This window comes from Alnus glutinosa, chromosome 14, assembly GCF_958979055.1.
Source record: "Alnus glutinosa chromosome 14, dhAlnGlut1.1, whole genome shotgun sequence".
NCBI lineage: Eukaryota > Viridiplantae > Streptophyta > Magnoliopsida > Fagales > Betulaceae > Alnus > Alnus glutinosa.
The window spans coordinates 14,104,243-14,155,293 of NC_084899.1; the positions used below are offsets into that span (position 1 = coordinate 14,104,243).

At 36.6% G+C, this 51,051-nt stretch overlaps 1 protein-coding gene and 1 non-coding gene across 3 annotated transcripts; one reads left to right on the forward strand and one right to left on the reverse strand.

Annotated features, from left to right (window-relative positions):
* Nucleotides 1-10,085: 10,085 nt before the first annotated feature.
* On the forward strand, nucleotides 10,086-36,265 carry LOC133857950 (DNA polymerase delta catalytic subunit). Of its 2 annotated transcripts, XM_062293342.1 has the most exons (31): nucleotides 10,086-10,396; nucleotides 10,495-10,605; nucleotides 11,275-11,381; nucleotides 11,463-11,622; nucleotides 11,978-12,173; nucleotides 12,291-12,426; nucleotides 12,533-12,670; nucleotides 19,135-19,212; nucleotides 19,401-19,492; nucleotides 19,757-19,823; nucleotides 19,916-19,987; nucleotides 22,675-22,761; nucleotides 23,407-23,526; nucleotides 23,624-23,722; nucleotides 29,255-29,362; nucleotides 29,499-29,594; nucleotides 29,733-29,798; nucleotides 29,928-29,984; nucleotides 30,112-30,199; nucleotides 30,308-30,387; nucleotides 31,109-31,222; nucleotides 32,397-32,511; nucleotides 32,593-32,765; nucleotides 32,924-32,995; nucleotides 33,114-33,188; nucleotides 33,309-33,398; nucleotides 33,483-33,643; nucleotides 35,203-35,276; nucleotides 35,391-35,478; nucleotides 35,804-35,903; nucleotides 36,016-36,265. In XM_062293342.1, the coding sequence occupies exons 1-30, from the start codon at nucleotides 10,141-10,143 to the stop codon at nucleotides 35,889-35,891; spliced, it is 3,264 nt and encodes a 1,087-aa protein (XP_062149326.1). In that variant the 5' UTR covers nucleotides 10,086-10,140; the 3' UTR covers nucleotides 35,892-35,903; nucleotides 36,016-36,265. The 2 variants fall into 2 exon arrangements, with proteins under 2 accessions (XP_062149326.1, XP_062149325.1); XM_062293341.1 differs by having other exon boundaries at nucleotides 35,804-36,265.
* Nucleotides 36,266-47,072: 10,807 nt separating this feature from the next.
* Nucleotides 47,073-47,178, reverse strand: LOC133858214 (small nucleolar RNA R71). The gene has a single exon (XR_009898491.1). It is a non-coding gene; the product is annotated as a small nucleolar RNA R71 (small nucleolar RNA).
* Nucleotides 47,179-51,051: the final 3,873 nt, after the last annotated feature.

Below are 51,051 nucleotides of genomic sequence, written 5' to 3' on the forward strand. Positions count from 1 at the left end.
GTCACATCTCACAATGTGCACACATTCTATAACATATTATTAGATATGTGCACATTGACACTCCAACCTAATACAAATATGCGACAATCCAGGCTTATTGAGTAGGCTTATGTGATATGATTTCTGTGTATTGAATGAAGTAGGCTTGTAAAGTGTGTGTTTGGTTTGGTTGTGTATGTGAGTTTGATTTTTGTCATAATTGTGCAGAAATGGACCCAATATTTGATCAAGTCATTTTCCACCATGGGTCCCTGTCAGGACATAGGATGGAGTACATAGGAGAGATCGTATGGAAGTTAATAGCCTGGATGCAGACAAGTTCTGTTATTGGGACCTTACAAATATCCTAGAGTCGTACTTGGGGTACAGATACAATGAAATTTCGGCACTGTATTACAAGTATGACAATGAAAACAACGAAGATATAAACAGTCTTAATTCAAACCAAGATTTCTTGAAAATGATCAACAGGATCATAAAAGATGGCAAGATGAAGTTGCATGTGTTTGTTGACCATGAAGAGGAGGAACTAGCTGAACTGGTCCCAATTGAAGTGGTGGCTCCAATGCTGCTTCTCTCTCAGACTCCATCAGAGGTGGAGATTCATTCTTCCGAAGAGGATTTGCCACAACACACATCACAACCTTCAATTGATGAGCCACGATCTGATGAGCCAGTAGAGCAAGCAAGCAGGCTGCCTGAAAGTCAGCTTGGCAGCCTCGACGGCAAACTGCCCGGCAGCCTCGGAAGCAGTCAGTTCGACAGCCTCCGCAGCAGCCAGAACAGCAGCCTCAGGATGATGAGGAGGCTAATGAGGAATACCTTGAGATGAGTGACTTTGAGGTCACAGACGGCGAAGAAGAAGACATTTTTATAGAAAAAGAAGATAATGTTGTATGTGAAGCAAGAGAAGCAACAAACAAATGGTTTCGGACGTGGGACAAAGGCATCTACATCAAAGGATGGAGGTGATCTAATAAATGACCCCGATGCAGAGTCTAATGATAGTGAAACATTTCACAGTATGGATAGTGAGGAGGAGGAGGATGAAGGTGAGGGTCCTCGTGGACGAGTGAGGAGGTATCCAGAATGGAGGCCCAAGTGGGACCTGAAAGAAATAATTACATTGACAGTAGGGTTGAAGTTCAGCAACCCCACTGAGTTCAAGGAAACGTTGAAAGTGTTTGCAGTGCAAAATTCCTTTGACTATATGTAAAAGCACAATGAGAAGACACGGGTATCCGGGGAGTGCAAGAAAAAATGTGGCTGGAGAATACACGCAAGTTGGTCGAATTGTAGAAATTTTTTCCAGATTAAAACTTTTCAACCAATTTATAATTGTGGCAGCCACCATGATAACAAACGGGCAACAGTTAGGTGGGCTGCTAATAGATATATAGACAGCTTTCGAGACCAAAGAAACCTCAAACCGACAGCTTTGAGGGAGATGATCCGAAGGGACTACCATGTTGAGTTCAAAATGTTGAGCTGCCTCCATGCAAAAAGAATGGCATTGGAGATACTGGATGATATAGATGGTGAGTAGTACAAGCACATCAGGGAGTATGCCAATGCATTACTGCAATGGAATCTGGGTTCCTCAGCATTCATTCAGCGGGATGGAGTCTTCTTTCAAGGGATGTATGTTTCGTTAGCGGCCTGCAAAAAAAGTTTATTGGCTGCCTGTAGGCCAATGATATGCGTAGATGCATGTTTTATGAAGGGGAAGTGGAGTGGTCAACTGCATGCAGCAGTTGCTCGGGATGCAAACGATGACATTTACCCGATAGCATATGCTATATGTGAAGCTGAAACTAGGGACACATGGACCTGGTTCTTGAAGATACTTTTGGATGATATTGGGTATGATCAGGAGCATATGTGGTCGTTCATGTCCGACCGTCAAAATGTAATATTTAATGTACATTGACATGTGTTCTTAAACTTTTATTATCAAACATAGTTTTTACATGTTTGCTTTTAACAATATCAAATAGGGGTTGGTTAATGCTTTAGAAGATTTGATGCTTGGCGCCGAGCATAGGTACTTTGTTAAACATCTGCATGCAAATCTCAAGAGGAAAGGCTTTAAAGGGAAAGAGTTCAAAGATGCTCTCTGGGGTGCAGCAAGGGCACCCAATGAAATACAATTCAAGTATTACCTCGAGGTGATTAAAGGTATGGACCAAAGAGCATACAACTACCTCAAGAAGATAAACCCTAAGATGTGGTCTCGCCATGCATTCTTCACTACCAGCTGCAGTGACATTTTACTAAACAACATTGCGGAGAGCTTTAATGCATGGGTGTTGGAGGCTAGGGACCAGTTGATTCTATCTTGTATGGAGACAATAAGGAGGCAGTTGATGAACCAGTTTGATAAGAAGAGGGTTGGAGCAGCACCTTCAACCAATGTGATTTGCCCTAAGATTGTAAAGAAGCTTGACCGAAACAAGAAAGAGGCTGATGCTTACATATGTCACTGGAGTAATGGACTCTAGTATGAGGTTGATCATAGCCATGAGCCTCGGAGAGTTGTTAATCTTGAGGCAAGAACTTGTGGACGTGGCAGGTGGCAACTGAACGGTATTCCATGCCCTCATGCAATTTGTGCAATGTATAGAAATAGACGTTTCCCTGAAGATTACATCGGCAAATGTTACTTAATGGATACATATAGGCTGTCATATGCCCCTAATATTAATCCAATGCCTGGACCCAATGACTGGCCCATTGACCGTGATGTAGACCCTATAGAGCCACCGGTTCCCAAGACACAACACAGTAGGCCGAAAAAGATTAGAAGAAGAGGAGATGATGAGACAATTCCAGATGAAAGTACAAGGGTCACTCGAAAGGGGTATGATGTATGTTGTGGAAATTGTGGTAAAAAATGCCATAATGCTAGAAGTTGCAAACAACCTAAAAATCCAAACAGAAAGAAGTATCCCAAAAGGGATAGGAGGAAGCTGAAGCCAATAGATGTGAGTTGGCATTTTTTTCAATAACATTATTATAATTTAATGTTATCTTGTATGTCATTGACGTGTTTGTGTTATCTTATATGTGTGACAGGGATCACCCTTGGGAACAACAGCCAATGTTGGTCAACAATCAGGGGACAACCCTCCTCAGGACAGTCCCCTTCAACCATCAGGCCTCAACCCCCAAAGTACAACTGAACCGCTCAGGCTAGGCATAGACAAAGGCGTATCTCTGACTTATATAGGAGGATGGAACAGGTGAGTTTCTCATAACTTTTAGTAATGTCTTATGTGTTGTGTGGATTTTCCTCTAATGCCTTATGTTAATTTGTTACCTATTACCTTGCAGCTTCAGGGGGAGACATCAAACACGATGCAGCTAAGGAAAAAAGGATCACAGCCAGATTGAAAAATTTGACACATTGACAATTGATCATTTTTTAAAACAGGATTGATTGTGTTTTGTTATGGTGGATGGATAATTTGTACATTGACAGTTGGTCATTTTTTGAAACAAGATGGGAAGTGTTATGTTATGGTGGATTTGTAATTTGCACATTGACAGTTGGTCATTTTTTGAAACAGGATGGGAAGTGTTATGTTATGGTGGATTTGTACATTGACAAATGGTTTTGGTTTTAGTGGACATGTAGTGGTGTATTTCTGATGTAAAGTGTTATTTGGATGGATAATTTTAATCGACTGATTCAAAAAAAAAAAAATCCACTCATAACTCAATAACAAAACAATAGATTAAGAACACACCTTCTCTGAAGAACGGGAAACTTCTTTCCCTGCTGAATCTTGTACGAGACTTGATGACGACATTTGACCGATTGTGAGATATATACTGGGAGAAACGGTCTTGCCGAAGCTGTGGGACGCCACTGAAATCTATTGTCGGCCTTATCTGATTCAGTTGCTAAGATTGGTTTGGGGAGATTTGTTGAATCGGAGATGTCGGTTAGGGTTAGGGTTAGGGTTCTATGGTTTTCGAAGGAAGACGACGTTTTTAGTTGTTTAATTTCAATTCTTGAAATATCATGTGATTATCTGGATTTGCATTAATAAAAGGTGGCATTACATAATATTAGGTGGCATTACATAAACACGTAGGATTTATCTGAGGTGGTGTGGTAACAGGTGTCGCACCGGTAAATTAACACGTGTTCACTGACATTGTCAGACGTTAGTTTTGGATGGAAAAAGGGACGGAGGTACCATTTGCATCTTTTCTCATAGCATAGGTACTACCTATGATAGAAAATAAAACTTAGGGTGCAAAAAATAAAGTTTTCAAATCACAGGGGGCAAGTTTCTATTTAACCCTTTTTTTGTTATTTAAAAACAAAAAAAGGGGGGTGGGGGACGGTAAAGTGTCCCCCACAAATCATTTCCCCAATCCAATTGATCCATTGGACCCTGTGTACAGTAGGATCATGACCTGATATCCGACTAAAAGGCAAAAAAATGAACGCACTCATCTATTAAGAATTGAACCCAAGTTCACTTTATCATTAAAGGCACGTGTGCCAACTATTGAGACATGTGCTTTTCTGATTGGGTAAATGAAGTTGGTTTTATCTGTCGTTACTAGGATTTAGATATGAAAGTATGAGTAATTATTTCATGTGATATAATTTATGTTTATGTTTGATATTTATTTTCAATCACATGTACACTTAATTTTATCAATATACGTGTTGAAGTTTTATGATGCCATCACGAAGGTAATGAATAATATCATACGAACTTAGATTAGCCACAACATCCTAAGCCATGATGATAATCATATAAAGAAAATTTTATAGAATTTCATAAAGAATTTTGACATCTATATGGTAATTAGATGTTAATGAAGTAGTGATTCTCATAATATTTTTAGGAGTAGCCACACCATCCTAGTTTTATAAAAATGATCACATAAAGATAATTTACATAAACTTCAAAAAGATAATTAACATCTATGTTGTAATTAATTCATAAATTTAATTACTTACCCCTATAAGAATGTTATTATTTTTATGATTTAATTAGCATAAGATGGTAAATTTGGCATAAAAAATAATTTTTTCCTATACCCGCAGGTATGGAAAACTTTATTTGTTGATTTTTAAATTTACTGGTCTAATTAATAAAGTTATTTAGTAAATTCATGCATGACGCAACTTCTACCCACGTGAAAGCTAGAATTTATTTTTTAATTTAACATTAATTAATTTAAATAAAAGTATATCATAGCATTAAAGTCTAATGCTCTTAGATTATCTAGCAGTAAATAATTTGAAGTTTTACCACTAACTCCTCCTCTTAGATAAAACTTGAGCAAGAAGTATCTTTTTTTTTTCTTTTTTCTTTTTTTCTTTTTGTCATCCATACAAACAAAATACTCAATATTAAATTTAAACCAAAGCAACTACTATATAAACTGCCTAACCATAAATCTTAAAATAACATAATCATTAACATAATTGTATCACCACAAATCGATAATCAGTGCAGGTCATACACCAAAGGTTAAGCTAAGTCATCAAATACATGAATAGCCTGGAAATATCATAAGTCACATATAAGTTAACACATAGAGGAACTATCCAAAAATCTTGTATAACAATCCTAAGAATATTAGGTAAGGGTCATCCAGCTCCATAACATGCTCATCCAAGATCGCCAAATCAAGGCGTAACAACTTGATGAAATCCTCAAGTGTTAGACTAGGGTTCAGGTTACTCTGGACCATCCTCAAAGTAAGGGTCCTTTGTAAAGCAAGGATGTGTTCCAGCTGGAAACAATAAGTGGTAAGTGTAATGCCCCGCATAATTAACACCTGTTCGTTAATAAATAGAACATCTTTCAATAATTTAAAAAGAATCTCTCTTTATATTATTTAAATTATTTAAAAATCTATGACCTTTGAGCGATCGAATTTGGTCTTGAACGATTGCTAGAGAACGATCGCCCTTGAACAATCGAAGTTTCCAACAAATATTTGAATTGTCTAGACAATTATTATTATTATTTTTAAAATAGGACTTGTGAGATACCTCAACAATTCTTATCTCTTCAACTTGCATATATAGAGGTAATTACATTCATTAGTCACCATTTTCGCCCCTTGTAGTTCACAAAACCCAATACCTAGAGAGAGAGAGAGAGAGAGAGAGGGGGGAGTTTTCATCCCTCAAAGCTTGGAGACCTTCTACCTTAGGGTAAGAAGCTTAATCTAACATTTAACCTTTCATTTTCAAGCATGTTTTTAATGTTTAAATTCGTATTTGCTTATGCTTAGCTATTTTCTCAAATATTAAGAGCTTAACTTAATAATCTACATTGAAGAAATTAGTTTTCATATGAGAATGCATGAGATTTCAAAAGGGGTTTTTTTGTTATGTGATAATATGGTAGCTAGATAATCATGAGTTAAGTTATGGTGCATAAAAGTTACGTACAATTTTTAGGCGTTTTAAGCAATTCGTGAGTTCGGATCCGATGGTTATGTGCATGTTTATGAGTTTGTGTATTCTAGGACTATTTTGTTGTGTAGGAGTTAGTATTGCGTGAAAATAAGACTTAAGGTTGATTTTGGAGTTTTTAGTTCCTGGCTCAAAGAATGAATGATCAACCCTAGCAATCCTCGTTTACCCTTGACGAACAAACGATCAATGACACCAAGAAATGGATAATTAGGGTTTTAATTACACATTAAAATTTCGACCACATGATTAGGGTTTTTACGTGTGTAGATTAGTATTCCTAGCATGCAGTGTCTAATATTAGAGTATGATTTGTAGTGAATTGAAGATTAAGATGTTCATAAGTGAGGAGGATCGCCCGAAATAAGTAAATGCTTACTAAATTGTATTTTCTCAATATGAAATATGTTAATGAGTTGAGCATGTTTTACTGTTCAAAAGAATATGTCATGGGCCTACTGATTTTTATAACATGTTTATAACTGCTTCAAATGGATATTTGCTTATAAACGATTTATAATAAATGAAAAATAATTGCATCGTATGATATGGTACATCGTGTTATGTGGGATAGCGCCCATGGGATTATCATTATATGGGCTTGACTCTATGGTCAAAAAGATTTACTTTTATGTTTATCCTTGGATCCAATTTTTAGTTGTGATCGGTGCACCATGTATAGATGGGTTACCATTACGGCTTTGCTAGTAGTGTGGGCCACCCGAGGTCAGACTCAGTTGGACTGTTAGCGTTGGAATTGGGCCTGAGTTTTATCCCATGTCTAGTCTCCCTCTTTTGAATCTTCTGCACAGTTTCCCTCTAGCTCATGTTTTAATAAATAAAAACAAGCAACCCAATAAATAAAAAGTCTGACCTGATTAATTTACATTAGCTTGGTGAGGGACCCAAAGGAAAAAAATAAAACTAGCTCCAACTAGCCTTGACTCTCATCAGTCACTATTTAATTATAATTGATTAACTAAACAACTGTAATTATACTCTAGTTTATATTTTTGATTAAATCAATTAATCCCTAAGAATTTCTTAATATTGACTTTTGATTTCTTAATGAAATCTTTCGTAACAGAATTAAAGTCAAAGAGACTATCACTTTAATTCTCTACCTCTTTATTTTTGAGTCATTGATTTTATTTATTGTTCTCATGCTTGTGAAAGCTTTATCACCATGTACATAATATTTTGGTATTTCATACCAAAATGCAATATTCCGGATAACAGGTTACTAGCCATAGCCTCGTTTTAAAAAAAAATATGTATATTGATATTAATTTATGCGGGGCATTACACTAATGCTCCGTTTGTTTCGATGTAAAATGGTTTCCGTCGTAAAATGGTTTCAGAGAAATCATTTTTTTAGAAAATATTTTTCGCTGAAAGCATTTTTCGGTGTTTGACGCGTACAGAAAATCACAAATATTTTTTATATTTTAATTCAATCATATTAACCTATAAAAATCAATTTTTATTCAAAACATATAAATATTAATGTAAAATAATATAAAAATCATCGGTGACGAGATTCTGTCACTAACCGACAGGATTTCGGCTACTTTTTTCCGGATTCCAGCTACTATAACCAGAATCCGAGATAAAAGCTGGAATCCAGACAATTTCGTTGAAATTTGGGTTTGCCGAATTTCGGCGAAAGTGGCCGGATTCCGACAAAAATGACTGGATTCCGGCAAAAACTGTCGCAATTCGGCTCAGAACGGCCGGAATCCTGCTATAAACCGTTGGAATCTGGCCAGAACAGGATATTTTGGCTAGCCGACCGTTCTGGCCAGATCCGGCTAGCTGGCCGGGATCTGGCCATTCTGGCCGAATGGCCGAAATACGACCAGTTTGGTCGCCGGAATCTGGGCTGACCGTATTCCGTCGCCAGATTCCGGCGACATTGACCGGATGTTGGCAAATTTCGGTACCGGCAAGATTTCGGTGATGGTTGACTTCTTGAACTTGAAGGTCGACTATGTCGTTTAAAAAGGGTTCAATGCGTCTGGCGTTTTTGGAAAATGATTTACGCTTTTAAAAAGTGTAAATTATTTTTCAAAATTTACTAAGCATTTTTGGTCAAACAGAAATCATTTTCCGGTTGATTATTGTTTTCGCCCATACTAAATACTGAAAAATGCTGAAATCATTTTTCAGAAATTATTTTACGCGAAAACAAACGGAGCATAAGTTGCGGACTAACGTATTTCCTCTTTTCTACATGTAAAACATTCTTGTTTTACAGAATAGTTAGTGTTGTAGATGAGGCAGATGGTGCAGGTCTAAAGGTGGATCTAATTGTCATTGGAAGATTTATTTTAACTTTGCAAGTGTCGTACATTAATGGTGTTTAGCCTTTGGCTCTGTATGCGAAATGTTATTGTGCCCAAAAAAGATGAAGAGAGAATATAGTGAAACTGTAACCTAGATTTATTTTTTGCTTCAAATTTTATCTCATAACGAGGAGTTAGAGGTAACTCTCTATATTGTTTTTAATAAATTAATTTGGGGATGTTACACTTACACAAAGTGTATTTTCGCCTTAATTTTTTTTTTTTTTTTTAATCCAATTCAAATTATGAATTTCATTACTAACAGTTAAGAAGTTACAGCCTTTTATGCAAAATATAACTTCTTGAATGCAAGGACCTCTATGTAAACATGTTTTTCTAGTTAATGCATTGCTTTCTCAGCTAATTTATGAGCAGCATCATTCACCTGCCACCCAATCAGAGTGTTTTAGCATTATCTTTGCATCATCAACCCTAGGACCATATTTCCTCCAATTTCTTCCTTCAGTATTTAGTGCTTACACTACTTCTGAAGCATCACCTTCAAAAAAGACTTTTTGCAATCCCAAATTCAGACTCAAAACAACAGCAAATAAAGCAGCTAGAGCCTTAGTAATAGCAAGATCAATTATGTAATGTGTGGTTTGGAAGCACTCATGGCTGCCAAGACACTCCCTTCTTAATCTATGGCTATTATACTTTGTCCACAATCACATCAGAATTTACTTTTACAAAATTCATTGGGGGAGCTAGTTTTTCATATTTGAGCTATACGAATTTGACTTACATGCATTTTTAACAATTTTTCATATATATTTTGAAACGCGTTAATTTAATAAACTAAATTAGAGAAAATTTCTCAAACAAAAACTTTGTTAGCAAAAGATGTCAATTTAGAGTCCGTTTGGTTTGTGATTTTAAAAAGTACAATTTAAAATCACAATTTTAAAATGTGCGATTTGAAAAAAGTAATTTTTAAAAACACAGTTAAGTGTTTGGTAAAATCGCAATTTAGCATTTAAAATTCTGTGTTTTCAAAAAAGCACCATCTTACCTGCGATTTGAAAAGTAGATTTTTTACGTTTTCAAATCGCAATTTTTAAAAACGCAATTCCTAAACGATTTATGTTTTGCGATTTGATTTAAAATCACACTTATTATCTACGAAATCGCAATCCCCAACGCACCCTTACTTTAAATTGAAGTGTTGGTCTGAGGTCAAAATAGTACTTTCGGCTATAATTGAATTAAAAAAAAAAAAAAAAGGAAGAAAAAACCCCCCAAAAAAAAAACACCCACCGTTAAAACTCCCCTCGAAACTGGCGGGAATCTCATTTTCCCTCCAATCCCTGTGTCTGTCCGACTCTCAAACTCCGAGCCATGAGCAAAAACGGAAACTCCCGGAAACGCCCAGCGCCGCCGCAGAAAACCTTGCCGGCACAGGCCCCCAAGCACCAGGCGGTGTCTCAAGAAGACGAGTTCGTGGATGAGGACGTCTTCCTTGACGAAACCCTCATCCTGGAGGAGGAGGAGATCCTCCGCGACATCGAGGATCGCCGGGCCCTCGCGTGCCGCCTTGCCAAGTGGGTTCGCTCTCCCCTCTCCGACGACTACGTCTCGCAGTCTCGGAGTATCCGTGAGTGTCTCAGCGTCTACTTTACCCGCTGGATTTTGTTATGCTAGGGTTTCTGTAATTCTTTTGATTGTGGACCTATTTTTTTGTTGCTCTTTTAGTTTTTCAGCAATTGGAGATTGATTACGTGATCGGGGAGAGTCAAAAAGAATTGTTGCCCAATTCTTTTGGGCCCGCCGCCATTATCCGCATTTTCGGGGTTACTAGGGAAGGTTAGCTCATACTGTTTCTTCTCATTTTTGGTTGCACTAAATTTTTGAACTGAACTTTACCAAACCAAATGGTGACTTTATTTGATTTTGGAAGAATAGATTAGTTCAAAGAGGCAAATTACTGGTTATTTAGTCGCAGCATTCCCAAGTCTGATCATGACTGCAGATACCCACAAATTCAAGTAATTTTTCATGATTTTACTGTATATAATTAAGTCAAATTGGAAGGAAAGAGTACATAAAGAACTGACTTTTTTGGATCTTCCCCGGATAATCATGCCTGAATTTAAAGTCAAACCATTTAGGTGCCAAATCTGTACCGGCAAAGTAGTTTAAGTTAATAATTGCCAAATTCTAGAGGCATTTTTTTGGTAGTTATAACAAGTATTGGTATGCTCTGATAGATTATCTTTACAGAGAAGAAGGGTATTTTCCTGAATTTTGGTAATATTTTTTATACTCAAAGTCGCTTGAAGTTCATTATTTTATATTAATACCTTCTATGAGTAGTATTGCAATTTTCATCTTAAACAAGCATACAGTTATCCATGTTTTCTATAGATGGTTTATGTTTGAATAAGTGTTGTAAAGGTAGTGTTATCTCGGGTTTCACCTTTTAAACATTTTCTCCTGAATGTAATAAATGTTTACGTTTTGGCTATCTGCTAGGACATAGTGTTTGCTGCCATGTTCATGGGTTTGAGCCATATTTTTACATAAGCTGCCCTCCAGGAATGGGCCCTGATGATATCTCCCGTTTTCATCAAATTCTTGAGGTATTCTTTTTTGTCACTTACCAGGTCAAATATATATTTGTAGTTGTTGTAAATCCACTTTGTTGTTTGGCAATTTTTCAGGCAAGGATGAGAGAGGTGAATCGGAATGGTAAGGTACCCAAATATGTCCGTCGTATTGAATTGGTGCAGAAAAGAAGTGTCATGTACTACCAGCAGCAGACTTCCCATCCATTTCTCAAAATTGTAGTCGCATTGCCGACAATGGTAACCAGCTGCCGAGGTAAAAGTTCAGATACATACAAGTCATGCACAGACATGAAATTTCCAAAGTATTTTTGTATGAATGACCTGCATTCAGGAAAATATGTTTATAGTAGGATAATTACAAAATTGATCTTTGAGAATTATTCTTTCATCCATTTTCATTTTCTAATAATGTTTTTTCTTTCTCAATCTGCTATTATATGGCTTTTACTTGGAGTTAAATATTTACTTTTTTAATTTCTGGTAGGCAACAGGTTTTTGTTTTTGTTTTAAAATACATGCTTACTTTTAGTTTTTGTATCATGGGGCTTGTTCCTAGTATTAATTATTCATATGCTATTTCTTTCTTGTCAATATGCTAAAATCGGCAGGAATTCTTGATAGAGGCATTCAAATTGATGGTTTTGGTGTGAAGAGCTTTGTGACATATGAAAGCAATGTTCTCTTTGCTCTTCGTTTTATGATTGACCGCGACATTGTTGGTGGCAATTGGATTGAAGTACTGGCTGGAAAATATAAGAAGACTGCAAAGAATTTGTCGTACTGCCAATTAGAGTTTGATTGCCTGTATCCTCATGTGTGATAGTTGAGAGGTCATTGTATCTCTTTGGAGAGGAGTCCAGTTATATTGCTTATTGAAACTTTTACCTTCTTTGAACTACCTTTCTTAACAACTTCTCTTAGGTATTCAGAACTCATCAGCCATGCCCCAGAAGGGGAATTCTCAAAGATGGCTCCATTTCGCATATTGAGTTTTGACATTGAGTGTGCTGGTCGTAAAGGTCATTTTCCGGAGCCTACCCATGATCCTGTTATCCAGGTTCTTTCATTTCATCAATCTGATTTATTTGAATAACGAGTTTACTTGCTTTATAGCATCATTTTGTTTTACATTTTTTGAAGTGAAATTGTTCATTTCTTTCTAGGTGGCCAATCTAGTTACTTTGCAGGGAGAGGACCAGCCATTAATTCGCAACGTGATGACCCTCAAGTCATGCTCTCCGATTGTTGGTGTCGATGTGATGTCTTTTAATACAGAAACAGAAGTCTTGCTAGCTTGGAGGGTATGGTTTTTATCTTTTCACAGTCCCTCTTTTACTGTACAAAATTTGTTAAGAGTTAGGTTTTGTATCAAACAGCTCGTTTGGCCACAAAGCCATGTTATGCAATTATACTTTTTGTTTGACTGAACTCACTTAGTGCGTTTCTCCACATTACCTTTTCCAACCATGCTTCTAGAAGCAATGCCTATTTTATCTTCCCTTCGTTGTGGATGATCAATCTTATAGTACTGTCTGTTCTAATCAAAAAATAGTGTTGCCGTTTTAAAATGCTTCTTGGTCATTAATTTTCATCAATGAAGAACACTCATTGGACACAATTCTTTGTTTGATAAGTAATAAGTCAATCTCATCAAAAGCGTGACACGCCCCTTAGTATACTAGGAGTATACAAAAAGAAACACCTAACTAGAGAAACGAGTAAGTATGAGGCGCCCCTTGGACACAAATCTAACATAGTATGTTTACAGTAACGATTTTAATGTCAGGTATTGTTTTTTGGTTACTTTGTGGACATGGTTTGGACAAGGTCAAAACATGCCAAGTAGTGTGTTAGGAAGGTGAGGGAGGTATTTTTTTGGGAAAAGTACATATATACTCCCCAAACCACTCAATTGTCAATGTCCCCCCCCCCCCCCCCCCCCCCGCGGCCGCCAACTACCAATTATGTCAATGTCTCACCTCAAACTACCAAAACATGTCAATGTCCCCCCCCCTAAGACCAACAAAAAGACAAAAATGACCCTCAATTTTTTTAATAACACAAATGTCTTTATAAATTTGAAAAAAAACTAAAACTAAAAAATAGAAAAATAAAACTAAATAAATAAATTTTAAAAAAAATTAAAGAAAAATGAAAAAAAAGGGAAATGAAAAAAAATGAAAAAAGAACGGAAAATTAAAAAAAAAAGTACAAAAAACTGAAAATTAAAAAAACAAACGAAAAAAAAATAAAAACCAGTTTTTATTTTTGACTTTTTTGTTTTGTGTTTTTTTTTTTTTGGGTAAATGTATAATAAATTCCTGGGTCAAAGCATGATTCGAAATCAATCCCTTATTTTTTGAAAATCAACTTTTGCTGCTTAAGTTTTTTGTGAATTTGAAATCAGTCCTGTGATTTTTCTGTCCATTTTCGCAACTTCCGTTAGTGTCATGTCAGCCTTTTCGCCACATCATATTAAAATATTATTATTTTTATTATATTAAAAATTTAAAAAATTAAAATTTAATTTAATTTTTATTTTTAAAAAAATGAAAAGGAGGGGTTTGGGGTGGCCTGTGAGCCACCCACAGAGGTGGCCGGTGCTACCTGCGAGCCACCCCCTAGTGCCAGGTGTCGTCGCGCGCCACCCCTAGTGATGTAATCTTTTCTTGGGAGTTAAGTTAGAGACTAATAAGGAGTAAATCTCCATTTATTTTATAGTCTAATAAGGAATAGATCTCTAATTTAGAATCTTTCCTTACTAGAGTCGTCATGGTCTTAGAAGTCAAGACCTAATTGGTCTCTTACGTAATCGGTTATTTATTGTTTATCTATTTAAAGGGGAACTATCAATAAGAAAAGAATGAGTTGATTATTGTTTTAGAATATAGTTTTCTGTGTTTTGGAGGTCAAGGTTCCTTCGAAGTAGCCATTGGAGATCATGATTCTCTTGAAGTAGCCGATTTATCATTTCCTATGTTTTGTTACCAGTGGGTTCGCTTCAAGTGGTATCAGAGCCATGTTGATTATTTTCTACAGCAATCACCGATCCATGACTACACAACAACAATGTGATGATAGGCTCCTTGAGCTTCTGCACGAGGTATGCTCTATCATGGAGCATATCAATGACGTGTCCATCAAGTTGCCCTAAAAACCCAACCTAGCGTCCCACCACCGTGCAACAACACAACCCACAAATCTTAACCTTTTACCACATATCCCATCGGCACCACTCTTTCCCTCAGCCTACCCAATTCCAGTGTTCCTGTCAATCCCCAAACAACCCATTCGACCACCCAGCAACCCAAACACACCATTAACCACCGACGTCGCCAACAGCATCATCAGATCTTCCAAACATGCAACAAGCCACCTCGTTACTACTCCCTTCAAGCGCATATCACCGCACCACCACCTCCCCATGCCGCCGATCTCACTAGTCTCACAAACCCCTTTCAAAGTCGTGCCATTTGGGTCCTCTCTACACATCAGTTCACTGGAATTGTGGCTCATGAGAAAGAAGAAAAACAGATACATTTCCTTTGTTTGGTGCAGAAAACGAAAAAAGAAAGAAAGTCTTGGTCAACAAGTCAAACAAATAAGAAAAAAAAAAGCGTCAGATATGCTTCTTAGAGGAAGAGGAAAAAAGAAAAAGGAAATCAAGAAGAAAAGGTCATGTGATGACCTTTGCTTCGCTGGAAAGAAAAAGAAAAAATGAAAGGGAAAGAAATAGGTGATGTGATTGAAATGTAAGAGGTCATTTGATTGTCTGACATGCACAAGAATAGAGAATGCGCCTTGATCTTAGTGATTTTTAATATTTCTTATTTTAATAGTTGTTAAGTGATAGTTTTAGAAGTGTTAATTAGTTTTTATTGCCACTATTTTAGTTTTCATAATTCTTTCTTGAGGACAAGAAAACTGTTAGCGGAGGGGAATAATGTAATCTTTTCTTGGGAGTTAAGTTACAGACTAATGAGGAGTAATCTCCATTTATTTTATTGTCTAATAAGGAATAGATCTCGAATTCAGAATTTTTCCTTACTAGAGTCGTCATAGTCTTAGAAGTCAAGACCTAATTGGTCTTTTATGTAATCGGTAATTTATTGTTTCTTTATTTAAAGGGGAACTATCAATAAGAAAATGAGTTAATTATTGTTTTAGAATACAATTTTCTGTGTTTTGGAGGTCAAGTTTTCCTCGAAGTAGCCGATTTATCATTTCCTATATTTTGTTACTAGTAGGTTCGCATCACCCAGCCCCATCTGGGGTGGCCTCTAGAACTGGTTGGGGGTGGCCGCGCGGTCACCCTCAGCCCATGGGGTGGCACCGGCCACCTCAGGCCACCCCCTTGCGTGGGCCACCCCAGATGGGGCTGGGAGTGGCGCGGGGCCACCCCGGCCCATGGGGGACATTGCGAGCCACACCCCAACCTCCCCCCCCTCCCCTTTTATTTTTCTTTTTAAAATAAAAAATAAAATTTTAAGATTTTAAATTTATAATATAATAAAAAAATGATATTTTTAAGATGATGTGGCGAAAAGGCTAATGTGACACTAACGGAAGTTGTGAAAATGGACCGAAAAATCACGGAAGGACCGATTTCAAATTTGCGAAAAACTTAAGTAGCAAAAGTTGATTTTCAAAAAGTGAGGGATCGATTTCAAATTGCGCTCTGACTCAGAAATTTATATACACTTACCATTTTTTCTTATAACTTTTCATTATTTTTGATTTTTTTAAATAGTTTTTTAGTTTTTTTTTTTTTTTTTTTTTTTTTTTTTTTTTGTTTTTTTAGTTTTTTTTTTTAGTTTTTTTTAGTTTTTTTTTTAGTTTTTTTAGTTTTTTTTTTTTAAATTTAATGATTTTATGAAGTGTATTTTTGTCATTAGGGGGGGCATTGACTTTTTTCCGTAGTTTAGAGGGGGAGATTGACAAAATTGATAATTTGGGAGGGAACATTGACAATGAGGTGGTAGTTTGAGGGGTTTATGTGTACTTTTTCCATTTTTTTTTTCTTCCTTTGTTTTCTTTTTCCCGTCTTAAGTTCCTCTAAGAACATGAGAGAGAGGTGGAAGCCTTGGGCTTTCATCTTCATCTTTCGTTTTGTTGTTTAAACTAGGAATTATACACACGTTTTCTTGAATTATGTGTGCGTGTCTCATTTTCTTAAAGTAGTCATAGTTCTCTATTCCGTGCTGTGTTATGTCTTGTGTTGTACCAGCATGATTATTTGAATTACTGATTGTTTATTACTCTTTTATGTAACTAATTACCCCTAAAAGAGGTAAATTATCTAGTGATAGATCTTCTATTTGAGAAAGAACTTGTCTAGTTAGTATCGGTAAAGATTTTCATTCTAAGATGTTCATTTGGCCTATACAATAGTCTAAGAATAATAAGTGCGGCAACATGTCAATGTGAAGACCCTAGAAGCCTCCAAGAACTGGCCTACTACACATGCATTTGAGATATCCCTTCTAGTGATGGTGAGATAATTCAACTTTTCAACTAGTAAATGGTATTTACTAGAATTCCCAAACAACTCTCCACCATCGTTCAAGAGTTTGTGATTTGGAGACATATGTACATCAATAGGTTGAGCACCTAACACGCTAGTTTCTTCTAACAAATTAAGTACATATTTTCTCTGAAATAAGATGACACCTTTCTTTTTTTTGATAAATAATGTATATTCATTCAAAAGTGCAGAGGGACGCAACTCAGGTACACATGATGTATACAAAAGAACCCCTAACCCATAGAGAAAGAAAAACATAAAGCTAAAAATTCAGAGAAAGTAGATACATGCGAAGTATTCCAAGCCACTCTCCATGTATAAAGGGTTTGTAGCACCAACAGATGACACTTTTCTTAGACGTGGCAACCTCAATATCAAGAAATTATCTAAGCTTGCCTAAGCCTATGTGAAACCGTGCTACTGGACAACAATGTGCAAAACTAGAAGAATAATACCAACTATTCAAACTTTGAGAATAGTAATGGAGCCTCCCTCCCAAATAGTACCAGATAATTCCCAAAATCATAAACAACTTCAAAGATTATAATTCAAGATCAAAATTCCAAGCTACCAAGAACAACAAACAATTAAACGAAGAACGAACAAAATGATAGTTAAAACTCACCACCCAAAGGAAATCCACCTAAGTGATACAGAGTTGTAGTGATCACCACTCAAGGACAATTTCCCCGAGAAACAGAGCAAAGAACATGCTTGCCACTCAATGGAAAATTAGCCTAGAGATACAAAACACTTGCAAGAAGGAAACTTTTCTTAAAAAAAAGCCAAAAGCCCAAAGCTTAAACTTTTATTTTCTCAAGCTTTAATGAAAAATAACACGGGGCATGCCTTTATATAGGCTAAGTTTGGAGTGCTCTCCTAGCAAAATAAAAATTTCAAGAATACCCCTAAAACTTGGAAAGAAAGAAAAAGATAAAAATATCTAAATAACCTTGAAACTTTGAGACAATGAAAAATACTCAGAGTCAAAGCAAAAAGAGATGAAGTTCCAAAAATAACCCTCAAAACTTAGTTTCCTTCATTAACACCCGTGTCAAACTGGCGCTACAATAACTATTTCAACTTGTAATGCCTCCATGGTCATTCCCAAAAATTGCAATATCATCCACATACACTACAAGGAAAATTGTAACGTGTACCAGTGTGCAAGTGGAACATGAATGGTTTGTCTGGCATCTGCAGAAACCAAAGACTAAATGCTTTAGAGAGTTTTTGAAACCATGCTCGCAGTGATTGTTTTAGGCCATATAGAGGCTTTTTTAACCAGCATACTCTACCTAGATACTCTTGCTGAGTAACAAACCCTGGTGGTTGCTTCATGTACAATTCTTTTAGTGTGAGGGAGCCTGATAGACTCTCTCTCATGCAAAGCGAGATCCATGAGGGAGGCATTGTGACAAAGAGAGACAAAATAACAAACAAAGAGGAGCCAAAAAAAATATTGAAACAAAATAAACAATGAAAAAAAATGAAGGGAAGAAGACAAAAAAAAAAGGTGTTTAAAGGATTAAATCTTGGATCAATACTCTAATACCATGTTAATAATAGAATTAAGAAGATAGGAAGGGAAGGGTTTAGAAGAAGTGTATTTTTTTTTTTGATAAGCAATAAGTTGGTCTTATTAAAAGCGTAAGGCGTCCCTAAATGAAGAAGAAGTGTATGACAAGAGGATTAAACATAAACCTTACTTCACACACACGTATGTATGTATTTATTGATGGTCAAGTATATTATTTCCCCATAAATCTACATATAGGGAAATACCAAAGCGTCTAGTATACCCTCATAAGTATAACTGTTAAAATGGTAGTCTTCTCTAACAATTTACAAAATAAAAAATTACTATAGATAAGAGGTTATCTATTCCATAATAGATTGATAGATTGATTTTGCCATGGATACCTAATGACTGAATCACATGGTAACACATTTTTCCTTGGATACCTAATGACTAGTATACTCCATGTTTTTAAATTCTTTCTAGGCAATAGGGCTCCATGTTTGAATCGCATATTCTAATGCTAGTGTGTGTATATTGTTTGTATGTGGAGCTCTTTCTATGATAGTGGATAAAGGACATGTGATTATCCTTTTTCATTTTATTTGGGTGCTTTCTGAAACTTTGCTCATAAAAATGTAGCATAATCTCAAGAAGCATTTGAATTTAATATATGGTCCTTTTGTGCATGTTTATAGTCTAACAAGTAGGTTCTCTTGCAGGATTTTATCCGTGAAGTGGACCCTGATATCATAATTGGATATAACATATGCAAATTTGATTTGCCATATCTAATTGAGGTAATTGAAATATTGAGGTTTCTCGTCGTCAATGCAGATTGTCATAGTAAATTTCATCTATTTTGTTTTATTAGTCCAACATTTAGATCTTTCATTATGAGTATGTATTTTTTTAAATGCTGAGGTTTCATGTATGTGGCCATAACTACATTATGGCTAATTTCTCTTCCTGTTTTTGTGGCTTACAGCGGGCTGAGACCTTGCGAATTGCTGAATTTCCAATACTGGGCCGTATCAGGAATAGCAGAGTTCGGGTCAAAGATACTACTTTTTCTTCAAGGTAAACATATTGCAATTGTTTTAATTATTATTAGTGTAGAAGAAAATAAGAAAATATTGTTATTGTTACGATAATTAAAGATTGCTATGTTTTGCTAAACTTTTTGCTATATTTGCTGTGTTGTCTTTCTTTGTTGATTTAAATTTATCCCCATATCAATCTAATTATTTTAACATAAGAAAATCTTTTTGCCATTGCATTCAGTCTGTTCAAATCTCTTATTAATCTCTGGGAACATTTTGCTGATACTTGTTGGTTTTACAGACAGATGGGAACCAGGGAAAGTAAAGAAGTAACAGTAGAAGGGAGAGTTCAATTTGATTTGCTCCAGGTTTTGTCCATAGCTTGTGCTTGCTTAAGATGGTGTACTTGGTCTATGAGAATCTAGAATAATGACAAACAGGTTATTGTCGTTTACTGCAGGTTATGCAACGGGATTATAAGTTAAGTTCTTATTCATTGAATTCTGTCTCAGCACACTTCCTCTCTGAGCAGGTAAGGTTTATTTTTTCGTTCTGACTTGATATCAAGTATCTGCTTTATTATATCTTTGTATTAATTTTCAATATAAACATCCAGGGAGCTTTTGATGGATTTGAGTAAAGTTATAGATGGGAAGAGCACCATGCATTTTCTTGCAGTTGTAGATAACTTTACATGCTCTAGTTCAGTTTTAGGTGTGACCATGAAAAATGTTCTTGGAGATGATTGTATGAACTTGAGTTCTTTCTTAGAACTGCATCTCTGTCTTGCATGGTCTGTGCCGTAGTATTTTTTATTCTATTCTTAGTGAATGAATTATTGTATTTAGTCAAACTAATTGCCTAGATGCAGAGGAAAGGAAGCAGGAATGCATTTCTCTTTGATGTATAGTCTACATTTTATTATTTGAAGGTCAAATTGTGCTGATAAAACTTCTGCTGTTTAATTTCATGATATTGTTTTTGGTTCAACAGTTTCAATTAAGTCTTGACCACCATTCATTCCCTTGGATAGTTTTACTGTCATGCTATGTAGGCTTGCCTTCATTCAACGGTGATCTGTAGTAGTGGGTTTTTTTTTTCCCCCTTCAAAAGCTTCATTTTTCATTCATCTTTCATCTTTTAATCTCACTCTCTTTGTTCTTTTCTTGATAATTAATCGAGATATCATTAAAAGCGTAAGGCGCCTCCGTGTACACAAGAAATATACAAGAGAAGCCATCTAGGTAGTAGGGGCAAAAAGAACAAGAAAATCATGATAACTAATCACCAAAGGAGAAACATAAGTAGCTGTTCAAAGATATGAAGTGTTAAAAAAAAAAAAATTCATCTCCTCCATCTTACGGTCCTCACCTATCATTTATTTTCCCTCATAAACATCACAAAAGGCACAAATGCATCACATTCTACACAGTAGCATTCTGAGTGTTGTCGGCAATACACCAAGGAAACAAATCAACTACTCGTCTAGGCATAACTTAAGACAACCCAAATCGATTGAAGAAGACATTTAAAATGGTACAAGCAACCTCACAATGAAGAAGTTGATCTACGGACTCTCCATTCATTTTGCACATATAACACCAATCAACCCCAATGACGCTCCGCTTCCGAAGATTATCCACAGTAAGGTCTTCCCTAGGGCCGCCAACCACACAAAAATGGCCACCCTCATCAGAACCTTAGTCCTCCAAATACTTTTCAAAGGGAAATGGAAACCATTATGACAACCCATCACACTATAGAAGGATTTAACACCAAACAACCCTCTTTTTGAAGAGACCCACCACAACTTGTCTTCCCCTTCCCGTTTCATTCTTACCAAATACAAAATCTTGAAGAACAAGACAAAAACATCCACCTCTCAATCCTGAGCCACTCTAGCAAAGCTCACGTTCCCTTGAATGGCACCTCCATAAAAATCCATGTGAGACTCAACAAGAGCATTCTTTGTGCTAGCAATATCAAATAAAATTAGATAGGCATCCTTAAGGGCCATATGACCACACCAAAGATCATGCCAGAATTTAACCTTAGAGTCATCTCCCACTTCAAATCTGGTGTCACTACAGAATTTCCCCAATCCCTCCTAATATTTTTCCATAAACCCACCCCATACACCCCCACAGGCTCACTAGAACACTACTCTCCTCATGAACTTCCATATTTAGAGTCAATCATCACTTTCCACCAAGCGTCTCTCTCACCACCACTCTCTTTGTTCTTGATTGGTGCACTCTGGGCCAGGGAGTTTTATGGCTCCATAATTCTAATTTCTTAATGGTTAACGAAGCTTGTTGTAATACTGAAGCATTTTCTTTCGCCAAAGGCAATGTTTGGTTAGGATCACTTTTTATTTTATTTTATTTAAATAGATAATATTTTGTAGTCTTTGTGTGTTACTGTTACCACGTGTATGAGCTTGATATACATTTTTGGCTACTTAAGCTTTTGGACTGATTGTTTACTATGACGGTACTAGTCTACTAGAGCAGGTTGATTGGATGTTATTTGAAATCTCTTTGATTTTGTCTTATTAGTGACCTCTATCAAGACTTCATCATTCAATTTTTGTTATCTACTTTCCTTATCCTCTTCCTGTACTCAATAAGAGATTATATAACTTCTAAGTAAACATGGTAACTCTACTTGTGCAAATTTTGCTTATAGTTCCTTTAATATAGGGAGAGCCTAAGTGCAGCACCAGGCTGCTTGGGTCTAGCAATCCTGGGAACTCTGGTGATATTCACTTGCTCTTATTAACTTTTTTTTTTTTACTTTTGTCTTATTCATTTGCTCCTGTTTAAGCTTTCTTCTCTTGTTTTTGACAGATTGCTTGTTGCTTGTGCTTATCTGTGAAATTGTACCATTGAAAGCATGAATCTATAATGTTCCTCTTTGCTTTTTGTTGCTGCTTGCTCTGCTTATGTTTAAGATTGTGGCACTGAAAACATGGATTGATATGGCAACTAACTTATCAATTCACCTTGCTTGCTATGTGTGTGTATGTGCCCATGCATGTGCATGTATGGCCTGTTTATGTTTTACGTCTTAACCAGTTTCTTGTTTCAGTCATTAGAATCAGTAAATTATCTAATTCCTCTTTCACCACTTTTGTCTCCTCTTACTTGATTTCTTCCTTCTCTGGAAGTAACATTAATGTTAAGTGTTGATATTGCTCACTCCATTTCCCTCGTGCAGAAAGAGGATGTACACCATTCAATAATATCTGATCTTCAGAATGGGAATGCTGAAACGAGGAGGCGGCTTGCTGTATATTGTTTGAAGGTGCGTATTTTAGTTTTTCTATATCTTGATTTATCAGCCTAACTACTTTTTGCATTGCCTACCATTCTTTCCTTATTTGACTATCGAATTAGCTTGAAGCATTTAAGAATGTCTTATTGGCATGAATCCTTGTTGCAAACATATTCCTTTATAGTGTTTAGAGTTACCCACTTTCAAGTCAGAGAATGAAGTCATGTGCTTCTATAATTAGATCTAAGCTATCTATAGTTAGTGAAGGGTAAATTTTTGTGGCATTTAAGGTTAAGCACCCATTAGTTTTCCAACTTATTCCTTTTCCTTTTTAGAGAGGTTCGCCAAACAATTGGAATTGCAAAATGGCCCATTGATGCACCTGGCTATGTATATAAAACGTATCCCTTAAGCAACTTTTGTCATCCTTGATCTTCCTGTTACTATATATCCAATTAAGGGTGGCAATACTTTATATGCTGTGAATGGAAGGTGCTCTTTTAGGCATGATTGATTGGCATCTGAACCCCACCCCCCCCCCCCCCCCCCCCCCACACACACACACACACAAAAAAAAGGCAATGCTATGTCCATTTGCATATCAGGAATTGTTTTGAAGGTGAATTTGTTTACAGATTTAATCGAGGATGCCTCCCTTCTCTCTTTTGATTGTAGGATGCTTATCTCCCACAGCGGCTTTTGGACAAACTGATGTTCATCTACAATTACGTGGAGATGGCTCGAGTAACTGGTGTTCCTATCTCTTTTCTTCTTTCTAGAGGGCAAAGCATCAAGGTTAATATTAATAAACTCTTTAGATAATGAGTTATCAATAAATGCATGGAATGGTAAAAGCTTCGCAGTTTTAGAATATTGACCCATTCTTTTGCAGGTACTTTCTCAACTTCTTAGGAAGGCAAAACAAAGGGACCTTGTTATTCCAAACGTCAAACAGGCAGGATCTGAACAAGGAAAATATGAAGGTGCCACTGTAAGTTCACATTCTAATTTCCTTTATGTTGTTGTTTTATGTACTGTAATTATTAGTAGCTGTTTATGGCATCATCATGTTTGGGATTTAGTTCACCATGCTTGCGTTATTAAACAACAATTAGGTTGTGATTTATGAGTTAAGTTTTGTGAACTTGACTGATAATGTCCAAATGTAGAATGGGAAATACTATAAGGGGACTATAGACTAGTAATCAGGTTGGGAGATCGATGTCTTTTCTTCGTTTTTCAATTTGTTCTACTCAGAGTGAGACGGGGAGGTGAAATCAAGCTTTGTTGGGCCCCTTCCAAAAGAGGCTTATTCGATGTTAAATCTTTCTACAATGTCCTTGTTTGTAATGATGGCAATCCCTTTCCTTAGAAGAATTTGGCGGATTAAGGTTTCTTTGAGAGTGACTTTCTTTGCTTGGTCGGCCGCTCTAGGGAAAATCCTTACCATGGATAACCTTAGAAAGCGGCATGTCTTGTGGTTGATTGGTGTTGTATGTGTAAGAGAAACGGGGAGTCTGTGGATCATATTTTTTTCCATTGTAAGGTTGCCTGTACTTTATGGAATACTATCTTCAGTCATGTTGGGTTGTCTTGTGTCATGCCTAGACAAGTACTAGACTTGTTTGCTTGTTGGAGGGGGTTATTTGGTAACTCTCAGAGTGCAGCTGTGTGGAAGATGGTACCTTCGTGCCTATTACGGTGGTCTTTGAAGGGAAAAAAATAATAGAAGCTTCAAAGATCGCGAGAGGACGGTAGTAGAGCAAAAGTCTTTTTTCTTCAATAGTCTTTATCTTTGGACAGTCGTGTTTGTCGTTCTTAATTTGCATAGTTTCATGATTTTCTTGTTCTTTTTTCTCATTCTAGCTAGGTATTTCTCTTGTATATTTCCTATGTACTTGGGTTGGCGCTTTTCGCTTTTTAATGATATTTCGAATAGTTTTAAACAAATTAGACTAGTAATCAAGTTGACTTACTTTAGGTTGCACAAATGATAACAATATTGATGCAGCTCAATCAACAGAGAACACGGAGCAAGTAAAAGAGAGGAGAGAACAGGGAAAGAGAGAAAAGAAGAAGAGAGAAAGTGAGAAGAAAAAGTCAGGAGGAAGAAGACCAGAAGAAATTTTTATTCATAAAAAGCTGACAACAACAATAAAAAATTAGGTTTAAATAGACTGACATAAACCCTAACCGTAATCACACTTGGGATGACAACCCACTAAAAATAACATAAAGCCCAAAAGAAAGTAACGTAACCCAAAGTATGGAAATAAGTAACATAAGAATAAAATGCGAAATAAAAAAAAGTGCCAATAATAAAATCTCTACGCCTTAAGAGTGTTGTCTTGTGAAAGATGGTGGCCTCCTGCCTTTTGTGGTGCCTTTGGAGATAAGTAAACAAACAAAATTTAAGGGACAGAGAGAGGACGTTGGAGGAACTTAAGTCATTTTTTTTTAAAAATTCTCTTTATACCTAAACTTAAGTGTTGTTTTAACTCCTTTGGAGACTAGTTTTAATGATTTTCTTGTTCTTTCTTCTCTTTCTAGATAGGCATTTCTCTTATATACTTTTTGTGTACCTTGATTGCACTTTGCGCTTTTAATGATATTTCGATTAAATATAAAAAGAAAAAAAAAAAAAAAACTCCAACTTTTAATCACCCGCCATAAAGTAATAGGTTGGGCCATCCTCTGATGTCGGGATCCAAACATGTATAATAGTGGCCTGTATTTGATGTCCACCCCAACTCTCCCGGGGTGGGAAAAAATTTGCCCCGTTGATTGTAGCGCCTGGCAGCTTTGGTAGTACTCCAACAGTTCAAGATCAAACTGCTGCAACATGTCTGTGGTGATCCATGTGCGGTCTAGTTGACCCCTCCAACAAACTAGGAAATGTTGAACTCCATCCCTGGCAAAAACAACCTGCTTATCCCAAAAAGAATCAATATTTCTTTTATGCTCTGGTGGAAGGGGTGGTAGTATTGGATCAGGTATAGGATAGTTGTTAGTGAAAGGTGAAGGTTCCTCGAAAGGATCATCTAGGAGAACGATGTGGACTGTATAAGCAACTAGATCCTCTACATTAAATGTGGAGCCAGCACTAGGGTCAGGTAGAACATCTATGACATACGCATTTGCTCCAACCCACTATAACACTTTGAAAGGTCTGACACTATGAGCTTGCAATTTTCAAATGGATCGATGTGGAAATTTTTCGGATCTATCCATACCTCAAATTCTGCAGCTGTTGATGCATGGTTTGCACATAATTATGGGCAAGAATGGGGGCCTCATATGTTTCAATAGTTTCTCCCAACTACTGATCTTCCATTTGTCTTGCCACATTTTGGTGTTCTTCAGTTGCTGCCACCACGCAGCAACTCTTCCCCGGAACTTGGTTGCTGCTAAAGGGACTCTTCAATCATTTGGCACCTCCTTGAAGTCTAAGATCTCCCCTACAGCAGCTACCCGGTCAAGAAATTCTTCAGGCTACAAGCAACCTTGAAATTGTGGGATGTCGAGTTGGAATCCCGACTCCCACCAATTAGCGTGAGCATGCGCCATGGGGTACTCCCTCTGTGCTCTCCAAAAGGGTTGACAGGTTCTTTCTCAACACTATACTCGTCTTCCTCCGTCGCATGATGCGGATTTAGTTGACAATGACGACCGTTTGGGCCTCCCATGGTGGCAAGTTAATCAGAAAAGGTCCTGAATTGCTCTTCAAATCCAGCACCAAGTTGCTGCTCCACGTGCTACAAATGAACCACTAGCTGCTCTTCACGTGCTGCCTCTTTGCGCTCGTGCACATCGTTCAAGTCTGCAAAACAGTTTCCCCTTCCGTGTCCTTGTGGTGCCATAGAAAGTAAAACCTAGGCTTTGATACCAACTGATGCAGCATGATGTAGTGGGATCGCAGAGGCAACAACAGATTCACAACTCTTCCCAAAACCATGAATTCAACTAAGGAATTGAGGTAAAATAGAAGAAAACTCAAACCCTGAGTAGTCCTACTTTGAAAACTGATAAAACATTCCAAAGCTACGTTCTAAGTCGTCCATAACAAGTGTTTATAGTAGACAAACTTCTAAACCTAGTAGAAAACTGAAATAAGTCATTTTAACAAAACTGATGTACCTTGTTCGAACGGGCTCACTTACTTGGTCGAACAAGTGTGCGATAAACTGAGTAAAACACGAACTTCATCACTGGATCAGCTTGATTGGCTGATCCAGATGGTTTGCCATGCAAATCCTCATAGTTATCCATAGAATGATTATAGCCACTACTGTAAGTGCATTTATGAGGTTCATGACCTTGAGTACGATAACCCCAAGTGTCATGGCCCCTACACGCGCCTTGGCTGCCACATCCCCCACAGAAAATAGTAGAACTACACATCCTTCACGAAAAATAGTAGAACTCCTATGAGAGGCAACCAAGGCTGACATATCATAACTATGATCATATCTCAACTGAGAATCACTCTTAGATAGCTCAACGCACTGTAATTTCGAGAACACACTGGAAAGTGATGGAAGCTTCAAACTACCCAAAGAAGCTTCAAACTAACCAAAATCTGAGCACAAACAACTTATACTCTAGCTTCAAGCCAATGAAGAAGTGAATGACATTAAAGTCTTAAAGTTGTTGCTACATACATGGAATATCCGAAATAATAAGTTGGTACATGTTGTGAGAATGAACTAATGGCCCGTCTTGTTTGATGTGGTGCATCTGGAGAGAGAAATTATCGTTGCTTTGAGGATTGTGAGAAAACGGTTGTCGAACTAAAGGTTTTCTTCTTCAAAACCCTCTACCACTGGACAACCCGACTATGATTGTTTTCATATTATGAGTTTTCATGATTTTAGCATTATTATTATTATTATTATTATTTTCTTTTATCCTTTTCTGTTTAGATATCTCTCTTGTATACTTGGCTTTGCACCCTTTCGCTATTAATAAGATGTGCATTAACAGTAGATGCAGATGTCAAAAAGTCAAATTTGAAGGGCATTAGAGCTACAATAATACTCAAGCCAACCCAACCAGTAATAACTTAATAGTAAAATACTGAATAAGGATAAAAACAGAAGATATCAGCTTATCAGATCTGAACAGTGTAGGAAATATACAAAACCAGCTTGAACCGGGCTCTACTGACATCAACGGGCTAAACTGGACTGAAATGATGCAAACTGGGATGGTATCAGTGTTCAGGGATTTGAACCAGACCGTACCCTGAATAATTTAAGCCAGAATAAAAACGAAATGAAATAGAGGCTTATCACGGATAGGGATAGCCGTATTCCAACTGCCAACCTGAAGCTATTCTGGATAAGGATAGTGATTTAACCCGACTAAAGATCAGCATATACTAGCAACCAAACACTCTTAACCCAACCTCCAAACACCCATCTCCTTTTACTTAGCCAACCAATCTCAAAGGCCTTGGCAGTTTCAGTTAATGACATACTCAACAACAACCGCCAGATGGCCGTTTGGAAGCTAACGGGACCCAGTTACATGGGAAACAGCAATGGCAACCAAGGTAACAAGCAATTACCAACATTGGCAGACAGCACCACGCCGAAAACCGGCCACCACATTATCAGTGACAATATCTCATCCTCCAACCACCACAGGAAAGGCCGGCGACCACCAATGGGGAACTCACCACCGCAGTAGCTGAGAATGACAACAATTGCATCACAACCTCCATAACAATGATGGTGTCAACCATCGTGAACTAACTCAGCCTTTGCACAATGAGCATAATACATACATAGGTTCTATGGCAGAGGAGAAGAAAGAAGACGAAAGGAAGGATGAAGAAAAGAAAAACGAAAAATAAAAATCAAAGAGAGAGAGAAAGAGCCTAGAACATTAGTTCTGATACCATGAAAATATTAGGATTTTAGAGAGGGTTTTGTAGAGAAAAAGAAAAGCGTTGGGAAAGATATTGTTGTTTAAAAGATCTCTACTCCGTCTCTATCGCACTATATATATACATGTACATGTAAAGAGGAAATAATTGGTAAACCTCACAGGGTATACTTTACAATCATGCCATCCAACACGAGACAGTAGTTTGATTTGTTGTATTAAAAATGGTTTTATTGCCCTCATTTGTTTCGTGTTTTGTGATAATGATCAACCGCTGTCACGAACTGTAGGCTCCCTTTCTAGCAGAACTCTATTTTTTATTTTATTTATTTATTTATTTTTTGCAATGTCCTCCTAAAGGAAAAAAGGGAATATACTTAGCAACAGAGCTCAGTGGCTAATTTGAAATTAGAATGCCGGTATCCACAGTAATATGAATATCATTCTACTTTGCGATCCAAAATTTGCATAACATTTGTTTCTGATTACAGCTTTCATTGGGCTTTCCTAATTGTGCCTCCTCCCTCTCTCCCCTTCCTATCGTTTGCAGTTGATGTCTTGTTTGTACTTTTTATTGAAAATCATTGGGTATCATGCGTTAATGTGCTTTGATATTTTGGATGTGCTAATGCAGGTTTTGGAGGCAAAGGCAGGATTTTATGAGAAGCCAATTGCAACATTGGATTTTGCATCCTTGTATCCATCTATTATGATGGCATATAATTTATGCTACTGCACTTTGGTGATTCTTCTGGCCATCATCTCTATTTGCCACCATTTCCTTTTTGTTTGGAAACTATCCCATAAGTCAACATAAAATCAGTTCTAATATTGAAGCTTTTATAGAGAAAAGTTTTATCTTAATGGTCTTTGTGAAGGTGACACCTGAGGATGTTCGAAAACTCAACCTGCCCCCAGAATGCATCAACAAAACCCCATCTGGTGAAACATTTGTTAAATCAAATTTGCAGAAGGTAAGTTTTTTTAAATGTTATTATATATATATATATATATTATGTTAGAAAGATTGAATGACAGAAATTAATTAGTTTCTATATGCATTATGTGCCCATAATAATCAATAATGAGAATGTATCATGATATAATCTTAGGGAATACTTCCTGAAATTCTTGAAGAACTAATAACAGCTCGTAAGAGAGCAAAAGCAGATTTGAAGGTAATTACCTCTTAATGTGTTTTTTTGCAGCCTGTTTTTATTAAGTTTTCAGCCAAGCTGTCAGCTAACTTTGATACTTGTTGACCTTTTGTGCATGTAAATAATGATGTTTCTCTATTACCACCCTAGGATGCAAAAGATCCACTTGAGAAGGCAGTGCTAGATGGTCGACAGCTGGCCTTGAAAGTAAGCTTTGCACTATTAATTTATTAAAGTTCTAGGTAATTTTGAGTGCCGGCTATTCAAGAATACAATTACACTGGTTCGTTATTTTTTCATTGTTTTAATCTCTCTTATGTCTTTCTTTTTTCAGATAAGTGCAAATTCTGTTTATGGATTTACAGGAGCTACTGTTGGTCAGTTACCATGCATAGAGATATCTTCAAGTGTTACAAGCTATGGTACAGTTCTGAAATGCAGATCCATGTTAATAAGTTTTCTTTAGATGAGTTAAAACATACTTCATTCTGAATTCTAATTGATCGCTTGACTTGTCTGCCCGTGTAAAGGTCGACAAATGATTGAGCACACAAAAAAACTTGTAGAAGATAAATTTACGATGATTGGGGGCTATGAACACAATGCTGAGGTATGTCATGTAGAATTTATCTTTTGTAATGGTATAGAATATGCCAAACAAGGCTATGCATGGTATGGCGGTGTTTGATGTAGCTCAGATCCTTGGTGTCTATTATGTCTGTAGTTCAATTTCTGTCTAGATTTTGTTAATTCATGAAATGTTTGTACCATTCTCGGACTTTTTGCTATATCAAGAGTAGAATCCATTCTTGTTACTTTGGTATGTGCTTACCAAAGTTTTATAGTTGCGTCAGTTGATTGACATTGTCAACTTGTGCCAAAACCCTCAAAAAGGGTTTTTGTTGTCTGAGGTGGTTGTTGCGAGGATTCTGTCTTCTTGAGCCTGTTAGTGTTTCGAAGGCGCCATGGGGACGTTTTTTTCCGTAGAATTGAAACCCTTGGAGTTCATTCTCGAGCCAGGGGGAGGTTCCTTCAGCTTACGTATAGTGGAACGTGGGAAAGGCTATCTCCGATCGATCTTTTTGGGGAGAGATGGAGCTTTTTGGCTCCTCTCAACTGTCAACGCTTTGGCTAGGTTGTAAAATAGTATGGGCTTATTCGCAAGTTTAGAGAGTCTCAGTGTGCCCTTTTATTTGTAGGCACAATGAATATCCAGCAATTGCCGCACAGCTATTTATTTTCCTTCATTTTGGGATTTGAAGTTTTGTTGTATGAATGCAAGGTGGACGGAACTTGCTAGTATGATTGAAATAGTAATTATATGGTACCAGGTTATATATGGGGATACAGATTCTGTTATGGTACAATTTGGTGTCGACAACGTGGAAGCAGCCATGAACTTGGGGAGAGAAGCTGCTGAATATATTAGTGCAACTTTCATTAAAGTAAGAGTTTATAATTATTTCACTAGATCTTGAATCTTTGTTTATCTCACAATTATTTTGCTTTTAGTTTTGTGCCAGATAAGATATTCTCAATATATGTATTGAAATAATTATTAACAAATCCTTCTAAAATTGAACAACTGAGGTACCTGTGCAGAATAATTTAATTTGAGCAATTATTATTGCTTGTATGGCTCTGTAGAGTTTAAGGAGGCTAGTCTTGTTGCTAATTATATTGAATTGCCATGGATACGTGAATATAGTGAATAGTCTTCAGCAGGTTACCTTTCAGAAATCAAGTTAAGTTTGGTTATATTTGAATAAAGAGGAATGGCAGGTGTTACATTTTGTTTTGAACTTGAATAAATTTGGCTATATTGATGTTACTTGGACCCAAATTCTTGATCAACTTTATCATAACTTTCATGTTGGTGTTACTTCGATGCGACTTTTAGGCGCATCCATATTGTTATTTTAGTTTAGTGTATCACCAGATTATGACTTGAAAGTTGTATAATCCATCAAAAAAAGAAGTCTTCTCTGAGAGGGGCAGTCTTTACTTATTTTGAATTACTAATGCATAGATGGATATTAGAAACAGTATTGATCAGGTCACCTTGCACAAGTTAAGTGAAGTTGGACGATATTTGAATAAAGAGGAATGAATGCTAGGTGTTGCATTTTGTTTTGAACCTGAATGAATTTCACTAAGTCAAGATTACTTGGACCCGATCTTCTGTTCAGCTTGATCATAACTTTTAATTGTTGGTGTTACCTGGATGCAACTTTCAGGAGCATTATACTGATATTTTTAGTTTATTGAATCACCAGATTATGGCTTCAAAGTTGTATACTCTTCTTCCAAAATGGAATGTTTTCTCTTACAAGGGCACAAGTTTTAAAGAAAAGCAATTAATGCGTATATGCCTCATATTTTGGTTATGAACTTCCAGAATTGCCCTCTTCAAAAAATAACGAAACAAATTTCATAGAAAACAAGGGGCTATGTGGGGATATTAGAAAAACATATTTTTTGACTTCTTCAAGACAAAACTGCAAAACAACACTTATTGTTGGACAAAGGTAGTAAATTGTGTTTTGTGGTTCCAATTTCTTTGTATGATTACTTTTGTAATGATTATTTTTTTTTTCTTTGGTATTTGTGTTTGTGAAGCCAATCAAACTCGAGTTTGAGAAGGTTTATTATCCATATCTTCTGATCAGCAAGAAGAGATATGCTGGTTTGCTATGGACAAATCCAGAAAAGTTTGACAAAATGGACACTAAAGGTATATATATGAGTTCCTCAACCATTTTTGCTTCTCTATTATTGTCAAGTATGTCAATTTCACCTATTTTTTTTTGGACAGGCATTGAAACAGTTCGTAGAGACAATTGTTTGTTGGTCAAAAACCTGGTTACTGAGTGCCTGCACAAAATACTTATTGACCGGGACATTCCTGGGGCAGTCCAGTATGTCAAGAATACCATTTCAGATCTTCTTATGAACCGCATGGATTTGTCGCTTTTGGTTATTACTAAGGTTGGGAAAAAGAATTTTGCTAGTTAGTGTTCTAGATGTTCATTACGAACTGTCCTTTGGTTCTTTTTTGGATTATTTTTAAAATGGGAGTTACAGTTCCATTTAGTCTGATAACGGTATAATTGCTTTGTACCTCTACTAACATACTTTCTTATCAGGGTCTGACAAAGACAGGAGATGATTATGAAGTAAAGACAGCTCACGTTGAACTTGCTGAGCGCATGCGCAAGGTCTGTGGTGCCTTATTGACGAATTCATTTACTTTGTAGCTGCTTATTAATTATATGGACTTGACATATATACCATGTTCCACTGGACCATAAAAATTTTAATTTTGCGTTGTTACAGCGAGATGCTGCTACTGCTCCAAATGTTGGGGATCGAGTACCTTATGTCATCATTAAAGCTGCAAAAGGTGCCAAGGTATCTTTCTTGTGCTTTTTTTTCCTTTTTTTTTTGGGGGGGGGGGGGGGGGGGGGGTTGGTGGGGAATTGTTATACTTTATCATGGGTTTATAAACATTAACCGGTAAGTGACAATCAGGCTTATGAGAAGTCAGAGGATCCCATCTACGTCCTAGAGAATAACATACCAATAGACCCCCAATACTACCTTGAAAATCAAATTAGCAAGGTTAGTTCTTATATTGCGCCTTGCATATACTTTACAGTTCCTAAAGTCCTGGTTTACTCACATGTGAGTAATTTCATGTTACAGCCACTTCTAAGAATTTTTGAGCCCATTTTGAAGAATGCTAGCAGGGAACTACTCCATGGAAGTCACACAAGATCTATCTCTATCTCTACTCCCTCAAACAGTGGCATAATGAAATTTGCAAAGAAGCAACTCAGCTGCATTGGCTGCAAAGCTCTAATTAGGTATAATTCTATTCCTTCACTGTTTTCCTTTAATTTTATTTTTCTTAACTTGAAACTTTTATTTGTGAGTTCAATATACTGGCTATGTGCAGATTTTGACGTTGATCTGCTTTTGTTGATAGTTGTACCGAAGATTTTTCTAGAAGTGTTATTTCCTGTAGTTCACATGCTAATTGCTAATTGGCCCTCACGATTAGTTATGATGATTTTCTTATTCGCTTTTCTCTTTCTAGTTAGGTGTTTCCTCTTGTATACTCTCGGTGTACTTAGGGGCACCTTACGCTTTTAATAATATTGGTTTATTAATTATCAAAAAAAAAAAATTGCCGATTGGCAAGCCTACAAGTTGTGTGAAATTTATATTAGATACAAAAAGTAATCCTCGAAACCTCTGTTAGGTAGAAGTGTACCGACATTTTGCTAATAATAGAAAATTTCTGCTGGAATTGTTTACTATATATTGTTTGGATGGGTGGCAGCACTAGCAGGGCTAGGAAATTTGTGATTTATGGACACGAACATGATTGTGTGTTAGAATAGGATAAATTATATTTTATTCGTTAGTTATTTGATTTAAAAGTTATGATTAAGTTTTTCTTGTTAGTAGATGTATTTGAATTGCAGTGTGTAACTTTCCTTGATAAATTGAGTAATGCTAGACCTACAATTGGTCTACTACTCTTTTATAATTTGTTGACACGTGTCAGCATGTGATTGGAGGAGGGTATTTATTTTTTTTAGTGGCTGTCACTTGTCAGGGCTCCAATTAAATGCTGATGTTGTAAAAGAGTTGTAATGTCTAGCATTTTTCTCATAAATAATAAAAATGTGTGTAGTAATTTTTTTTTTTTTTTTGATAAGTAAAAATGTGTGTAGTAATTAAGAAAATACCCTACACTTATTTTTATTTATAGTATGTTTTGATAGAAAAGCTGTGTGCCAGTTCATTACGGTTCCTCTCCTCTGGGAGGAGTCCCCTTGTGTGTGCCTTGAATTTTGTTGTATATCTTTTTTTCTCTCCTTTTGGACAATACAAATACTTTATAAAAAAAAAAAAGTGTGCAAGTCACTGCCACGCAAACAATTAGGTAAACAAAAGTTGAACTAGTTGTTAACATGTAAGGAACCTTTGAAGCAAAGCAATGTTTGAGTGGGATTATGCAAGATATCTCAAATTTAGTAAAAATGCTATGGTCAGTTGTCTATGGATGTATAATGTAGACAAAAAGGCAATATTCAACCATTGAGAAATTTAGTAAAAATGAATGCTATGGTCAGTTGATATGGATTTATAATGACCAGGCATAAAGGCAATAATCGACCATTGAGAAATTAGATTAGCAACTGTGAAATCTTTTGTGGACCATACAAAGAAAGTATGGCACTGGGTTTGAAGTGGTTATATATAAGAGGGAAACAGATGGCCTTTCATGTCTCAGAAGTACCTGGTATGATTTTATAGATTTTCTTCTATAAAGAGCCTAATACTATTAATTTTTTTTTTTTTTGTTCTGAGCATAAAGAGCCTAATACTATGTTTTTGATGTGTTTTGGATCAGCGATAAAGATCGAATTCTCTGCTCACACTGTAAAGGAAGAGAAGCTGAACTTTACTGCAAAACAGTGACTCATGGTAGGCACTTTAATTGTTTTCTTTATAATGTTCCAATGTTAAATGACTTTTAGTGTATACTGGAATGACCGTGGGACTTACAATTGGAAACAATAAATCATCGAGCAATTGCAGTATCTGAGCTAGAGATGCTTTTTGGGAGGCTGTGGACACAGTGTCAAGAGTGCCAAGGCTCTCTACATCAGGATGTGCTCTGCACAAGGTATTACTATATTGTCACTTGAATGGGCTAGTAAGCTCTTAATTTCTTCCCAGTAGGGATTTCCTGGAAATATTTTGCATGTGAGTTGGCTGTCATTACAAGAAATAACTCCCAAAGTAGGAGTATGCAATTTGTGAAAAAGCATGACACCCCCATACTCTCCTTTTGTCTTGCAATTTGGCTGTGCCCTGCATGCTTGTATGTAAACCATGCTTTTTGTGTCATTCTTTGGTTTCTGCATTGTCCATATATTTCCCTAATTACCTACGGTTCTCAGCATGCTTTTTGTGTTTTGAGAATGACTGATGCTACATTTTGTTTACAGTCGAGATTGTCCAATATTTTACCGGAGAAAGAAGGCACAGAAAGACATGGGTGAAGCCAAGCTGCAATTAGACCGGTGGAGCTTCTAAGATTATTCCAAGGTCGGTGTTTTATGTCCAATGAGTTGAACTTAGGTGTTTTTTGCCTGCGTAACTGTAGGGAGATGGAAGTTCTCTATAAACATGAAATTAAGAGGACAATTTCTTTTGATAGTATCGACCTCTTGCTTTTTACTGGTATATCAAGCATCAGCTACAAGATTAAGTTTCTGGATTCATATTTTCTTGATGATTCTGCTGGCAAAGGTAGAGACGAAGAAACACGAGCTTTTAGTCAGCTAGGTGAACTGGTTCCAATGGATTTGGCAGTTGGAAAGACTGAGTAATTTGTAGACTTGCAAAAACGGCAAATCTTCCAGTTCTAATTGAATTAATAGCCAATTTTTGTAACATAATAGCTTTCTTGCCATTTTGTCTGAGATCAAGAGTTCTATGGTACCATCTTTGTTGAACAGGCCACGATTCGGAAGTAATATGAAAATCTTAATATCTATAATAATTTTTTGTGAGAACAAATTGATCATTGATGCTGAGGATCTCTTTTGAAGGAAATGAATATTCATAATAAGTTTTATACAGATTACTCATCCTATGTTGCATAAATATATTCATCCCTTCAATAATATCTGTACTTATTAAAAATTTAGAATAGTACAATTACAAACAATGTTGCTGTGACACTCATTCATGTCCTCATAAACATTCAACCATTTAAGTTGAGGAAGTAATCAAGTAGAGTCTCAGGCGTGTTGTTAGGGGCTCCTGTTAAATGGTAACTCCGCAGTCCTTGCAGGTCTTGAACAAGAAAACATAAGGATAAACGTGATAGGCATATATTGGAAGAAAAAGTCTTAACTTACCTATGGCTATAATCGTGCATCACTAACATTTTTGAATATACATTGGCAATGACCTTATGTTAAAAAGAAATGTAAAGAATAACACTAATGATCATGCCATTTTGCTAATTGTAGTACTAAATGCTAGAGTTCATTTTATCTTCTTTAAACTTTCCTGTTTTGTGATGTAATAAAACAAATAGTCTAAATACCCAGATAATGTCCTACAATTTACAACAGGGTCAATCAGAAATGTCTTTCTCCTCAAAACAATATTCAAGTGGCACTCTAGGTTGTACCAAAAAAGAAAATTATGGAACATTCATAATATTTCAAGAATTAATATTTTCATTGTTCATTAAATTTGTAGCGGCTCAACTGCGTATCATATTGTCATCCACAAGTCAAAATGGGATCATCAAAAGTTCAACTATTTAAAATGAGTAATTTTAGATAATCAACTTTCATCCCACTCACATCCTATTGGGCTAATGTGCAGTGTCCATTAGCCCTTAGATTAGTCTTTCCAAGGACTAATAGACACTGCCACATTAGCCCAGTGAGATGTGAGTAGAATGGAAGTTGAGTATGTAGTATTACTCTTCCTAAACAGATAGATAGATCTTTCCTGAGCGGACTTACGTGTGAGCTTGGGGCTTCGACCCTCAAAATGTTTCATAAAATTTATATTTTTTATAAGAGAAACACCAAAAAAAAAAAAAAATTGTCCCCTCCGAATCAAAACGTTTGGTTCCGCCCGTTTCATGGTGTTAGGTTCATACTATCCAGGTGGGATTATGACAGTTGATATTTTGAACTAGGACAAACCGACATGTCAATGAACTGATTTATCTTCCGAAAGCACAATTAAGTCAGTCATCCTCTCAACCCCAAAGGAGACCAACTCAAACCAAATCCTTCATTGGTCATGACTGTTCGTAAATGGAGAAAAAACTTCCATAGATAATATATATCAACTTAATAGCAAAAGCCAAGCTCCTTCAAACAGAATTCTGTGGCAATATCGATCATCTGGATTGCTAATCCTTTCAAGTAATGTAGCACCGTCCAATGTGCTGAAGTGGGGTTGTGCATAACAGCTCTAATAAAGAGTAATGCTACATATCATCCCCTTGTCCTCCTTTTATCCTCTCAAAATTGATGTGGTTCTTAAAATCACTATTGGATTTATGATAGATCATTATTGGATATGTGATTTCCACCCGATGCAGGCTTTGGGCCTTCACTTTCTTGTCTTCTAGCAACTGTCCATAGGAGCTCCAACTCGGCGAGGTCTGGTTGAGGGCAGAAACTACAGTCAGTGAGTACCCCTCCAACACTACATGATGAAAGCCTCTATCCACACACAAGTTGACTGCATGCCATGCGGCTATAGCTTCAGCTGCTGTGGGGTCTTCTACAAATGGGATGACTTTTGCCAATGCAACAACCTACCCTGTCTCGTTTCGCACAACTACCCCTATGCCCATTTTCCTTGACATATTATTAAGAGCTGCGTCCCAGTTTAATTTCAGCCAACCAACCCATGGAGCCCTCCAATTAGAAGGAATATTAACCACTGCCGCTGAACCTGTAGGTTCCTCTTCGGGGGTTTCTGCACACTCTGCAGCCATGTTCTTAACCTTCAAGATGATCTGGCTTGGTGGGTGGAATTTCCCTTGGAACACGTATTCGTTTCCTGCGCAACCACAACGAGTGCAAAACCAACAAAGCTTCCAAAAAACCATCACTGTCCAGTCTTTCCTTTAAGAGCTTGATGAGGTGAAGCCCATCACATTCCTCAAGCACCATTTTCTGTAACCGGCGCCCATATTCTTGCCAAACTGATACTTCATGCTATTACTTCATACACTCCATACGCAAATTCCATCCACCACATCTCTATCAATCAGAGCTTTCATTCACCAAACACATAACCATTCACTCACAAATCCAGCAACATACAATCAGAATACGTAACAATACAGCAGGCTTGTTGCAACTACCAAAGCATGATTCTGGCATGGCGGAAGGAACAAAAATGAAGACAGCAAGAAGGGATAGAAAGGCATTGAATTTCCAAGATTTGTAGATCCTACAATGGCGGCAAATCAGAGGTTGCAAGAAGAAGATTAAAGCCAGCAAAAGTTTACCACGTGTGATGCTCGATATACAAGGCAATCACTGTTTTCAACTATCATGATACACCCGTGAATCACAGATTTATGGTAGCATGGTTTCATGTAGCAGGTATGGCTCTAATTTGGTTTGAGGAATTGGTAAGAAGGTGAGACTTTACATCTATTTGTAATTGGAGTAGTTTTGTGAGAGCACTGCAGATTAGGTTTCGGCAAGATTTCTATGATGAAGCTATGGAATATTTAATAAAACAAGAAGTAGGTAAGAGGTTACATGAAGCAAATCAGAGGTTGCATCAAGAGATTCGCTGAATTTGATGGTTATAATGCTTCAGCCAGGATATACAATGCGAACTAATTCTTCTACTATAATTGAACACCTGTTCATCTGAGAGTATACCTAGCCTAATGTCATATGAAAGGAGAGGCAATAATCTGAGTTCAAGAGTGCAGGTAAATTGAGAGGTAGCTGGGAAGAATTCTTGAAAACCCTCCAATCAAGATTTCCGCAAGAGTGGCAGCGATAACAAGAAATTCAACATGATGCAGTAAGTGGAGAAATTAGCGCTACGAGTTAGGCAAATGTGTGAGAACTCCCACCAGATGGCTTGCGAATGGAGGCAAATGCATGAGAACAGGGGTTGCAAATTGCTCAATTTTATTGAGACTTTGCAAGAACATGAGCAAGAAGAAACAAAAAAAGGAGTAGATCAAGGTAGAAATGGCTTCCAATACTCAAGTGGCCATTTAAGAAAAAGTTCAAGAACAAGAAGATCACAGTTCCTTTCAAAAGGAAAAGAAGACCTTGGATCTAGTTAAATTGCTTAATGGGAAGAAGACGGTTTGATGCAAGTGGGTGTTCACAATCAAACATAAGGCCGATGGTTTTGTGGAACGATACAAGGCCGTACTTGTTGCAAAAGGTTTTACACAAACCTATGGGATTGACTACGAGGAGACATTTGCTCCAGTAGCAACAATGAACTCAATTAGAATTCTACTTTCTATAACTGCAAATTAGGATTAGCCTCTCTATCAATTCGATGGAAAAAAATGCATTTCTTCGTGGAGATCTAGAAGAAGAAGTATTCATGGAGATTCCTCTTGGACCAGAAGATTCGTCCTCAATGGGAAAAGTATGGAAACTAAAGAAGGCTTTGTATGGCCTAAAACAATCTCCAAGAGCATGGTTCGAGTGGTTTTCTCGGGCTATGCAGAGATTCGCTTACAAGCAAAGTCAAAGATAACAGCTTTGATTGTGTGTTGATGATATTGTCTTAATAGATAATGATGATGGGGAGATACAAAACTTAAAGCACCTCTCTTGCCAATAAGTTTGAAATAAAATACTTGGGCAATCTGAAGTACTTTCTCGGCATTGAGGTAGCAAGGTCAAGGCACGAGATATTTATTTCCCAAAGGAAATATATTCTTGATCTCAAAAGAAAGAGGATTGCTCGGATGCAAATTCACTGATAATCCAGTAGAAGTAAATGTTAAATTGGGAGAAGTTATTGAGAGTCCTCTCATAGACAAAGGAAGATATCAGCAATTGGTTGGCTGATCGATTTATCTATCTCATACTCATCCAAACATTGTATATGTTGTTAGTGTTGTAAGTTAATTTATGCATTCTCTACACGAGGTTCATATGGAAGCAGTTTACTGAATCCTTCTCTACTTTAAATCTTCACCAGGTAAGGGACTACTGTTTCTAGACACGATCATTTGAAAATAGAAGCCTATACAAATGCAGATTGGGCTGGCTCAATTATGGATAGGCGGTACACGACAGGGTATTGTACATTTGTGGTAGGTAATTTGATTACATGGCGTAGTAAGAAACAATAAGTGGTTACCAGATCCAGTGCAAAAGTTGAATTTAGAGCCATGGCTCCTAGAGAGAATGAAACATTATGGTTGAAAATACTCTTGGAAGAGATTGGGTTTGACTCCAAGGATCCTATGAGATTGTATTGTGACAGTAAAGTAGCAATAGTATTGCTCACAATCCGGTCCAGCATGATCGAACCAAGCATGTTGAAATTGATCGACACTTTATTAAAGGAAAACTCCGAGACGGTATCATCTGCACACCATATGTGAATACAGGAGAACAACTGCTGATACTTTGACAAATGGAGTGTCTAGTAGTGTTCTTCATTCAGCCCTATGCAAGCTGGGCATGCGAGACTTCTATGCTTCAACTTGAGGGGGAGAGTTGAAGATGGAAACTACCGACCCCCTATGATTTTTTTCTCTTTAAGTTATTCTGATTGTAATATTGTCTTTATTTCTTTCTGTAGTAATCTATAGGTTTCTTCTACTTAAACCTATGTAATTGTATGAAACAAAATAATTGAATAAGAATTTCTTCTTCCCTCTCTCAGTCTCTCTTTTCAACTAATAATAGCACTCCATATCTTTGGCATCTAACCAAGATTCTTCACCCTATGCCGTTCGTGACTTAGATTGAGACTACTTACTTCTGCCTTTCTTTCCCTTAAACTTATCTCTTTCGCGCTTTTGCTCAAACCTCGCTACAAGCCCATCAGCCTGATCATTAACAGGTTTTCTCTGTGTTTCATGTGACAAGAGAGACTAGTCACCTCTTCAAACGCTAGTCTCTTTCTCATACAACAATGTCGTAACCAAGTGATCAAAAGAAAGGGGAAGCAATGCCAACAGAAGCATCGTTTTATCTTCTTCATCAATCCTCACTCCAAAATTCAACAACTGTGTATTCAACTCGACAAAAGCCGGCAATGATGGGCAAGTCTGCGCTAAGTGCATGGGACTAGCACAGATGGAACAGCTGTCAACATGGAATGGGTTGGCAGCATTCATGGATTTGCTAACAACTAGGGCTTCGACCTTTTTGGTAAGGGCATCTATCTTCATTTTTAATTCTATATCCTCCTTAACCTCATAGATGCCTCCCTTCTTCTGAATGCGAGCAGCTTTATCTCGACAGCTTTGTTGGGAATTGTCGGATAACTGATCTAAGGTCCTATATGCTTCCTCTCCTGTCAAACTCAGAAATGCGCCTCCGTTCATCGACTCGATCATGCTACGGTTGGATTGAGTTAATCCTTGATAGAAAAATTGCACGGGTCTCCACTTCTTGTATCCATGTGGAGGGCACTTAATCAACATATCTTGAAATCTCTCCCAACTCTCAGAAAATTTCTCATCTTCTTCTTGAGTAAATGAGCTTATCTCCTTCCTACACTCATTGACTTTGGACATGGGGAAGAATTTGCTGTAGAACTTGTTTAACAAGTTCTCCCAAGAAGTGATGGAACCAGGCATGTTTGAAACCAACCATGCATTGGCCCTATCATGGAGTGAGAAAGGAAATAGCCTAAGATGCATAGACTCTTCAAAAAAATTTTGAAATTTGAAGGTGGCACATATGTCTTTGAATTTCTTCACATGGCTATAAGGATTTTCGAGGTCCAAGCCATGGAATGCGGGTAGGAGTTGGATGACATGAGGCTTGAGGTCAAAGTGAGTGGCATTAGTTGGGGGTAACACTATACATGAAGGAGAATTTGTTGCAACGGGTGCAAACAAATCCCTAAGTATCTCCCATCTCAACAGAATTTCTAAATCTTCTCCTAAGAGTTCTTTCAATTTCGGGATCTAAAGATGTCAAGTCTAGGTTCAAAGATCTTCTACCAAGCATACACCAAGCATACACCAAGCATACACAAATGTTTAACCAAAAAACAAACAAAAATAAAGAAAAGAATTTGCTAATGGGGAACAAAGTTCTCCAAAGTACAATCTAGGCTAGTTCCCAGGTAGGTGAGGGGGGTCACATTGGACACACTTAAATCCCAAGACCTTTCTTTGCCAGAATTCGCCTTGTCATTGCCCTTAGATAGCTAAGTAGACCCACACTAGCAAAAAAAATGTTTTTTTTATTTTTTTTTATTTTTTTTATTTTTTTATTTTTATCAAAAGAAAAATAATACAACTAAGATAAAAATGTGAAGAATAACAAAAATGCATACAACTTACACAAAGATAGCAGCAGAGGTAAAAATAAGAATACTTACAAATTGGGACCAAAAAGAATTTTTGGTAAAAATTTTCTGCTACTGATCTTATCTAGGAGCTGCCTTCTGAGTTGAGGTCGATCGATTGAATATAAAATCGATCGATCGAAATTGTAGTAGATCGATCGAATTTTTGAAATGATACAGGAACAAAAACAGAACAGAAACTCTCTTCTTTTTTTTTTTTTTTTTTTTTTTTTTTTTTTTTTGTGTTAGAACAAAATAAAACAAATTGAGGGTACTATGAAACACAAACTACACAGAATTTGAACTAAATTATAATGAACTAAAAGAAAATTAAACAAACAGCAAAATACTATTAAACAGAAACAAATTATGAACAAAATGAACTAAAAGAAGTACTGGAATAGAGATACTTACCTAGTTCCAAGCTGCTGCTGTGCAGAAAATTCGTTCGATCGAAGTATATTTTGATCGATCGACTTTATATTAGGCAGATGCTAACTCGACCGATCGAAAGTTGCAGAATCTGCAGAACAGATCCGGGAAAAACAAAGAAAGAACTTAGAATGCAGAACAGAAGCTAAACAACAGTAAAATGAAACAAAAATCTATCTAACTAGTAGAAAAACAAAATCAATCAAACAAAAACCAATTTTTGAACCGATTTCTCCGGCAACGGCGTCAAAAACTTGATGTGTGTTTTATGAGTACTCGCAAGCGCACGAATCGTTTGCAATATAGTGTGTGCAAGTGCGAGGTCGAATCCACATGGAAATGGTCAAATATTAGTGTCTTGTTTAATCAACCTCATTTTAACCTAGTTCCAAAGGTTAGATGATTGATTCAAGAGTAAAAGACTAAACAAACGAGATGAAATGAAATGTGCAAATTAAAAGGAACTAAGGCTAAGGAATCCACCAAACCAAATCCAACAACTCACACTTCTTGGTTTCTACTTGAACACCCAAAGAACATTAAGCTTAGGATGTCATTCAAGTTTCTCAACCACGTATTCTAGAACCATTAAATGAATCCAACTCAAAGATAAATCACAAAGAGTACCCATTTGAAATCAAATCATCCAATGTATCCATTCAATGAACAAATCACAATGGATATCATCATTCAAACCGATAAAACAATGTATCCATCGGTTGAAACACATTAAATGTCCTATATCTACCAACAACTGCATTCATTGCAAAAGACAAAGCATTTAAATGAATGGAACTTGAATAACAAATATGATATATCATCAAATGTGCAAGTATTATAACAAGAGTGTGAGTGTCATCAATGGAAAGGTTTCATCATCAACCTTAGTTGAGGTTACTAGCCTTCCATGACTAAGAACACCACAAGAAAATGAAGAACAACCATGGAAATAAAAGGAAAGCTTTACAAAAAGAAAGTGTCTAAGAACAAAAGCTACTGGAATACATTACAAAATGCACGAAATTAAACCTAGCTACTGTTCTCTGAACTCTCCCTACAAGGAGGTATGGCTATGGCTTTTATAGAAGGAAATTAGGGCTAGAAACACATGTAAAATGACTCGTCTAACCCCCTCTAGGGTTCCTCTCTTGCTAGATACAACCAAGGTCATGCAACCAGCGTGTTCTGCTGCGAAAATCAGAGGGAGAGCTACTTTTTGTCATGGAGAAGCTCCTGATTGGGTGTTTTGACGCGCTTCTGCAAAAGTAAGTTCTGGGAAATTTCGATCGATCGACATTTATTCGATCGATTGACTTCGGGCAAAATTCGATCGATCGACTTTTAAGTTCGATCGATCGAGTTCTTCAGAACTTCCGAATTTTCCAAGCAATTCCACATGAATTTTGCCATTCCTCACTTATTAACCTACAAAACATAAAAACACAAAAACTAACCAAAGTATCAGAAAAAATAACAAGGCTAAAGGTCTAACTTATGTAAATCAAGGGGTCCAAATACACAATATTTGGCACTCATCACCCACAATCTGATTCAGTATGATCGAACTAAGCATGTTGAAATTGAACGAAATTGATAAGCGCCAAATGTTGCACATTCTAGCCACTTAACTCGCATATATTAAATTCCTTAGCGTTGTTATTTGTTTAATTTTGTTTTGTTTTCATGTTTCAGGGCTTTATAAGATAGATGCAAAAATTCTAGTGGAAATTGGACTTAGAAGACATTTTCGAAGTATGCTGAAGCCTTGGGTTTGAGCACACCAGAACATGGGCTAGAGCGCACCTATGCTCGAGCGCCTCAGCACTTAGGCTCGGGTGACCGCATCATCACCTAAGCTCGAGTACACATACGCTCTAGCGCACGTCCCTTGGGCTCGAGCGCATGCGAGCGTACTGTACATAGCAGGAGTCCTATTTCAGCTTGGATTGGAATTTCAAAAAAGGAAAAGTTTTGTACTTATTCTACTCAAACTATGAGACTTATTTTCAATTTTTTCTAGGATTCTTAGGGCTTCTAGAGCTTCTTTTATCCCTATAAGTAGGCCTTTTACCTGTGAAGAAAAAAACACATAAGCTTTGGGAAGAATCAAACTACTCAAGAAGGAGGTTTTCTCTAGTTTTTGTTATCCTTTATTATTTTCTTATGAGGAAGATTTCCATCCAAATTATGTGTAACTAATACTTTAGTTACGGATCGATTGAAGCCCTAATTATGTCTCTTTAAGTTTTTCAATTTGCCTTTCTACAATTTATATATTGATGCTTAACTTGATTAATTCTAGTTTCTTGAATTCCTCGCATGTTTATGTTAGGCCAGCATATTCTTGTGGTATGGATTTGTTATTTATGTCAATTTGGATGACCGAGTCCTAGGTATAATAGTGTAACGAAAGAGCCTTATCACAGGTTCTTGGATTAATCAACATAAAGACAACTGGAATAGATACCATGTTCCAATCTGAGTGTGTTTACCAATTTTCATAGATTTATGCTTTCTTGTAGAATAACTTAGTGGATACCATGCTAAATCATTCAAGGAAGAAAAGAGTTATAGTAGATACCATGCCTAACTCGTTGCTTAGGGAAATCAATAGCTTTAGGAGAAGATATCATTCTCTTGTGGCTGGTAAACATTAAGCATCATGTTATGATTGTAGTATTGTGTATATTGAGAATCTTATTTTAGTATGATTAGTGGTGGATATCAAAGCCCTACCGTTTCTTATTATTATTTTAATTCAATATTTCATCTCACTTCATTTAACATACCTCTTTTAGGAATTTCTCTTTAAATACAATTTATACCAATCCTCGTGGGAATGATCTTATATTTGCCTGCTATACTATTGTTTTGATCTTGTGCACTTGCGAGTAAAATGTACAAGTATTTACCTATTTATTTAGATAGATATTTGCACAACAAGTTTTTAACGTCGTTGCCAAGGATTGTGTTAAATTGTGCTTTTAAAGTTTTTCCTTTTATTTTAATATTTTTGTTTATGTTAATCTAAAAAAAAAAAAAAAAAAAAATATTATCTCATCTGTTTTTGAGTTCTTTTCTGCAGAATTTCGAATCTAATCTTGTAATTAAGCGCACAAACCATATACGCTCGAGCGCAATTGGGATCGAGCGCAGAGTATCTGAGCTCGGGCGCATATCCTCCAGACAACAGCACTGAAGTTGTTGTCCACTACTAAAATATCTTTTGTCTATGCAAGATCGTCGATCTCAGAATTTAGACATCAGTCCATACGATCCAGAGATCAAATGCAGTACCATTTGACAACCTCGTAGACAAAGAGACAACTCTGAAATAGGTAATATATTTGAAGTTGAGGAAGAGATGGCAGAATTACATATGGAGAATCCACCCGAGCGAAAGCCAATGAAGAGTTATTTCATATCACAGAATCTAAATCAGCCATCATGTATTGCTTTCCATCCAAATGTGCAATCAATTTTAATTTGTTTCCTTACTTGCTCAATATGGTTCCACACTATAAAGGCACACCTATAAAGGATCCTCATCTTCACATTCATGACTTCTTTAATCTTTGCAAAACGCAAAACATCCATAGCTTAAAACATCCACGAACTAAATGCGGAAGGAACCAAGTTAATTCTCTTCCATTTTTCTTTAAAAGAGAATGCTAAGGTATGGTTGAATTCTTTGGCTGTAGGGTTTATTCACAATTGGGAGGAGTTAGCCACAAAGTTCTTGAAAAAGTTCTTCCCAGTCCAAAGGACTATGCAATTAAGGAGGAAAATTCACCTTCCAACAAAAAGATGGAGACTTATTCTTTGAGGCATGGGAGCACTTCAATGAGCTACTTCTCAAATACCCACATCATAACCTATCTCAAGACGATCAAGTACACACTTTTTAGGAAGGTTCATTCTAACAAAAGTCTTAAAGATTCAGCTTGTGGAGGCGTACTAATGGAGAAGAGTAGCGATGAGGCTATAGAACTCTTTAAGACTTTAAGTGAGAACTCCCAACAATTCTCATCTCAATGGAAGCAAGGACTCAAAGGAAATGGCATATATGAAGTGAATACAAATGGTGGAGTTCAAACTCAGATTGCTACCATGGAGAGAAAGCTGGATATGATAGTGAAAGCCATGACTACTCATAACATCTCTCTCATTCAGCAAATTGCACAAGTAGAGGTATGTGCCATATGTCCTCATTCTGACCACGCCACTGAAACTTGCCCCATGTCTTCATTTACAGATCTAGAGCAAGCAAATTATGTAGGCCAAAATAACTATCCTCCAAAGAATAATCCATACTCCAACACTTACAATGCAGGGTGGCGAAACCACCCCAATTTTTCATAGAGTAACAATAAAAATGTGCAGAATCCACATGGGCAGCAAAGAAATTTTCAGTAAGGAAATAACTATCAAGCTCCACCACAGGCAGTCCAACAAAATTCGGAGCCAAAGAAGAATGACCTTGAAGGTGTTATACTTCAATTTTTGACTGCGCAACAATAGCCCAATGCTCAGATAAGTCAAACTATTCAAAGACTGAAAACACAAGTGGGGCAATTGGCCAAAGAGATGAGCAAGAGAAAGATGGGCGAATTTCCCTCTCAAACTACACCCAATCCAAAGGGTCATGAGCAACTTATGGCTGTGACAACCTTCAGAAGTGAGAAGACCACTGATAACGAGGTAGGAACTAATGAGATAGCACCAGCATCTCCAAATGAAGCCACAACTTCCAAGGTAAGTGAAAATAAGAAGTTGAATGCACCACCCTTCCCTGAAAGGTTGTAAAGCAAAAGAAATAAAAGCGACTTTTGGATATTTTTGAGACATTGAATAAAGTTAAAATAAACATACATTTATTAGATGCAATTTAGCAAATTTCTTCTTATGCTAAATTTTTAAAGGACTGTTGTACTAATAAAAGGAAGTTTTAGGATCATGAAAAAGTTGCTTTGATAGAAGAGGTAAGTGTGGTACTATTGAGAAAGTTGCCACCTAAGCTGAAAGATCCATGTAGCTTTGCTATTCCTTGCAGGATTGGTGACCAACTTTTTGATTGTACATTGTTGGATTTAGGAGTAAGCATCAATTTGCTGGCATACACTGTATATGATAAATTGGGTTTGGGGGAGCTCCAACCAACCTCGATCACCTTATAATTGGCAGACAGAATCATTAAAATACCAAGAGGTATATTGGAGGATGTCCTGGTAAAGGTAGATCAATTTATCTTACCTGCTGATTTTACTGTCCTAGATATGGAAGAATCTCCTATGCCATCACCTTTACCTATTGATGTGCAGTTTTAAAAGTACTCGCAAGTACACGAGTCGTTTGCAATATAGTGTGTGCAAGTGCGATGTCAAATCCGTAGGGAATTGCGTTGCAAAAATCAATTTCTAATTAAATTAATCATATTTTAACCTAGTGCCTAATTTTTGGGATTTATATCAAGCAAAATAATAAAGTAAATTAAAATTGAATAAGAACAATTAAAAAAACACTAAGGTTTTAGAATCCGCCTCATCATATCAAATAACACATTTTTGTATTTTATTCATACACCCGATAAACAATTATGCCTTATTGATTGTTCAAAGTCCCAAAAAAAAAAAAGCATATTAAATCATTCAATGAATCCAACCATTAAATAAATCACAATGAATACGCAATTGAAATTAAATCATCCAATATATCCGTTTTGACAAACAAATCATAATGGATATCATCTTTCAATCAAATGATTCAATGTATCCATCGGTTGAAACACATTGAATATTCAACTTTAAATAAGTAATTATTCAATCAAAAGACATACATCAATCAATTGAGTTTGGACTTGAACAATATTTTAAAAAAAGGGGATTATATAAATAAAATAACTAGAACGTGCGTTATCAATGATGAGGTTTCATCTTCAACCTTAGTTGAAGATTTTAGCCTCTTATGACTAAAACAACATGCTAGCTTCAATTGAAAACATAAAAAACCAAATTAAAATGACGAAGGAAGAAAGAATAATAGAAACTGAATAACTTCAAATAAATTAAAGCGATAAATTAAAATGATGAAGAAAGAAAGAAGAACAAAAACTAAATAACTTTAAATAAAAGGAAATATGAAAGAAGTATAAACTTACAAAAGAAAAGAACAAGACAAGAGCTACAACAATGCTCTGAAGAAAATTGATATGTACAATGATCAATATCAAAGTGGTGCATAGCATGGGGTATTTATAGAAGAAAATTAGGTTAAAATCTAATTTTTACAAAATGACACCTCTACCCCTCAAAACCCTAATAGGAGAAAAGAATGATAGGGTTTAGGGCCATATTTTCAAAATGGAGCCTCTACCCCTCAAAAACCTAATAGGAGAACAGGATGCTAGGGTTTTAGGGTGTCAACAACCATCAGAGCATTGAAAATCGCTTCTGCCAGGTCAGCCCTGATAATCGCTCAAGCGACATTGTTCTCGAGCACTTGAGCGCCTTCCAGGTGATTGATTCTCCAAAAGTGCTACCACGTCAACCCTAACACCTATGCTTTGAATAGCTTTGAAGACTTCTTCTCCTGTTTCTTTGCAAAACCCACAAAGATACTGTAATTTTATTTCAAAGTCCTGCAAAACACTGAAACACAACACTAACCAAAAAAGTTAGAAAATAACATAGTTAAAGGTTTAACAAGTGTAAATTAAGGGGTCTAAATATACAATATTTGGCACTTATCATCTATTATTTTGGGAAGACCCTTTATGAGAATTATAGATACAAAAATTTGTGTGAAAAATGGGTACTGTGAGTATGAAGGTAAATGGGGAGAAAATAGAGTTCAAGGTTTTTGATGCATTGAAATCACCCTAAGATAATCTTGATTGCTTTAATGTCTGTATGATTCAAAATGCTGTGGAAGAAGTTTTAAAGGTTTATTAAACTTTTAGCCTCAAGACGAAGATTTAGAATTACATTCTGTCCAGAACACTGCATGTCCTGCGCTCGAGCGCCATTCAGTCTAGGCTTGAGTGCATTTGCCTCGATCAGTGGTACTAAGGCCACATCTTGCACTATCACTGCTATATCCTTTACAATTTCTATTTCATTTATTTATTTTTTTGTAGTTTTCCTTTATCTGTTTGAAGACGTTAAACTTAGCACTCATGGGAAGCAACCCATCTAGCCACAATTTTTTCTTTTCTCTATGTCATCTCTAGTTTTAGGTTAAAATTCTTCACTGGGCTCAAGTGCATCTAGCACATAAACCAGGTATTGAACTTTTCAGGACAAGTGTGCTTTCATTCAAGTTTGGGGGTATGTGACGAGCAGTACCTAGTCCGTTCAGATTTCCTATTTCCCTGGTATGATCTTTCATTTTCTCTACACATTGAGGACAATGTGTAATTCAAGTTTGGGGGTATGGGAAATACACACACTTTACCCAAAATTTTTACAATTACATATTCATGTTATTTTTAAGACTTTGGTTGATCTAAAAATTGTGATTTGAATTTCATTAGTGAGCGTAAAATGTTAAACACACGATCATTTGAAAAAGATTCTAAAGTTCTGTTACTTACTTTTGGCATCTAAGGATTCATTTGTTTCAAATAAAACTATCACGAGCACATTAGCACCTAATTTGTGAGGTATGACATTTGAACCTGATTGTGTTTGTTTCAATGTCTTGGGTGGAGCTGTGTGACTTATTGGATGGATACATTGGCACATATATATAT

What these genes read in the sequence shown, in the direction of transcription:
- LOC133857950 (XM_062293341.1), top strand. Translation starts at nt 10,141, where the DNA reads ATGAGCAAAAACGGAAACTCCCGGAAACGCCCAGCGCCGCCGCAGAAA. An exon ending in CTAGAGGGCAAAGCATCAAG is followed by an intron (nt 23,527 to 23,623) that starts GTTAATATTAAT and finishes ATTCTTTTGCAG; the next exon opens with GTACTTTCTCAACTTCTTAG. An exon ending in ATTTATGCTACTGCACTTTG is followed by an intron (nt 29,363 to 29,498) that starts GTGATTCTTCTG and finishes GTCTTTGTGAAG; the next exon opens with GTGACACCTGAGGATGTTCG.